Source organism: Hakea prostrata, chromosome 8, assembly GCF_041222555.1.
Source record: "Hakea prostrata isolate BN-2017 chromosome 8, UWA_Hpros_2, whole genome shotgun sequence".
Taxonomy (NCBI): Eukaryota; Viridiplantae; Streptophyta; class Magnoliopsida; order Proteales; family Proteaceae; genus Hakea; species Hakea prostrata.
Genome location: NC_142607.1, coordinates 17,329,167 through 17,401,255, shown reverse-complemented (window position 1 = coordinate 17,401,255; position 72,089 = coordinate 17,329,167). Strand labels below are relative to the sequence as shown.

General features: G+C 37.3%; 1 protein-coding gene across 1 annotated transcript; it reads left to right on the top strand.

The window, feature by feature from the left end:
* Positions 1 to 36,692: 36,692 nt before the first annotated feature.
* HCF101 (ATP binding protein) lies at positions 36,693 to 48,220 on the top strand. The gene is made up of 16 exons (XM_089165229.1): positions 36,693 to 36,891; positions 36,976 to 37,119; positions 38,274 to 38,416; positions 38,512 to 38,562; positions 38,864 to 39,019; positions 39,584 to 39,727; positions 39,807 to 39,949; positions 42,174 to 42,243; positions 42,583 to 42,678; positions 42,762 to 42,851; positions 42,982 to 43,035; positions 44,960 to 45,083; positions 45,318 to 45,442; positions 46,486 to 46,608; positions 47,543 to 47,611; positions 47,705 to 48,220. The coding sequence occupies exons 1-16, from the start codon at positions 36,822 to 36,824 to the stop codon at positions 47,708 to 47,710; spliced, it is 1,608 nt and encodes a 535-aa protein (XP_089021355.1). The 5' UTR covers positions 36,693 to 36,821; the 3' UTR covers positions 47,711 to 48,220.
* The last annotated feature ends 23,869 nt before the right edge of the window (positions 48,221 to 72,089 follow it).

The following is a 72,089-nucleotide window of genomic DNA, read 5'->3' as shown; positions in this document are numbered from 1 at the left end:
AAATGGCACTCATGATTAGGTCTATGGAATATCAATTATATAAGGTAATGAGATGTCTCTTTATGTCAATGTGTCTTTATACACCCTAAGGTAGTAATTACGTATTGACATTAAGAGAGGTGACACATACAACATTTGGTTGAGAGTTGACTAATCTAAGAATTTTATACACCCAAAGGTGGTAAATTTTCGAAGGTTGGAACGCTCTCATGGCCGCTGATGTGTAAGGAAGTATCATAACTGTATGTCATGAATTCTGCCCAAACGGTGTTTTCATGATGATATATGTGTACTCTTTAAAGTGATGCACTTATAAGTTATATGTTACTCACATTGTAATAATAAAGTGGTGTACTTTTAAGTTACATATTAAAGTGCTAATAAAGTGATTGAGTATCACAGTTGTATGTCATGAATTCTGCCCAAAAGTGTTTTCATGATGATATATGTGTGCTCTTTCTAGTGATGTACTTATAAGTTACATATTAAAGTGCTAATAAAGTGATTGAGTATCATAGTTGTATGTCATGAATTCTGCCCAAAGGTGTTTTCATGATGATGTATGTGTATTCTTTCTAGTGATGTACTTATAAATTGCATATTAAAGCATATTAAAGTGTTCATAAAGTGAGGGAGTATCACAACTCTATGTCATGAATTTTGCCCAAAGATGTTCTCATGATTATATGTGTGCTCTTTTGTTAGTCACATTTTCTGTTTATAACAATATGATTGTTATTGAGACTCTTATAAAGTCAAACTTCAAGAAATTGTAGACGATATGTTGTAGATAACTACATATTCTTGGTTACTGAGAAACTGATGGATATGACTCAAAAGAGTATAGAAGACAGAAGTTGATTTACACTTAAGAAATGAAAAATAATTATGTCTACTTTTATTGCCCATTAAAAAGTCCATCAAGGAATACTTGAAGAATTTTTACCCATTGAATGCACTGTTTTGAAATTGTTGAATGCAGTAGCACAAAGATACTAAGTCTCATCTAGTGTTGAAATAAGTATATTTCTGTAAGAGTTTTTTATCATAAGGTGTGATGGTTTTGGAAGAGTTAGGGATTATTTCATTAGGATGATTATTTTTCATGATAAAACTCATGATTCCTAATGTTTCTTTTTATTACCCCTGTTATTATCCATCAATGCCCTTTGCATCATCTACTGAGTTTGGAATTATAAAGACCAATACTTTTTTCAAGAAAAACTTTATTCTTATGAGCATCAATACTCATAAAAATGTTCAGGGTAAAGATAAAGAGTCCGGTCAAACTAACAATTTGGGACCTGTGAAAACTTCCTTATAAATAGAGATGATTGTTGTAAGTAGAAGTTGCATTGAGTATAAGGTCTGGTTAACTAAATGCGAAAATAAAAGTTATGATTCTTTGGTTTTTGTTTGAAGATCTGATTTTCTCTTGTCTCATTCGGTCTTGGTGTCTAGATAGTGGTCCTTATTCCGCCACCTTGCGTATAAATTATCATTTCATCATATTTATTGATGACCACTCTTAATATGGTTTTTGTACTCAATTAAGGAATAGTCTAAATCTCTGAGATCTTCAAGAATTTTTTAGAAGTTGAGAAATTGTTAGATCTGACCGGGGAGGAGAGTTTTATGGCTGATATGAGGATGTTAGACAGCTTAAGGGCCCATTCGCCAAATACTCGGAAGATTTGGATATAGTTGGTCCGTTCACTATGTTTGATAGTCCCAAACAAAATTGTGTAACCGAAAAGCTTCATCACACTCTTGTGGACATAGTGAGGAGTATAGTAGGATAAATATTTTGTCTGAATTTTTTTATAAGGTGAAGCCCTGATAACAGCCTTTTATATCCTTGATTATGTTCCTTTCCAAATATGTTCCTTTGACTCCCTTTTCCATTGCAGATTATTCATAAATCTAACTTGAACCATTTTAGCGTTTGAGTTGTTCTACAAATCTAAGGTTGTATAATCCAATATTGCAGAAGTTGGAACATAAAAATTTTTCATTGCTAATTTGTTTCTTATTCAGATCTTGTTTTTACCATCTTTGTTAAGACAATAGAATTGTGAATTCTTAAATAGTTTTCTGGAGTTTGATATATCCAATAAGAAAGGTAGCTTGTTCTCAGACTACTTGATATAATTTTAATGAACATGACTATAACATTGGCATTATGGTTGACCTAGTTACTAGAAAGTTGTCTTTAATCTTTAATTAGATTTGTGATTGGGTGCAATGAGATATATGATATTGTTGATGTGACATAATGATGTTTGGGAAGCTTGTTAAGTTGTCCAAAGGCTTTAAACCCATTTATTTTAAGTGGGTGTATAAGACTAATAAATATTCATGAGGAAGGATTGTAAGGTTTAAAACCAGATTGACAGCTAAAGAATTTTCTCAGAAAGAGGAAGTTGACTAGTGAAATTTTCTCACCTATCTCTTTTAAGGACTCTTTCAGAGTTATACCAGATGAATGTGAAGACTGCATTTCTGATTGGAAACCTTTAATAAGGAAGTCTATCTCTTTTAGCCTGAGGATTTTGCGGTTAATGATCTTAATCATCTTGGTATAGACTCAAGAAGTCTAATTTGTGGTTTTAAGTAAGCTTCCAACTATGGTACTTAAAGATTGATAATGTTGTGACTTCATTCGATTTTGTTGAGAAACTTGTTCGATCAATATATATATATGGCAAGGTCAGTGGGAGAAATTTTATCTTTCTCATTATTTATATTGATAATATTTTGCTCACTAGTAGTGACGTTGTCCTACTGCATAAAGACCGAGCAATTGTTATTTGAAAATTATGATATAAAAGACCTTGGTAAGGCATCTTTGTCTTGGGCATTGAGATCCATAGGGATTGTTCATGCTATTTATTGGATCTTTCTCAGAGGGCATATATAATTTATATTTAAAGAAGTTCAGTACACTAGATTGTAGACTTGAGAATGTTTTGATTCTCAATGGAGATACACTGAGCTTATTACAGTTGCCCTATAAAGAATACTGAGAGAGAACAATTGAAGAAAGTATCTTATCTTGAGATACTTGAAGATGACAATTGATGATATGATAATCTACAAGCTTGTTCCAAACCTATAGCATTTAGGCATATATATATATAGACTTTGACCTTGCTAATTGTTCGGATAATAAGAAGTTTATTTTTAAGTTGTTTTTCTTGATGGCAAGAAGGATAATATTGTGAAAAGTGTAAAATAAGGTAAAATTACTTATTTCATCATATAGGTTGAGTTTGCTACATGTTATGGGGCAGTTACTCAAATTGTTTAACTAAAGAATCTCATCAAATAATTGACAGTTCTATTTTAACATTCTAGATAAACCCATCCAATTGTACTGTGATCACAATTCAGTTGTGTTGTTTATTAACAACAAGAAATATATGATCATAGGGTCTAAATACATGATAGTCAAGTATTTGACCACTAAAGAAAAAGTTGTTTGGTTAAGGAACCTCATTAGACAGTTAACAGTTTTTTATTTTGTGGATAGACCTCTTTGCTACGAAATGTTGTTTATTAACAACAATAAGGGTATCATAGGGTCTAAACACATGGAAATTAAGTATTTGACTATTAAAGAATTGATGTGTTTTTGATTTTGTGGATAGATCTATCAAGTTGTACTGTGATAATAGTTCTACTATGTTGTTTATTAAAATAAGGGTATCACAGGGTCTAAACACATGGAAATTAAGTATTTGACTATTAAAGAAAAGGTTAAAGAAGGTGACACCACATTAGAGCATATTTGTACAGATAATATGGTTATAGATCCCCTAACTAAGGGTCCCTGCCCAGACGTCTTTGATAGACATGCGGTAACTATGGGTTTAGGAGGAACCTTAGATGCGGTTGTTTAGTGGGAGTTTGTGAATTTTGCTCTATTGTGTAATAAGGTATTATATCTGTACTTGTCTCTTGTATGCACTGATAATTTATTTAAATTCAATAAAGTTCTTTGGTGACATATTAATGTTCACATTATTATCATGTTACATGTTATGAAAGTTTTAAGGTATGTGTTAACCTTGAGCAAAAGATAAGGCATTTATATATTAGCCTTAAAGTGTGTCATGTAACACATAAAGTTAAAACTCGAGTTATAAAGATGACACATGTTTGTGGGAACCATAATGTACATATAATCTCCTTTTTGTGGCATTGAGTCACAGGTTCAAACCATAATGTACATACTTTCGTGGCATTGAGTCACAGGTCCGTGGGAACCGTAAATTATATTCTCTCGTGGCATTGAGTCAGGTTCGTGGGAACCATAAAGTGAGAGATTTGGATTGACAACGGAATGACACATGAGGATTTCTATAAAGTGTCATTAGTTGCCACACTACCATATTGCATCCATTTTCAGTAGAGTTAAGAGTATTTGTGACCATGGATGGTCCTATATCGCTTAAAAGATGCAGTCATTGCCATGATTTAGTACTTAAGGCTCTATGTGAAGGGATTGAGTTTTAGGATTATCTTCAGACCAATATAAAGTTGTGCACATTAAGGTCAAAATGTTTTCAACATGTTTTTTCAATTTTTTTTTAAAACAAAAAAGATGTTTTGTTTTGCTTGACTGTGTCACAATCAATTTAGCCCAAAGTGGGAGAATGTTAGAATATTAATTAAATATTCCACATAAGATGGGCTTTATTGATTGTATTACACTTTGATTTGGTTTCTTATTGGTCTAATATGGGTAATATATGGTTACTAAAACTCTTATATGGACTGGCTAGTGTTGGCTAATAGGGACCGTTAGATCTTGATGGACAATCTAATAGATTTACCTATATAAAGGATACTAGGTCCCTCCTCTAACCCTAATCATAATCACATCTCCTTAGTCATAAAGTTATACCATCAAGCCAGTGAATAGGGAGGAGTCTAGAGGAGAAGATCTAACATCAAGTTGATCATAGAATCAACTTCCACCTCAAGTTCGTTCCTAGTGGGAGACAAAAGAAGATATTCTGCTGCGCTTCCTCTTCAATGGATCCTATATAAAGGTATGTTCATCATCATCTTGTGTCATTATCATACTAAGGTGTTTTTAGTCGATCTTGGATAGAAATATTCTTACACATGGGCCCCACATGCCTCTAGAACCATGGAAAAACATATTGGCAATTCGTCGGTGGGCGAAATAAAAAAAGTATTCGAAACCAAGATTTTAATACTTCGCCGGAAAATTGTCGATTTTCCGACTAAACTACGATTTTTGGTGAAATTTCAAAACTTTGCTGGAAAATCGATGATTTTTCGGCAAAACTTCAAAACCCCTTTTGATTCTTCTTATGCTTTACTACTCTGTGCTCTAAGGTGGGTAGGAGAAACCGAGAAAGGACCAGAGAGATCCACGACTCCGGTAAAATGTCGCCGGATCGTTGAAGGAGAAGAAGAAGAAGAAAGAAAGAAAGAGAGAATGAGAAAGAAACATAACAAAATCAAAGCAAGGAAGTAGTAGCAGTTGGAAGAGTAAAACGAGGTGAAACTGTGAAAGCCAAGTAATAGCGAGATTTCGCCGCTTGGTTCGCCAATCCCAGCTAGATTTCTTTCCTTGTTTAGAACTACCTTCAGAACCCTCTCCTCTTTCAGCACATGTATCATAACTCCTTCGTATAGGGTTAGAATATGAGATTCATCCACTACCACCGCCACAATAACAACAACTTGGTTACACAAATTCACGCGTGAAGAATTGAAGATGGCAACAAAGGACTTCTTAGCCAATAACAAGCTAGGAGAAGGAGGTTTTGGTTATGTCCACAAAGAAGTTTTTCGAGATGGGAAAGAGGTTGCAATAAAGTCATTAAAACCTGGAATTCATCAAGGGGATTTTGAATATGTAAGGTATTGAATTGTTGGGTCACAAATGATGTTTGTTTATGAGTATGTTCCAAACAGCACATTGGAGTCCAATTTACATGGCATATCATATGTTGTAGTAAATTATTTTTCCTCTTTTCTACTAGTGTATCACTAATATACATCATTGTGATGACCTTCAACCAATAATTTTTTTAATGGTAATCTAATCTTATAGTGAACCATTTTTTTTATTCTAGTTGTGTGCTACTAGTATACATCAGTGTGATAGACACTAGTAAGAGTCACCTTCAAAAAATTGGATCTATTTATGAGTTTTTGCTATATAATATTGTACTACTTGGTTTTGCCTCCATTTATTTTCCTGATCTCATGATTTTTTTAATATGGTTCTAGATAGAAAAATCTAGAATTTTAGAAAGAGCAGAGCTTCTGAATTTGCAGAGAGGAGAAATAGATATTGTTGAACTTTATTTCTTATTTTTTGTGACGATAGGTAATATGTTCATATATAACTTCACAATTGATTTAGCAATTTACAAGTAGTAGAGAAGAACCGGACTCTTTAGCAATTCAAGCTATTTTATAGGACAAGAAACATTGCCATAGTTGGCCCATTCAAATATGAATTTGAATATCTGTGATTTGAAATATTCAAACTTTTGTTTGCTTCAAAGGCAATTGATACCAAGATAAATTTGAAATCTTATAAGGAGCAGAGCTTCTGAAATTGCAAAGAGAAGAAGTAGAAATTGCTGAATTTTATTTCTTAATTTTTTGTGACAATAGGCAATGTATATTTATATACAACTTTACAAGTGATTCAGCCATTCAAAAGTACTAGAGAAAAGTTGGACTCTTTAACAATTCAAACTATTTTTAAGAGAAGAGATATTTCTATGCTTGACTCATTCAAATCTAAATTTGAATATCTATGATTTGAATTCAAACTTCTGTTTGCTTCTATATAGACATAGAGTAGCTAAAACTTTGCTTGTTCTTGTCATTTGTGAGTTTGTCAATAAAAATCTCAAGAAAGAATACCTACTCTTTGCAAGGAGGGCGGCCTATAATGGATTGACCCACTAGATTGAGAATTGTTGTTGGTGCTACAAAAGACTTTAATATCTCCATGAAGCTTGTGAATTTTTTTATTTTTTTATTTTTCAAAATGACTTGCATGTGCTTGGGGGTGGACTCTATTTATAGCCTTGGTTGGAGTTGTTTCACTTATGTTTGATTATATTTGTAGGCAATCTTAAGATTATTCACCATATTATCAAGGTGGCTAATATTCTCCTTTATTTTGGCTTGGGGCAAATGTTAGATTTTTATCTTAAATTTTGCTGATACAATCAAGGTCTAAGGTATTTATTAATTATGTATCATGTATGAACAATGATCACAAGACATAATATCATATCAGAGATGTTGGAAAATGCCATGTTAGCATTGCCACATCAGCCTCCATTAGTTTTGATGATAACAAACACAATTTACTAATGTTTACATTAAGCTATGTTTATCCAGATCATTATTCAATGATCACAATACATAATATCGTATCAGAGATGTTGGAAATGCTATGTTAGCATTTGATAATAACAAACACAATTTACTAATGTCTACATTAAGCTATTTTTATCTAGCTCATTATTCAATGATCACAAGACATAATATCATATAAGAGATGTTGGAAAATGCCATGTTAGCATTGCCACATTAGCCTCCATTAGTTTTGATGATAACAAACACAATTTACTAATGTCTACATTAAGCTATGTTTATCCAGCTCATTATTAAAGTGGATTGATTCCATCTCATTAGACCAAAATTACTAGATGCTCAAGCCCAAGTCAAGTCAAGCAATCTTGGAAAAAGAATCAAAGTCAATATGAGTATCAAGTTCAATGCCTAAGAAGATGTGAAGATCAAGTCAATAATCAAGACTTAGATGAATTTAGGATTTAGAAACTTTCACATACACGAATACATAATCACACCAATTATATGCATTTCATGTCACTAGACTAACCTAGGACATAGTAGGAAGGTGTCTGTGGCTTAGGTTTGACCAAAAAGACCAAAAACCCAAGCCAAGTCCAAGTCTCAAACCTAATTGTGCAATCTGTGCTTCAAACGGAATTCCATCTGGCTTCAGGCCAGACGGACGTCCGTCTGGTTTTGACTAAGCCTCCAACGACTAGTTTTTAACGGATATTTCCTAGATGGACATTCGTCTGGTCAGACGGACGTCTGAACTGAAAATTGAACTAAAATTATGTTTGTTTTCTATTAGTTGGGGATTGGGCTAAGGCACTCAAAGGCCATCTATATAAGCCCAATTCACCGCATTTGAGAGAGTTGAACCTCACACTTGATAAACTACTCCCAAAGTAATCTCATGCTCTCAAATTACAATAAAGCTATTGGGTTTTGCCTCTCACCCTCTCTCCAACCTTGAAAAACATATCAAGGTGTTAAGTAAGCTTGTGGAAGTCAAGTTTGAGGTAATTAAAGGCTTTGATGGTGCAAACATTTCATATCTTGAGCATACAACTCTTATTACATCACACTCACACAAGAAGTAAAGTGTCACACCTCTTGTTAGGTAACATCATTATCTTGTAATTGTTTCAATTAAAGTCTAAATAAATTAGAATTGGTTTTGGGTGCTCTTACCCATTAACAAAGATTGTTTGGGTGCTCTTGCCCTTGAACAAATATTGAAAAGGATTATCTTGCCCTAGGATAAACAAAGGTTGTAAAGGGTACTCTTGCCCCGTAACAAAGATTGTAAAGGGTACTCTTGCCCCGTAACAAAGATTGTAAGGGTTTGATTATCTACTTATTGTATTGAAGGAAAATCACTAGTGGAAATCTCTCTTGAGGCCAAGATATGAGTGGACGTAGACTTACAAAGTCGAACCACTATAAAATACTTGTCTTTGTGGTTGATTGTATTGTTTAATTTCATTTGAATTTTCAATTTACCTTATATTTTCAATCAAACTGGAAAATTGGGATAATCCACTAGTTGCAACTGATCCACCCCCTCTAGGTTGCACCAACAATTGGTATCAGAGCGGGAGCTTAATTTGTGATTGAAATCAATCTCTAAAAGAGTAAAATATCATGGTTTTTCCTTTTGACCAAGTTCCTTTAAGAACCAAATAACTTAACACTTCTAGACCTCTATACTTTGATGGAGAATGTTTTGCCTATTGGAAAAATAGGTTTGAAGACTTTATTTGTGCACATGATTTCGATGTTTGGAACATCATCATATGTGGACCAAACAAAGTTTTTAAAGTAGATGAACATGACAATAATATACCCAAACCCAAGGCCAAGTGGACTTCAACCGACAAGGTTAAAATTCAATTAAACCACAAAGCAAAAATGTTTTTGCAATGTGCTTTAAGTGAAAGAGTCTACAATAGATGTGGGATCTGCAAGAGTGCTAAAGAAATATTTGATAAGTTGGTCGTCACATATGAAGGGACCGACCACATCAAAAAGATGAACCTAGACGTCTATATGCTTCAATGCAAATAATTTAAAATGTTAGATGATGATAACATTACTTCCTTATTCATTAGATTCATTAACATTGTTAACAAGTTGTATAGCCTTGGTAAGGAGTTGAAAAATGAGGATGTAATAAGAAGAATCCTAAAAGCCCTTCCACCCTCATGGAGACCCAAAATGACTGCCATTCAAGAAGCGGAAAATTTATTAAAAATCATCCTTGATGAGCTTATGAGATCTTTGCTTGCACATGAAGCGGAGCTTGAAGAAAACAAGCAAGCAAGTGTGCAATATGATCGAAGAAAGAATTCTATATCCTTAAAAAGTGCCACCAAGGAAGAAGAAAATGAAAGTGAAGGAGAAGACTTGGACATTGAGATGAAGCTTTACCTAATTGCCAAAGAGTTCAAGTGTAACAACCCCGTTCAACCCGGAACCGATGTAGGCCGAGAACCCGAAGGCTAGTCGGAATAATTGTGGAGGTCTAGAAGGAGTCCAGACCATACCCGAACCCAGGACCGGATCCTCTTGTTGAAGAATCCGCACAGGAAGGGACTCGGGAAGGCAAGGGGCGAGAGCCGGAATGAAGGTAAGACACCCCCATGGGAGGGCAGGTGGGGGTCAACCCCTAAGCAAAGCACCCGAAGCAAATACGGGGCGGGCAGGGCGGGATAAACCAAGCGACCGCCAAGCGACCGCCCGGTCGCACGGAAAGCCCAGCCCCCACGAAAAAGCATCCTCGCCAAAGAAATGCGGGATTGCTATTGGGCGAAGGCAGGGAAACGGCAAAGGGGGCGAAGGAAGACGGAACCCCCACGGGACCGAAAGGAAGGACTCCATCCACCCAACCCCGATGAAGAACCCACCCCAGAGGGACCCAAGAGGACTCCCAAGCGATGAGATCCACCGAAACGACGCAGAAGAAGGACCCACAAGGGGAAGAGGGAAAAACGTAAAGGACGACCCCGCTAGACCAAAGCGAAAGGACAAGACACCCAAAACGGAGAAACGGATGAAAAAAGCGACGGAGGGAAACGAAAGGGCGGGCGGGAGGAACAGAAACCGCCACAAGCAACGGGAGAAGGAGGGAGAAGGACCGACCATACACGTAACCCAGCCTAGGGCCGCAAAAAAAGCAAAAGGGATGCAAGTAGAGGACCACAAAAGGAAGGACAGCACAAAGCAAACAAACAGAGAAGCGCAACACGACAGAACGAAGAAAAGCAGGAACAGAACGGAGGGGCCGATGACCACAGAAGCACAAGCAGGAGAAAAGAGGAGAGGAGGGAGGAAGGGACGGGAACAGCGGGAACGAAGGGTGGAAGGGAACAGGAGCCCAGCACACAGACGGAGACAACAGGAGAGCAGAAGCAGGCAAGACACAGCAACCGGCGGGGAAAAGCCGGGGACCCGGACAAGGGACGGACAGACCAACAGGGAAAGCGGGGAGACGGGCACGGGGAAGGAGGGGCAAGAGGGCGGGCAGGACGCCAAGGAGCGGACGGGGCGAGGAGCAGAGAGCACCGCCCAACAAAGGGAGACCAAGGGAAGGAGGGAGCAAAGCGGAGAGGAGGGCCACCCAGGGCAAGGACGAACGAGGGGGGCCAAGGGAAGACGGACCCAAAGAGACCAAGACGCAGGAAGAAACCGACAGGAGACCAGCAAGGCGGGGAGAGAGGGAAACCCCAGGGAGAGCGGGACACCCGCCCGGGAGGAACGGGACGAGGAGAGAACCGAGGAGGGGGGAACAAAGAGAGAGAGAGCAAGAGAAGAGCAAAGAACAAAAAAGGAAGGAGAGACAAAAGAGAAGCAGAGGGGAAAAGAAAGAGAGGGAGGGCACGGAAGGGGAGACAGAAGGGAGAAGCGGGGCAAAGAAAGAGGAGAGGAGCCCCGAAGGCAGGCAAGCACCCAGGAAGGGGCGCCCGGACGAGACGGGGAGAAAGAGGAGGCAACAAAACAGGGGCCAAAGGAAGGCCGGGGGTTTGGAGTTTGGGAGGCCGTCGTGATTTGTTGTGTAACCATGGTGGCGGCCCCGCGGGTGGGGCGGAGGCGGGCGGGGTGGCTCAAGAGACTTCTCAAAAAGAAAAGGAGGAAAACATCTCACAAAGGGGAATCCTCAAAAGAACACAAAGGTAAAAATCTTTCTAAGGAAATAACTTATGTCTCTAATGTCACTTGTTTGTAAGTGTAGGAAACCAAGTCACATCAAATCCCTGAGTGTCCGAATGAAGAAAAGAAGAAAGCCTATATGGTTGAAATATCCTACATCACAAGTGATGATGAAGAAGAAAAGGAGGAGACCAATGAAGAAAGAATCAACTTGGTTCTAATGGCAAAGTCCAAGGAAGAACAAAAAGACCTTGAGGTAAATTCTTCCTATAGTCTTAATTCCATTAGCAATGATGATAGGGGCTTAAATGAAACAAATAACATGGACATGGACAATTTAATTGGAGTCTTGTCCAAAATAATTAAGGACCCTAAAAAAGGCTATTAAGGGAGAGTGTAGTGTTATCTTTCTTTTATGCATTCATGTAGGGGGAGAGTGCAGATGTGAGGGAGAGAAATTGTTGTCTTATGCATTAATTTAGGGGGACATATGTTAAGAGGGAGAGTTATTTGAGGGGGAGCATTCCATGCTTTTTTCGATTTTGTTAATGAAAAAGAGGGAGAGTTAATTGCATAGTCTTGTATTGTTTGTTGATGACAAAAGGGGGAGAAAATTGTGTGAATTAGAGTTCACTCATGGAAAACATGTAGTAACATGCATAAGAATCATGATTTATTGTTATTAATGACCATTCATATTTTCCATCACTCATGTGTTTGTCATCATCAAAAGGGGAGATTGTTGGGAAATGCCATATCAGCATTGCCACATCAGCCTCCATTAGTTTTGATGATAAGAAACATAATTTACTAATGTCTACATTAAGCTTTGTTTATCAAGCTCATTACTAAAGTGGACCGATTCCATCTTATTGGACCAAACTCACCTGATGCTCAAGCCCAAGTCAAGTCAAGCAATCTTGGACAAAGAACCAAAGTCAAGATGAGTATCAAGTTCAATGCACAAGAGGATGCGAAGATCAAGTCAATAATCAAGACTTAGATGAATTTATGACTTAGGACACTTTCACATACACGAATATATAATCACACCAATTATATGCATTTCATGTCACTATACTAACCTAGGACATAGTAGGAAGGTGTATGTGGCTTAGGTTTGACCAAAAAGACCAAAAACCCAAGCCAAATCCAAGTCCCAAACCTAATTGTGCAATTTGTGCTTCAGACGGAATTCCATCTGGTCACTAGAAAGCCAGATGGATGTTCGTCTGATTCTGACTAAGCCTCCAACGGCTAGTTTTTAATGAATATTTCTCAAATGGACGACCATTTGGTCAGAGGATGTCCGTCTAGACTGAAAACTAGACTAAAATTATGTCCGTTTTCTATCCATTGGGAATTAGGCTAAGGCACTTAAAGACCATCTATATAGCCTAATTCACCTCATTTGAGAGGGTTGAACCTCACACTTGATCAATTACTCCCCAAGTAATCTCAAGCTCTCAAATTACAAGAAAGCTATTGGGTTTTGCCTCTCACCCTCTCTCCAACCTTGAGGAACATACCAAGGTGTTAAACAAGCTTGGGGAAGTCAAGCTTGAGGTGATTGAAGGCTTTGGTGGTGCATGCATTTCATATCTTGACCACACAACTCTAATTGCATCACACTCACACAAGAGGTAAAATATCACACCTCTTGTTAGGTAACATCCTTCTCTTGTAACTGTTTCAATTCTAAGTCTAGGTAGATTAGAATTGGTTCTAGGTAGATTATAATTGGTTTTGGGTGCTCTTGCTCATTAACAAAAATTGTTTGGGTGCTCTTGCCCTAAGATGAACAATGATTGTAAATGGTACTCTTGCCCCGTAACAAAGATTGTAATGATTTGATTCTCTACCCATTGTATTGAAAGAGAATCACTAGTGGAAATCTCTCTTGAGAGCAAAAGAGGAGTGGATGTAGACTTGCAAAGTCGAACCACTATAAAATATTTGTCTTATGGTTGATTGTATTGTTTAATTTCATTTGAGTTTTTAATTTACCTCATATTTCCAATCAAACCGAAAAATTGGGACAATCTACTAGTTGCAACCAATTCACCCCCCTTCTAGGTTGCACCAACAAGAGAGATGAAAGATACTTGTGAAAATGATAAAAAAAAAATGCAAGTATATATATGTATATCATACTATTATATAAAAGCATATACTCATCTTTCGTGGCAAATATTTTTCTTGACTATTTTATCCTTTGTTTTTATTTAAATGACATATTTATTATAAAAATGTCTCTTTTGTATGCAAACCCAAGTACCAATGTAAAGTGTATACAATACAACTAAAAGTTGATTTTTGATTTTCAATACATTTCCCTTATTTCTCTACATGAATGGTCATGTGCATTTGCACGTGCAGTTCTATATATATATAAAAGAGTATGGGATTTGTATGGAAGTACTTCAACAATCACCAATTTTCAATTAAGAAAAGTCCTATTCTAGTAGGAGTTAGTTGAGATTCTCAAACATAGGAGTTAGTTGCTTAGTGGAATTGAATGGGTTATAGTCTACTGCTAATTGTTAGCAAGTCTCTGTTGTTAGCTTTTTTTTTTTTTTAGAGAAGATTATATTTTCAATGTAACATAGTACAAACAAGTGCAATATATAAGTTCTCTTCTTCATCCGTTTCACCTCTCACTTCATAATTCTAATTCTACAATTTGGTATCATAGTCTACATCACATGAAAGGTTCGAATCCTAGAAAGGGCTACAAAGGAAAAGGCTACCTAGAATCATAGGGCAACATTTCACAACGAATTTTGGCCGTTTTGGTGGTAAATGACACAATATCGGGGTGAAACCGAGAAAGACAAAAAATCTCGATGATATCTAAAATTATATATATATATATCGATAAAGTTGAAATATCGATAAAATCATCAAAATATTACACTTTTTAATGTCACGTCTGCTCTGTATTTATTACACTTTGAAACCCCAAAGCCCAAATACAGTTTCTAATGTCACATTATTGTAACTATTACAATTTTTCCTTGAAACCCCCAACCAAACATAATAATAGCCTTTTTGGAAAACCGTATTTGAAATCTCTATTGTTTGATTTTTTTATTTTTTTTTCTTTTCAAATCTCCACCGCTTGGTGGTAAATGACACAATATCGGGGTGAAAACGAGAAAGACAAAAATCTCGGTGATATCTAAAAATATATATATATATATATATATATATATATATATATATATATATATATATATATATATATATATATATATATATATATATATATATATGGGTAATTTTCATCTGGACCCCCCGAGGTTTGGTCTATGTCATTTTTAGTCCAAAAAACCGAGACTTTGCACTCCCCCGTACTATAGAAAAGGTCAATTTAAGGACAAATTATCACTTGTGTGACGAATTTGCCCTTTTTTTAATTTAAATTTTTTTATTTTTACATTTTAAGAGGTTAAAGTTTATTTATTTCAAAATCGGACCCTCCTTCATTACTCGATTCCCAAATCCCTGGTTTTACCAATTCTAAATCTCCAACTAGGGTTAGCATCCCTTGAAAGACCTCTTCCGCTCACGGTTCACAACCATATCTTTGAGTTCTTCATCTTGGAGAAAGTCGATGCATTGAAGAGGAGCCACCACAATCAAATTTCATCTCTTTTACATCTTCGCTAAAGATCTTGAACCGGGATTTGAATTAAAATCGAAGTTTTCATCTTCTTTGCCAGAATCTATCCATTCTTCTTGATGGACAACAAGAGATACGAAGTTTTCAACGATTCCGGGATTACCATAATCAAAGACAATGGCGTCGTCATAAGCAAGCGAGACAATCTCTAGTTTAAAGGTCCGAATGGAAGATGGAGGGATTTCTAACATGCTCACCCGAATGGAAGATGGAGGAATTTCTAACTCCGTGAGCATGGTATGGATCCGGGGCCGTTGGTTTCAAGGTTAAGCGAGCAAGAGATGTTGATGTTGAAGTGTTTTCCTAGCAACCGAATAGTTCGAAATAATAGTTGAAAATCCCTCACCATTCGGGTTTGCTTGTAAAACAGTTGCGTGAACAGAAAATGAAAAGTTGCTTCGGTTTAAAGGATGCACGCCATGATGAAAGAGAGACGCTTGTCCTTTCTTATGCAGGGAGATGCTGGCTTTTTTCAAGATGAAGAACTCAAAGAACCAGAAGCTAGAAGAGGTCTTTCAAGGGATGCGAACCCTAGTTGGAGATTACGTTTCACCCATTAATTTTCATTTTCTAATCTTCAACTAGGGTTTGGAAAATAAGGATTTAGAAATGATAGAACCAGGGATTTGAGAACCGGGTAATGAAGGAGGGTCTGATTTTGTAAATTAATAAACTTTAACCCCTTAAAATGTAAAAATAAAAAATTTAAATAATAAAAAAAAAAAATAAGGGCAAATTTGTCATAGAAGTGATAATTTGGCCTTAATTTGACTTTTTCTGTAGTACAGGGGAGGTAGATGCAAAGTTTCAGTTTGTTTGGACTAAAAATGACATAGACCAAACCTCAGGGGGTGCAAATGAAAATTACCATATATATATATAATATTGATAAAATCATCAAAATATTACACTTTTTAATGTCACGTCTGCTCTGTATTTATTACACTTTGAAACCTCAAAGCCCAAATACAGTGTCTAATGTCATATTATTGTAATTATTACAATTTTTCCTTGAAACCCCCAACCAAACATAATAATAGCCTTTTTGGAAAACCGTATTTGAAATCTCTATTGTTTGATTTTTTTTTTTTTTATTTTCAAATCTCCACCGTTTGATTTTTTTTTCTTCTAACTATAAGATCTCATTCAACGTTTTTCCTTCTTTTTTTATATTAATTTTTCATAAGAAACTATGAATTGCTGCTACTTTTGAATTTCCTTTCTTTTGTCCTTTTGTGTGTTAGCTTGGATAGTCAAATAGGTGCGTGTGGATGTTGAATATTTTAAAAATAGAAGCACAATTATTAAGGATTGCAATTAATTTTGAGTATTTATTACCGCTTTATCACTTTCTAATTGATGAAAAACCCACAGTCCACAAACTATACCCAAAAAGTAGAAATATATGCCGAAATTTTGTCGAACTTGCTTACCTTGCCTAAATTAGAGTGAAAGCTACCAAGAAAGGGCTACCTATTGCCCCAAAAAAATTGAGAGAGTAGAGTGCAACCACTCAGAGAGGGCTACCTACTACCAGAATGAGAACTGCCTAGAGTGAGAGTCATCAAGGACAATGATTGTGGAAGCGTTGTGGTACGATATGTGCCTAATAGAGCCTAATTTGATATATGAGCACTAGATTTGGCCATCCTAGTATTGGATAGGTTAAAGGGCATGACTCAACTCATTCAGTCAGTTTCAGAGCTTTTGACATATTTGTTAAGTACCTTACATTTGGTATCAAAGTCAGTTCGTAAGAGAATTCTAGAGAGTAAAAAGAATAAGATCCATTGTTGGTAACATGAATGATCTTCAAGTAACTGGTGGGATAACAACTCCCGTATTTCCAACTCAAGATCTGTATTGGAGGTCCGATTACCCGAAGGACCAGCTGGATTAAGTTGTGGACAACCGGGTTGAAGTCCTTGATCTATACCCTGAATCTATGGATATGGATTCTGCTAATGAAGAACCTATCATTTTGGGATTTTGAAAAAGAACCGTAGAAACCCTAATGGATTGGGAAAGTGGGTCATCAATCGGAGTCAAGTTGTGATTGAAGTTGTCCCGGAGCAAGGTAAAAACACGCCCACATGTTGTTTAGGGTTAGGTTAGTGTTGCGGATCAATGATAACTCTATGAAATAGAGTTAAGATTGTAACATACGAGATGGCTGATTTAGGAGAACGAGTGTAGTATTCATTAGATGGCATTAAGTCTTAACAAGCACTGAATAGGCATATGTCACCTACAGAATTCCTTGATAATGGATGAATGATAACATCCCGAAAATGTAGGTGAAGACCACAAAAAGAAGAATCGCAAGTCCCAACCCGAGAGTTTGGAGCAATACGAAGAATATCTAGATCCAATCAAGTGGAAATGACCAAAAGGACTAACTAATGGACCTCTGCATTCCATGAAAGATCTCAGCTGTGATATCAAAAGAAAATGTTCTAATCTACAAGCCACTTAACCTAGCACGGGGGAAAAGAAAGGTACAAAGGAGGCAAAAACGGAAAGGCAAAGGGAGAGAGGAAAAGAGGAAAAGAGGAGAGAGGGTTGGAGCGAATCGTGGGAGAGCGCGGAGAAGAAGGAGATGGAGAAGAAGGACCGAGGAGGAGAAGGACTGAGGAGGAGAAGGTGGAGCTCGTGGAAGCAGAAGCCAGCTCCATTATAACCTACCATCTTCTAGCTTAATGATAACATATCATCCGAGATTCGTAGGGTAAACGGGCGCGGGATGATAGTAGTACCAAACGAATAAGATGTAACATCATGTGTCAGTATGCAATACAAATGCAATGAATCAGCATGTTATATTGATTAATTCGGTCTTGAATGATCTCATGAACGATGTTAGAGTAGCGGAAAGTAAGCAGCTAGATGTTTGTTGAATGTGTGAGTTACATAACAATTAGTTGTGTTAAAGTAGATGGGTAGGAAACCCAAACCTCACAGCCAGAAGAATGGGTAAAGCATCAACAACCAGGAAATGTAGATGTTAAATAGGATGCTAAGCAAGGAGGAAAAACCAAGCTACCACAGGTCGATATAGGGGTAAATACAGTAGCATAGAAAATGGGAAGGGAAACGATTCCCAAACACACAAGTCCCAGTAACCATTTAGTCAGTAATACGATGATATAGTAGCAATCACAAAAATCTGTAACTGTTAATTAGTGACACATGAAAGTTAAGATAGAATCCGGGGACGATACACAATTTATTACGATGGACAGGCATTGCGAACATCTGGTCACAAGCAACAACAGGAGGTGGAGCAAAACACCCAAGTACTGAAAAGTACTAGGGGCGGTTGCTTAAGGCTGTTGATTAATCAACCAACCGCCCTAAGCGATCGCCTAAGATTTGCTTGCGGGAATTCAACCTTATTTTACTCCAGTCCACTATAAATAGGTAACCTCGACTTATTCTCTTATTATTACATTCAAGATTGCTGTTGTGGATGGTTAGGAGTCAGAGAGCATTGTTGGAAGGTGAAGGAAGCGTATTTTGCGAGGAAGATCAAATTCCTCGTCACTTTAGCAAATCAATCAGAGGTAAGTTGATATCACATTCTTTATACACATTCCTCTTCTCTTAGAATAGTGTGAATCCTCCTTCCATGGTTTCTATAGTTAGTTATTTGTGATGGTTATATTCTTCCATCAATGATCTTGATTGGATCATGTCCAAAAATGGATCATTGCATCCTAATAAAGGATTGATTTGATTGAAGGAGATGATGTGGTTATTGAATCATTAAATTTCTAGGGTTTTGGTTTGTACTTGTTGTAGGCTTTGTATAGACGAAATTTGGATTTAGATCATCCCAAAATCGAATTAAAATAGGGAGATCAAAAGTCCAAATTTTGGACTTGAGTTGTTGTTTGTAACATGGGCGGTCGTTAGGGCGATTGATTGCCCAACCGACCACCATAAGCGACCAGCTGGGTCACAGTAGCCCAGTCAATCCAATTGTTGCTTTGTTTTAACTCTCATCCATAATGTAACTTTGTTACCCTATGTTAGGTGATTTATGAAGTTATCTAGAGTTGTTGTGGGTGAGGTCTAACTGCACTTTAGTAAGCTTTTACAATTCTACAAGTAAGGATACATTCTTACATATATATACTGACATAATCTATGACGAATTATTATATCTTTGAATGCATTTGTGATCTTGTAACTTGCTATAACAGTAGGTTTATATGCATTATTGTTAGTTATGTATTGTGAATGATGATTAGATGTATTTCAATTACTATGTGATGTTGAATGCTTAATTATATGATGGTGGTTGATGATGTGATGTAACTATGATTGAGGGTATCCTTACTGGGTATCAATTGCTTGGGATATCAAGGGTTGTGGTATGGGACACTACTCATTGGTGCCCTCAGCACTATCATGGTTGTTGGATGACATACCTAAGAGGTCCAAAATGCTAGGTACCCTTACATGGTAGCAGTGACGTGACTCTATTTCATCTTACAATGGTAGCTAGTCCATGTAGAGATTCAGTGGTCCACTGTTGATCATGCATTGGTAGGGTTGCATATATTAGGGTTGGGCTCATGGACATCCAAGGAGCAGCCGGGAGTCTTGAGGGAACATGAGAGCATCTGCCTCAATAATATGTGGATGACCATAGGATTAGGGAATAGAGTCTAATAGAGGTAGCTAGTCCGTGAGGATTATCATTCTTAAGTAAAGAAGGATAATGAACCGAGTTGGTTGGTGCCATAGGGGAAGTATCTAGACTACATGCAGTATGTCATTGTATGACTGCATTGGATTAGAAACCTTGACATGTGCTAATACTCATGCCAATGGTCGTGGTGAGAGAGTGTGGACATAAACCCCAGCCATGGTTGGTTGACAAGGATTGAACCCCTTGCCGAGATCCCAACAGGGGAAACTAGTCCGTGAGGGATGAGAATTACTAGACCTACACAGAGGAGGGCTTGTAACAACCCCCGTATTTCTAACTCGGAATCCATATTGCAGGTCCAAGAACTCAAAGGTCTAATTGGATTAATTTTGTGGAGTGTCCAGATAGAAGTCCATGATCCATACCCTAAACCCATGTATGTGGATTCTCTTGTTGAAGAACCTGCCTTACTGGGAAATTGGATCTCTATTAGAAGGCAAGTGGTGTTTGGAGATGTCCGAAATGAAGGTAAGACCTCCCCCCATGTGTTGATTAGGGTTAGGTTGTGTTTGGATTTCAACCCCCTGAGCAAAGCACCCTTGTATAGCAATATACTAGGGGGTGGTTGCTAGTGGCGGTTGATTAAACCAAGTGACCGCCAAGTTCTGCTTGTGAAAAATGCCCTATTTTGCCCCCTATTCGTTATAAATAGCTTCCCTCACCCTATTAACGCATTATTATGTTCGGGATTGCTATTTTGGGCAATTAGGCGGCAGTGGAAACACGCTGGAAGGTGGGAGAAGTGCCGTTAGTGATCTGGAACCTTTTCCCTTCTATTCTTGGTAATTCTGATTAAGGTAATGAATCTCCATCTGCTATTCTCTTCTTCTTAACATCTAATTGATATGAACCCATCCCCATTTTGTTAGTGGTTACCCAATTGATTAGTTGTAGCTCCCTTTCCAATGTTCTTGATGAGATCCTGTCCAAAAACGAATCCCTACATTTGTTAATGGATGGATCTAATCAAGGGGAGAATTTTGGGTAATAAATCTGTGTTAATTTTAGGGTTTCATGTTACCCCTTTGTTATAGACCTATTCAGATTGAAATTTGGACTAAGATCATCCCAAAACGGATTGAAATCGGATGATCAAAAGTTTGATTTTCGGAGTTGGAAACCTCTGGTTTTTGGGCGGTCGCTTAACCTAAGCAACCGGCTGGTTTCCAATGACTATGTAGGTTTGATTTTGGATTTGTTTTGACTCTTGACTCTTGACTCTTATACATTCTTGTAACCCTATGCCTAGGTGTCCTCTGTTTCTATTAAAAGTCTTATAATTATTATTGGATTTCAACTTAAAGAGGTTTCACTAAATTACAAGGTAAGGACATGCATTCTTAATTATATGCAATTACATATACATGATGATTCAGTTGTTATGTTTACTATTATTTGTTCATGTAACTTGCTATAATTGTATAAAGCATGTGAATCTTATTGTATACTTGATGTTTGTAGTGTTCCTTGATGTACTTCATCTTTTATGATATTGCACAATTGTTCATGGTATGATAAAGAGTGATGTAGTGTAGTTGTGATGGAAGGGGTATTCCATTGGGACATCTTGGTTAGAGATATTAGAGGGTTGTGGTATGTGACACATGCTCACTGATGCCTCTAGCACTATCATGATTATTGGATGACAAACCTAGGAGAGTTAGAATTGCATGGTTAGGTACCCCACATGCTATTACTGTAATACCCCCGATTTCAACCCGAGATCCGATCCAGTCCGAGAACCCGAAGGCTAGTCGGTGAACTTGTGGAGTATCCGGATTGAAGCCCATGATCCATACCCAGGACCCATGGATCTGGATCCTATGTCTGCAAAGCCTGCCTTGGCTGGAGTGGGAAATTCTGGAAGTCAAGTGTCGTTCAGAGATGTCCGGAATGAAGGTAAGATCTTCCCCATCTCTTATTTAGGGCTAGGTTGATCTTGGGTATCAACCCCCTAGTAAAAGCACCCTTGTATGGCAAATTACATGGGGCGGTACAGTGGCGGCGCTAACCTAAGCGACCGGCCCAAGCGACCGCCCAGTCGGGATTTGCCCTATTTGCCCCAGACTTCTATAAAAGGCAACCCCATCTCATTAAAGATTACTTTATTCGTATCTATTTGGGAGTTAAGACGGCCGGGAAGATCCGAAAGAGCTCCGAGTACCGACAGTGGTTTGGAAGATCAGCCTCTTCTTCTCGGCCCGGTGTGAGGATTGAACTAACCCTTCGTTCTCTACTCTCTTATCTCCGTAGTTTGGTTACCCTCCTCGCCACCGTGATTACCCCTTGGTTATTCTTTACCTTTTTAATCTACGTGAGATGGAATAACGCAACGGAACCCTACTCCGTGAGATGGTAAATCCAACAAGGAGAGGGTTAGGGGTAATCCACCGATGATAGTGGATTGTTTTCTCTTACCCTTGGCTTAGGGAGTGTTTAATTCGAGACTTAGGATGAGATTACCAAAACCGGATTGAAATCGAGTAATCGAAGCCCGAGTTTCGGATTGAAACTCACGTGGGGCGGTCACAGTGGCGTCGCAACCAAGCGACCGGCACAAGCGACCGGCGGTAAACAATGACCAAATAGATTTCGGTTTGATTCAAATTGGTTTATGTGACTTATATATTCTAATAACCCCGTGTTTAGGTGAATACCGTTAAAAGAAAAGTCTACTAATAATTACCGGATTCCATTTCACGGACGTTCAGTTATATGCAAGTAAGGACAGCTATCTTATCTATTTATGTATACTTCAGCATGTTGATTTATTAATTGTTATTCTTAATCCGACCAATATAAACCGCTGTAGTTTCATATATAATTCGTTATACTACCGCGTTACTTTGATTTCATATTTACTTTATGGTTTGTGATTGTTATGAGATGGTGGTAGTTGGTATATGATTATGATAGTTGGGGTATTCCTTTGGGATATCTTGGCGATGTTATCGGAGAGGTGTGGAATGGGACACATGCCTGCCGATGCCTTCAAGCACTATCATGATTAATTGATGACATTGTTAGGATGAGTCTAGATTGCATGGCTAGGTACCCCACATGCTACTACCCTCGGTAGGGGAATTGAAACCGAGTGACCCGTGATGACAAGTGATGTGACTTGGTGGTCCACCGTGGTCATGAAATGGTAGGGTTGCATATGTTAGGGTTGGGCTCATGGATGTCCAAGGACCGGACCGGGTCTCGGGAGGAATCATGAGAGCATCCGCCCCAATGATATGTGGATGACCATAGGGATGGAGTAGAGTCCAACAGAGGTAGCCACCGTGAGGATTCTACTCCTAGGTTGCGAAGGATACCGAACCGAGTTGTCGGTGCCATAGGGGATGTATCCGGACTCATGTAGACATGTAACCATTATGACCTTGCATTGGATTAGAAACCCGGACATGCGCCAGACTCATTACCAATGGTCGTGGTGAGAGAGTGTGGACTTAACCCCAACCATGGTTTGTGAGCCAGTGTGGACTTCCCTCCCCGGATCCCACAGAGGAACCATCCTGCCGGATCGAGTGATGAGACTTACCCGAGGAGGGCTGGTGTTTATCTTAAAGCATGTCACTATTAGAGACTTGCATAGTTAGAAATCATAGCATCATTCATGTTTGCATTCATTCATATTACCGTTGTATCATGGCATTTTGGATGATGGATGAGATATATGATTGTTTCTTCGAGTTCTTTAGAACTCATTCCTTTATTCTTTGTATGTTTTTAGCCATACGAAGAAGGATTTGTATCGAAGATGGGCTGGTTCCCATGAAGGAACCATCCCGTTGAAGAAGATGTGGCACCGCCGATGGGAGATGGAAATAGCATGGCGGGAGTTCGCGGGTGCATGGAGTGCGCATCGCACCGGTTGATGGTCGAGGCGAAAGGTGGCGGCGACGCACTAAGACCGGAGAAGAATTGAGAACCCCTCACCTCATTAAACTGGAATCTAAGTTAATTGACTTAGAGAAACAAACTGGAAAGAAACCGATTTAAACACTTATCCGCTGCCCTCATTTTTGACTTATTCATTATCTTTATTTCTTTCCTTTGTTATTGGAGCATTTGGGCCGAATTCATTAATTTAATTATTGAATATCTTGCTCATGATTATCCGATTTGTCTTAAATATTGTTGATAGACTAAAACCTTGGATCTTGTGACGGATCGCACTCACGGGTTGTCGGGCGGGTAACCGAGACCGATGGGTGGGGTGTGACAATTACCCTTTCGACAGGGGAATTGAAGCCGGGTGAATCATGACAATGGTGGCGTGACTCTATTTCATCCTACAACGGTAATCAGTCCCGTGCGGAGACTCAGTGATCCACTATTGGTCATGCAATGGTAGGGTTGCATATGTTACGGTTGGGCTCATGGACGTCCAAGGAGCGGACAGGTTGTCGTGAGGAGTCATGAAAGCATCCGCCCCAATAATATGTGGATGACCATAGGGTTAAAGAGTGGAGTCCAATAGCGGTAGCCAATCCGTGAGGGTTCTCACTCCTAGGTTGCGAAGGATACTGAACCGAGTTGGTTGGTGCCATAGGGAAAGTATCTAGACTTCATATAGTATGTTACCATTATGACTTGCATTGGACTATAAACACCGACATGAGCCAGTACTCATTGCCAATGGTCGTGGTGAGAGAGTGTTGACTTAACCCCAGCCATGGTTTAAGAGCTAGGTGTGGACTTAACCCTTTGCCCAAGATCCCTACAGAGGTAACCAGTCCTTGCCGGATCAGAGTGACTAGACCTACCCAGAGGAGGGCTGGTGTATATCTTAAAGTATGTCAACTGTTAGAGACTTGCATAGTTAGATCTTAGTAGCATTCATATTTCTGCATACCATCCATATCATTTCATATATGCATTCGTGGATTGTACTAACATATATATGAGAATTGTCTGTTCCTTATTGAGTTCGTCAGAACTCATTCCTTTCATTGTATATATTATATGAGCGTACAGATGGCGGCACAACATCAGAAGTTGGAGATGATTTGTATGAAAGAGCCTTCTCGTATGAGCTGATGTGGCACAGATAGTGGTACATAAACTTGCAGAGCATGAAGCCTCCTGAAGATGCATGGTGTGCGCTTATAGCACCCATTGATGGCCGACGGAGGCAAATTGCCAGGATTTTGATGATCGTATGGAGAAAGATTGGAGGACCCCCCCCTTTACTTGCTAATTTAGAAAATCAGTTTTTAGATTTAGAAAAGAAAACCGGAAAGAAAATTATTTATTTATTTTGTTTCCGCTGAACTCGATATTACATTTGATTCTTGATTCTTTCCTTTGATTCTTTCTTGGATATTTATTGGAGTCTTTGGACTCCTATAACATTTTTATCTCTTGATTGTCTATACTTGTGTTTATTATTATGGATGGGTATGACCGCGGATCCTGTGACGATTCACTCCCACGGGTTGTCGGGCGGATAACCGAGACCGGCGGGTGGGGTGTGACAGGGCTGGTGTTATATCTTAAAGCATGTTTGATATGAAACTGCACCTTGAAGAAGGGGAGTTTAGTTGATGGACCTAATGCACTTTCGGACTTGATTTGAAGGTAATTCTCTGACCTAGACTATTCATTTGAGATGTAAGAAGAAGCCCATTTGAATTTTGGTTGATCTGGCCATTCATTTCCCCTTTCTAAGTTGCTATCCTAGCTTGGTCGACTGCCTTGGTCAACTGGCCCAGTCGACCAAGCCAGTCAACCAAGTGATTATTAAATATGGGAAATGCTGATTTTTAGGTTATTTTATGCCCTACTTAAGTGGACTTCGTAGTTAGGACCCTATTCTATTGCTAGAACCTCATGAGAACGTGGGAAGACTCATCTTAGGCCTCTCCTTGATAGTGGTGAAGTATTCTTGCAATATTCCTTGTTTCTCATTTCCAAGATCATCTCCAAGGTATGTAATCTCTCATTCTCTCTCTAATCTACTCATACCTCATCTTATTCTTGTTGTTGGGACTATGAAGAAGGTGTTGCAACCTTGCAACCACCTCTTCTATTGTTTCCTTGCAATAGCATGAACCCCCATTTCTATTCTATCAATGCTATGTTCCCTATACATGATTCTTAACCTTGCATTTGTATGATTTTCTTCATATCAACATGATTTCATCTCCTAAACTGATTTCTATAGCATACTATAGCATACTAAGTTTGATTACATGTTAGTAGTTGTTTCTAATCTATTTCTCATCATTCTATTGATTGAATCCTTGATTTCCCTTTGCAATTGATTTCATTGAAGAACATGATTTTAGCATTTAGAAGCTAGGGTTTCAAATTGGGGATTCTTGATTTGATCATTGTTAGATGTTAAATCTTCTTTAAATAGTCTTAGTATACTATTCCTAACATTCCTTTCAAATTTCGGAGTGATCCGAGTCCCAAAAGCTAGGTTTCGGATAAAAAATCCAAAATCTGCCCTGTTACTATTCACCTAGTCAACTGAGTCAGTCAACCAAGCCAGTCAACCAGATGAACACAACTTTGTGTATTTGGCCATTTTGATCTGTTTGACCTCCGATTTGCTTGATTCTTCTTTTGATTTTGCACATATGATTGTCTAGGGTTCATGTACTAACCTTGGGACCATTCTCCTTGATATCCGGACCATCTTCGATTCGAGTTAAGGTAAGGACGGTTGTTACCATAATTATATAGAATACTTGAATCTTGTTTCTAAATTGGGAACTTCTTAGACTTACTTTCATTATTGTATTCTTAACATGGTATGACCACTATAAGTACCTCAAGTACAATAATGTTATACTTATGTATTCTTTTGTGATCATGAATATTCATTATGTTAATTACATGTGCGATTAATCATGTTATTATATATCTTTCTATATGATGAAATATCATTTGTGTATGATATGATTAAATCGGGATTGTGATTGATTAAGTATGATTTGGGATTGGGGAATGTCCTTTTGACATTTATGTCCTTGGACATTAGTGAGAATAGAATGGGATATTTTTTATGGTGCCCTTGGGCGCTTTCCTAGATTATTGGATCTCATGCATAGGGTTTGTCTAGTGGTGTTTGGCTAGGATGTCCTTGTTGTATCAGACCCGATTCGGAAGGGTATTGAGACCGAAAGACCCGTGGTAGCAATGTAGATTTGTGGGCGCTCAAGATCGGTAACCAACCCGTGAGGGGACATTAATCACATTGCGGATACTCATGAGAGGCCATTTATTGGTACAATTGCAAATAGCTAGACTTGGGCTCATGGGTGCTCGAGACTAGTGAATTATATCCGTGAGAGGACGTGAGAGCTTCCCGTCTACTATTTGTGGATGATCAATAGGGTTGATGAGTCCGTAGTCCGAGTTGGTTGTAGCCATAGGATACATGACTCTAGTGTGAAGGATACGGAACTGAGTTGGTTGGTGCCATAGGGGAAGTATCTGGATTTGACTTGATATGACTGAGTAGATGACTTGCATTGGGCTAGGCTTTTCCTTGACATGCGCCAATACTTATACCAAACGGTGATGTGAGAGAGCGGTGACCAAAACCCCAACCATGGATTGTCTCGAGGGATGCAGGACCCATTACCAACCGGAGCCGAGTGACTGGACTTTTCCCAAAGAAGTATGGTGCTATGACTTAAAGCATGTCTGCCTATAGAGACTAGCATACATAGAGTTAGATTCATACATGCATCGTCTGTTTCATATCATATTGCATCATTATCACATCCACCCAGCCGGTACCCTACTTGGCATACCCGAGTATGTGATCCACAGTCCAAGGATCAAGCATCGAGGGACCATGCCTCCCACATACACGATAACATAATCATGAATGATAATAATCAAGGTAAAAGCAAATAATAAAAGATATCATGAATATGATACGAACAAATAATCAGAGTGCAGAATAAAATGATACCAAATGTATAAGCAAAAGAAAGAGAGAGTGAGCGGAAGTCACTCCCTCAGTGGCAGCGGAAAAGTAGTAAAAAATCAAATTAAGTTACAATCCAACATCTGAAAGAGTAACTCAGTGAAAGTTAATTACATATCCAAGTTCCAAAAGTACAAGAGAAAAGGCCTAGACTAGGGTTTCCTCAATCTTATATAAGACGTCTTGATAAGTGTAGACGAAGGAAACCCAACACGGCCGCTCCCACACCATTGTGGAACTAACCCTGGTATGTAGCATAATCTTCCTCGGTACCATAACCTTGATCTTCATAGTAGCCACCACCGGAGGGTAGTATGCGGAATCCTGGTCCGTCTCATAGGTCGTACCATCTGGGTCTTCAACACCTGTGGAATAATCTAACAAACATTTGCACAAAATGAATGAGTTCAAAAGAACTCAGCAAGGCAGTTATTCCATAACTCATAAACCATATGAGTACAAGTCATAACATGATGCAATATGATATGAAACACATGATGCAAGTATGATTCTAACTCTATGAATGCTAGTCTCTATAGTAGACATGCTTTAAGTCATAGCACCATACTTCTTTAGGTAAGTCTCAGTCACTCAGCACCGGGGGGAATTGGGTCTTGCATCCCTCTCGGACAATCCATGGCTAAGGTTTCGGTCACCGCTCTCTCACATCACCATTTGGTCTAAGTATTGGCGCATGTCAAGGTAAAGCCTAGCCCAATGCAAGTCATCTACTCAATCGTATCAAGTCAGATCCGGATACTTCCATTCCTCCCATCCCGGGATCCTTTCCGGTATCCTTCACACTAGAGTCATGGATATTACCCACCGGACTCACCAACCCTATTGGTCATCCACAAATAGTAGACGGAAGCTCTCACGTCCTCTCACGGATATGACTCACCGGTCTCGAGCACCCGTGAGCCCAAGTCTAGCTATTTGCAACCCTACCAATAAATGGCCCTTTTCGGGTATCCGTAGCATGGTTTATGTCCTCTCACGGGTTGGTTACCGGTCTTGAGCGCCCATCAAACCATACACTACCACGGGTCATTCGGTCTCAATGCCCTTCCGATTCGGGTTTGACACGACAAGGACATCCTAGCCACACTACTAGACAATCCTATGTATGTCATCCAATAATCCGGGAAAGTGTTGATGGGCACCTTCGGAGAACATCCCATACTATTCCCTCCGACGCCCAAGGACAAAAGCGTCAATAGGACACTCCCCAATCCCTAATTATACCTAAGCAATCACATGCTCAAGTCCATTATACCATACACAAATGATACATAATCATAATAGAAGTTAAGTCATAACATCGCAATGATTCATCATATATATAAGTAACAAGAATGACTAATCATTATAACAAGAATATACATAGACACAATACTACTGTTCTAAAGCATGTATAGCAGTCCTATGATATCCAAAAGAAATAAAGAAACTATGTTCACTAAGTTATGAACATCAAGACATAATCACATAGCCTATGTATTTATCATAGCCTATGTATTTATGGCAATAATCGTCCTTACCTTAAGCTGTAATGATGATGATCCAAAGGTCACACAAGAATGATCCAATGATGGTATTAAGACCCTAAACAAACATAAATAAAAGATTAGAGAAGAAATCGGGAAAATCGGAGGTCGAACGGATCAAAACGGCGAAGGACACAGTTCAGCAGCATGCTTGGTCGATGCTCCTTGGTCGATAGGATCGATCCAAGGACAGTCTCGGGGCTGCATAGTGGATTTTGGGATTTTGGTCCGAAATCGTCTTTGGAGGGGTGATTAATAACAGTATAAGAATACATCTAGGCAAGTAATTAACATCATCTAATGGTTTAATTAGAAAACCCCAAATTGGAATACTAAGTTCTATAGACAAGAATCATAGCATCAATGAGAAATCAATGTAATTGAAAGGGAAGCTAGGGAATTAGTTGGGGAATAGGTTAGGAATAAGATTACAATCATTTGCAAGCTATTAATTAGACTAATCATACTTCACATTTCAGTTTAGGACAAGAAATCAAGTTGTTAAGCAAGGAATCATGGTAATGCATATATAAGAATCAAAATGAGAGTATATCATAAGTAGGAATGGAAAGAGATCATGGTTTAGTGAGGAATGGACACTTGGAGTGATGGTTGCAAGGTTGCAGCATCAACTCCAAGGTTACAACAGTAAGAAAAGAAGAGGAAAGAGTAGGATAGAGAGTGAAGATGAGAGTTCATACCTTGTAGATGATAATGGAGGCAAGAATCAAATGATTGGCAATGATTAGAGTAGAATATCCTTCACCAATATCAAGGAGGAGCTTTGGGGAACCTTCTCCACGTTCTTAGGTGTTGCAATGATTAGAATAGGGTTCAAAACACGAGCCTAGCATAAATAGGGTGTGGAATATTCCAAAGGAATCATTAACTCGAATTTGGCAGCCTTGGTCGATGCTCCTTGGTCAATGGGATCGACCAAGCATAGTTCAGCAGAAGAATCAGCAATAGTTCAGCAACTTTGGACAGGGATTCGGAGGGCTATACATGGTCAAATTGAGTGGGGTTTTCTTCTACAAGTCAATCTAGAAATCTAGTTTCGGGAAATACCATTGGATCATGCACGGGAGTTCATTAGGTACCTCAACTAGTTCACCCCTCTTCGATGCGCATATTTTCACTAAACACTGACAATGTACTCAAGTAAGGGGCATCATCGTCAATGTCCATGGGCTCGGACTCCGACACTAAATCATCAACTAGTAGGGTCCACAAGTCTCTTCTACCACCGCTTTGGGTCTTTGGACCTACAAACATCAAGGGTTCGGTCAGGGTAATGATAGGTTGGATTTCACAATCATGCTATGTCTTGTATCATGTTATGTATGTTATTGTGGAATAACTGCCTTGTTGAGTTCTTTTGAACTCACTCCTTTTGTACAAATGCTTTGTTAGACTATCCTACAGGAATAGAAGAGGTTGATGGCCCCTACTATGAGATCACCGTTGATGAAACATACTACCATCAAGGTGCTGGTGATCACGAAGACTACTTTGAAGATCCCTCAATGGATTATACTGCATACCGGGATTAGTCCCACCCTGGAGTGGAGTCGGCCATGTCTCGTGTCTTTTGTTTATACTTATTAAGATATTTTGTATAAGACCGAAGAAACATTAGTCTATATGTTTATCCCTTTAAACTTAATTATATTCGAACTACTTTCCGCCACGATTCAGGGAATGATTTCTCCATATACTCTTTACTTATGATTTTCATATATTGGTATTTAAATTCCACACTCTGATTATATTGTCTCTCTTATTCATATCTTGATCTCATTGTTTACATGATATTATATTGGATTTATCTTGTTCATGATTATGTTACTATATATGTGGGAGATTGGTTCCTTGATACTTGATCCTCGGAGGTTGTGGATCACACACCCGGGTATGCCAGGAAGGATACCGGTTGGGTGGATGTGACAAACTGAGCCTTTAATTCTACGATCCGATTTTTGTTGGGGCCTGATACCAACATATCATCAACATACAACAGTAAAATGATGAAATCATCAACACCAAACCTCTTGTAATTCACACAAGGGTCTAAAGCAAGTCTGTTGTATCCAATGCTCAATATGAAGGAATCAAATCTCTTATACCAACATCTTGGCGCTTATTTTAAGTTGTATAGAGATTTGTTCAACCTGCAAACCAAGTTCATCTTTTCTAGTTCTTCAAAACCTTCTGGTTGGAGCATATAGATTTCTTCTTCAAGATCTCCATGAATAAATGCAGTTTTTACATCTAACTCTGCTCAAGATGTAGATCAAATGTAGCACAAAATACCAAAACCATCTGGACAATAGTAAATCGAACCACCGGAGAAAAGATTTATGTGAAATCGACATCTTCTTTCTGAACATATCCTTTGATCACCAATCTTGCACGATACCACTCTACTTGATCATCACTGTTTCATTTGATCTTGTAAACCCATTTTTTACCAATGGGCTTCCTTCCATGCGCTAAAGGTACAAGTTCCCACATCTTATTCTTATGAAGAGCTTCTAGTTCTTCCTGCAAAGCTGCCATCCAAAGTGATGCTTTTGAGTTATCAATCGCTTATTTGAATGTTGATGGCTCCCCATCTTCTATTAGAAGACAATATGCAACATTGCTCTCCATAATATAATCAGACTGCCAAGTTGGTGTATGTCTTTCATGAGTTGACCGTCGAACTTCTATAGTTGTAGACTCAACTAGTACTTGTTCCTCGTTTTCTGATCATGCTCCAAAAGAATTTTCTAGATCGGACTTCTCTTCCTCCTAAACTGTTGTACTCTTCGGAATTCCTATTGAAGTGCTACTCACATCTTCCTTCTGCAGCTTATCTTCTGCAAAAAATGATGTCTTTGCTGATGACGACCTTGTGGGCAATGGGATCCCACAGTCAATACCCCTTGACTCTAGTTCTTTCGAGTAGACTTCTATTCATCCGCTACTCCATTCTGTTGAGGAGTGTAAACCACCGTGAGTTGTCTCTTGATGCCTTCTTGATTACAAAACTCAAAGAAGTCATCCCTTGTATATTCATCGCCATTGTCTGTCTTAAGGCACTTGATTTTCTTCTCAATTTCTTGTTCAACTTGCGCTTAAAATGTTTTGAAAACTGAAAACACATCTAACTTCTTCTTGATAGGAAACACCCAACATCTTCTGGAATAATCATTGATAAAAAATATGAAGTACCTTGCTCCTCCCAGAGACTGTAACCGGTGCTTGCCATGCATTAGAATGAACTAATTCCAAAATACTTTTACTCTTAGAATCAGATGCATTGAACTTCAATCTATGCTGGTTACTTGTAACACAGTGCTCACAAAAGGGTAATGAAACCTTTGTGAGACCCAAGAGTAATTTATGTTCTGCGAGAACCTTCAACCCTTGCTTTGGCATGTGGCCCAATTTTCGATGCCACACTTTTGTCATCTCTTCCACAGTATTGGTTGATGCAATTGATGCTTCTGCCTCCGGACACATTTCTCCCATTAGTTTGTACAAATTTGCAATGCTCCTTTTAGCCTTCATTACAACTAGTCCTCCTTTGAAGATCCTCATCATTCCATTTTGGATGCACGTCTTGCACCCAATTTCATCTAATTGTCCCAAAAGACACTAGATTCTTCTTTAAGCCCTTCACATGCCACACATTTTGAATAGTGTGTACCATACCATCGTTCATCTTCAACTTGATGGTGCCAACTCCAGCAATCTCCAAGGCATGATCATTTTTCATATACACAGACCCTGTAGAGATAGGTTCATAAGTGTGAAACCAATCTCTATGAGAGGTCATGTGCCATGTTGCTCCTGAATCCAAGATCCAAGCATCAGTAAGCTCCAATCTATCATTGGCTGCTATTGCTGATTCGTTGTAAAGAATATCTCATCAGCAACGCATCCTTAAGATGTCTTTGCCTTATCTACACCCTTTTTGAATTGACACTCATTTCTCAAGTGTCCCCTTCTGCCATAATTATAGCACTTGAGATTCTTCTTACCCCTGGATTTTGACCTCCCTTGATTGTGACTCCCACTGGAATCACGTTCCATTGACCTTCCTCGCATCATAGACAGAGCTCCCGCTTGTTGTGAGCTTGCCTGTCTATCTTCCCAGTTTTTTCATCTATTTTCTTCTTCAAGAATTGCAGCAACAACATCATCAAATACAAGATAATTAGAGAGGATATTACTGGTTAAATTGATGATGATTTGGTCATATCAATTTGGAAGACTTTTGGAGTAAAATTTCAGCACGTTCCTTTGGTGTAACATTATGTCCCAACATTGAAAGTTGAGAACATAATGAAGTTAGAGTATGTAAGTGCTTTGTAACTGATGTTGATTTTGACATTCGTAAGGTATACAACTTTCTCTTCAAGAAGATTTTGTTGTGAAATGATTTGGCTTCATACAATTTGATGAGGTGATCCCAAACTTCCTTAGCAGTTTTATTCTCTTCTATGCCCGCTAAAATATCATTTGATAATGCTAGATGCAAATTGGAAAGGGCCATCGCATCTATTCTATTCCACTTTTCGTTATCTGTGATCTCTACCTGCCGATCACTGATGGCTTCCAGACTAACTATCTTTTATCAATAATGCCTTCATCTTCATTTTCCAATATTGAGAATTTTGTGTCGTCAAACTTGTCGATGTCGATCTTTGCTGCCATTGCTTTTATCACGAACTGTTGTTGGTACGGAATAACTCCAACTATTTCACGTGAAAAGTATCTCCTCAGGTTATCTTTAACTGGTATATTGTTGAATCAAAATGCACCAGGAAAATTTTCAAGAAAGACTAGAGGGACCCAAACGGTCCGCTTAAATTCCAGACTCCTTAGACAAAATTTTCCTAGACATGCACTTAATCACCCAATACATCTTTCCAAGATACCTGAAAAGAAAATAGGTGAATAGCAAATTTTTTACCCAATACACCTTTTTAGAATACCCAAAAAAAAAACACGTGAATAGCGACTTTAAAAAATTTCTACAGCACTTCCGTAGGATGAAAAATAATATATCATTTATTTTTCTGATGTGAATGATCCACCTTAAAGTGACAATCATAGAGCATACTATAAGTAGATACTTACACCCTAAACTAGCTAAAATTTTCTTTTTCGATGTGGAAGATCAAACTTTGTTGCAATCCACAGAGCATACTTCGAAAAAATTCTAGGAAAAACCACAGCAGCAAGAGAACTCCACTATTTAAATTATTAAATACAAGGAAGGAGAATATTCCTTTGGCATGGGATATTCTTTTTTTTGGGTGTACTATACAAGAGGAGGTGAGGCTTTCTTTAGGATTTTGCTAGGCATCAGTGCCTATGTGGCAACAGACCCAATTCGCAAGAAAGCAAGTTTTAAGTGGGAACAGACTCGGTTCGCATGGTTCAAAACGAACCATTACAAAACCAAGATCTATTTGAAAATAAAAAATTTAAAAAAAAATCGTCTCCAACAGATCGCCCAACTTCGATGAAATTCCTCATGTCTTGTCTCAACACCACTTCTGTCGATTTTGACTACGATTTCGAAGAGGATCTCCTGAACAACATGAACCCAGATGATTACATTCTTGATAGAAAGAGCTTCTTGAGCAGTAGCAGCCCAAAAGAAGAAGAAGAAGAACAGTTCGACGATGGTTGGAGTAGCTCTGCAACTGCAATAGTCTCGTATTGGGAAGAAGACAACCAACAAGGAGGAGCGATTGATGTGAAAGCGGAGGAGTTTATTGCCTAGTTCTACCAGCAAATTAAGATGCAGCGCCATATTTCCTATCTCCAATACCAAGACATGATTAATAGAGGAGCAAGTTGATCCGTGCTCAAGATTCCAGATTTACTCGATCTATATACAGAAAATCATACACACTCTCTCCCTGTTTCATGATTGTTCAATTTTCTTTTTTAGGATTTATTTTCCCCATTTCATTGATTGATTCATTCATTCTTTTTGTAAAAGAAAGAGTAGTAAGTAGAATAAAACTGGAGTTTGGAGGCTTCTTACTGGGCTATTAGTTCCACTTGCAGAGTTTCCAGAGTTAATGTACATCGCCACTCACATAATCAAAGTTCACATTGCATTCATTGTTGCGAATGACCATCAATTAGTTGTTGTGAGAAGTAGTGAAGTTGGAGAGATGGAATAGAGAAATGAAGATGGTGATGGAATTTTTATTTGCAGCAGCTGCCTGCGCGCCCGCCCCGCGGTGGCGCCCCCAAAAAAATTTGTCGGGGGGAACAGGCGGGTTTTTTTTTAATTATTTTTTTTTTTTTTTTCCTTTTTCGTTTTTTTAAAAAACCCCCCCCCCCCCCCCCCCCCCCCCCCCCCCCCTCCGGGGGGGGGCCCCCCCCCCCCCCCCCCCCCCCCCCCCCCCTTTCCCCCCCCTCTTTCTGTGTTTTTTGGTTTTTTGGGCGGGGGGGGGGGGGCGCGGGGGCCCGCCCGGGGGGGGGGGCGACATCGAAGGAGATCCTTCGAAGCCGATAAAATTGGGGTCAGGCGCCTTGCGGAGATGAGAAAGGAATTTGGAATTTTCAACCCCACTCCCCCCCCCCCCCCCCCCCCCCCCCCCCTCAACCCCGCCGATGCTTTCAAGAAGAGGGCCAGCAAAAAACCGTGCACAACAACCGCAATGATGAGACTGACTGATTTCTCCATGCAGAACGAAAAATTTAAAATTTGGAACAGATGCTATCTCTAAAGGATAAGGACAGCTCTTCAAATTTTGCCAAAGATCATTGTAAAGGTAGGGAAGAAGGTGGAGGGGGGGTGGAAAGATGAAAGGGAGGAAAAGGGTTTTGAACTGGATTGGGCGGGGGGGATGATAAACAAGACAACCTAAAAAAAAAAAAACATAATATTCTTTATTCTACAACTATTAAAACTTGCTTACTTGCAAAAACCAGGTGATGGGTTAAAGAAAATAGCAGATGAGAAAGGATTTAAGGGAGGGAAAAAGTCAAGAAGTTTCAAATTTTCAGTAAGGCGTTAATTAAGCACCGATTCCAAAACTTTACACATGGAAAAAACCGCAATGATTATCTAAAGCTCATTTCATCGGGGCAGTGGAGCAGTGCACGGACTGTTGCCAAGCAAAATCCATTTCTTTATAGCCTCTCGACATCAGGCGTTCAACACTTCCCTCTCAGATAAATTAAATAGCAAAATATGCGAAGTGATAAGTTTGGATGGATTTATGAAGTTTGAGGTTTAAAAGACTCCAATAAACTAAATATGCCAAGTGATAAGTTTGGATGGATTTCTGACGTTTGAGGTTTGAAAGACTCTCTCTCTCTCTCCTTTGCAGTGTCTACTCTGTAGCCTGTGCAGGTTCTCTTTCTCTTTTTCTCTTACAAATGCAACGTCTTCAGGCACTATGTTCTTCCAATCTCTCTCTTCCAACCTCAGACACAATACTAAATAGAGGTAATGGTTTCCCTTGTTGCGGCTTGTTATAATATCTGATTTTGTTGCTTCCATTACTCATTTTGCTAATCATATCTTCTGTAGGACATAATTCACCAAAGAAATTTGCTTATCCTTCCAATGTCAACATTTGTGATGCGTTTCAAAAACATGAGGGAGTGGGATGGCTATCGCAAAACCGGTCGAATACGAGCCCAGTAGCCATTAGAGCTGCTGCTCCTGTGGAAGGTCGGTGATTCTTTTCACTCCATTGCAAAATCCAGTTAGGGATACTTAGGAACTCAGTCAAAAATCTGGACTTGAACCTACTGGTTTTCTAATATTTAGTTCGTATTTGAAAAATTGAACCATTATATTACACTATGAGTTATAACATTTGGTTAGTTAAGTTGGTTTTATCTTCTGGTTATTTGTTTAACTGACTAAATTGAGTTTCACTTTGTTGCTGGGAGTTTAATTTTGGTAACCTCTCTTCATAATTAATTAATGAGACTCGTGGGGTGATTAAATTTGAACAGGAAACAGGGGTATATTTTGGTTGCTTCATCACTTTTCATGTCAAGAATTCATTTTTCTTTTTTCATTAGAAAAAAATGCTTGTTCTATTAGAGGAGGAAAGGAATGCGAGAATCCATGCGTGATTTCTGGTGAACACCTAATCCTATATATAGATTAAAAAAGAACATTTCATAGAAATGCACAAGACACCGTGCTCCTGTTGGATTAGTGTACCCCACCTTGATAAAAATGAATCATTTAACCCTGATTTAAAAACGAGAATAGGTTGCATAGGTTGCCCAAATTTATCTCCAGTGAAGGAAGTGTTTCATAATATTCCACATTCTGTGATCATGAAGTCATAAAAACCCCTTGTTGATTTTCAAGAGAAAACTTGTATTATCTTGAGCTGCAAAAGACGCTGACCATAAATAATTAATCCATAAAACTCCAAAAGGGATGTGAGTTATTTGCTAAGGGGTCTAACGCCTTTGTCATTCTGATCGTCCTGTTTTGCTTTCGACCTAATGTTCTCTGGCCTCTGCATCACTGTTGCCTGAATATACTTTTTTTAATCATGATGACTGCTGTGGTACTTTGGCTTTGTGATTAGATACATTTCTGCAGATCCTTCAAAAGTGTAAATGGTTCTATGATGCAATATCCTCCTGATAGAGTTTATAAGTACTTCAGCTGATGGCCCAAGAATCATCTTTTGGCTATACTTCTATTTCCTGCAATTTTTTTCTGTTCTGCCAGCCAATTTATCTAGTTTTCTTCTTATTTTATTTGACACTTCTTCTTTTTTGGTGGTGGGGGGGGGGGTCATTGTGCATTCAAAATCTTCACTGAATGATGTTCTTTTTTCCTTTTTCACCTTATAGCTGGCAGCTCCATAGTATCAACAAGCACTTCTGAGAAAGATGTCTTAAAAGCCTTGTCCCAGATCATTGATCCAGACTTTGGGACAGATATTGTTTCATGTGGATTTGTCAAAGATTTACATGTAGATGAAGACTTAGGAGAGGTAGTAGAAACTGTGGCATGCTGATCTTCTCTGTTTGCAAGCATAAGATAAAGAGAGTCTACCCTTGCTAAAAAATTTGTGGTTGCATATTTCAGGTTTCATTTCGTTTGGAGCTCACTACACCAGCATGTCCAATCAAGGACATGGTAAATTAAATATCTACCAGTTTTTTTGATTATCAAGACCTGCTGTGTTTCAAATGATAGAAAGTTCATGTTTTACTGAAGGTTAACTCATCCATATTGTTGAAGACCAAGTACTCAGGGTCCTTTTCTTTTCTTTTTTTTTTTGGTGGGTGGGGGGGAACAATGTACCCTTGGACTAGATACATTCTTGATACCAAAGAATTGTAGTAGAATCTCAAGAAACCTGACGGCTGAGGCTAGTTCATCAATCAATTTTCAGTGATGCCATTTGAAAATTACTAACGTTCTTTAATATTTGCAGTTTGAGCAGCAGGCAAATGAAGTGGTTGCTATTCTTCCTTGGGTTAGAAAAGTTAACGTGACTATGTCAGCACAGCCTGCTAGACCGGTGTACGGCGACCAACTTCCAATGGGTCTGCAGACTATTTCGAATATTGTGGCAGTTTCTAGTTGCAAGGTAGAGTTTCCATAATATATTGGCTAGCATATTTATGGGGCTGTTCGACATATTCAGTTCAATGTTCTGATAACTCAAAACCAGGTCAAGTCTAGGGTATGCTTAACAAATCTGGTAGAGATTCCAGAGAAGGATAACATGTGATCCTTAAGTCTGGGTCAATTTTGGATATTGGACAGTCAACAGAATATGGTTTGGTCCTTTCAAACCTGAAATATTAAGATATGATAAATAATATATTGATAAGAGTATTTGCATGAACATGTGAAAAACATCACTAATTATCTGGCTTCTAGACCCAAGTTTCTCCTTATTTTGCCAGCATAAGGAGAAATAACCACAACAATTCAAAAATGTAGCAACCCTGTCATGAGAATACTTAATGGTTTCTGAGCTATGGTCTTCATAAAAAAATTATGTTCATGTTTAAGAATGGATTGCATGACGCTTCAGTCATGTGTATGACGTCTTCCAATCAGATCTTCAGTATAGTCCTTCCTGAGTACCTGGTTAAAATCAACTGTAGCCATAATTGTGTAGCTTCTCTTATATCAAGATGTGCAGGGAGGAGTCGGAAAATCAACTGTCGCCATAAATCTTGCTTATACTTTGGCTGGTATGGGTGCTCGAGTTGGCATCTTCGATGCTGATGTTTATGGACCAAGTCTTCCGACGATGGTGTCCCCTGAAAATCGGTTGCTTGTGATGGTAAGGTTCTATGCACCATTCTGATGAAAAAAAACACTTTATTGAAGAATCACTAGTGACACAAACACACTGCCTCTAGAATCCAGAGAAGAAAACTATTATTCCAACCGAATACTTGGGTGTCAAGTTGGTATCTTTTGGATTTGCTGGACAAGGCCGTGCGGTGATGCGAGGTCCAATGGTTTCAGGCGTCATCAACCAGTTGCTGACTACTACTGAGTGGTATGACAGTCAAAACTAATGTTTAGAATTTTTACTGAATTCTTATTCATACTTTCATCGCTTAGCTCTACAACAATAGCAACAAACATAACCTTATCCCCACTAAATGGGTCGGCTAAATAGATCCTTACAAGGTTAAGTAAGAGAGCAAGAGAAGTAACAGTAGTAAATTTATCATATATGAAGATAATTAGAAGACAAAGTCAAGGCAGCACCTAGAACATCTCTTTATATGGGATCAGCCGCATCAGTCCTAGTCTTCCAGACAGCTCTTTCGGCACTCACATGGGTGTCTTTTCCATTTATAATATTAATGACAACTCCATCATCTCATGGGTCAGCTCTGCATGTAGCTAAATTCCTAATGACTTTTATATTATTAATAATGTTTGAGTCCATAAAGGAAGTTTTTATTTAAAAAAAAATAAAATGCTGTTTCTCCTATTGGTTCCATTACTCTTCTTTGAAAAGAGCAACAAAAGAGGAGAATAAAAAGTTTCAAATTATGTGCACTGTCAATTGTTAACAAGTTTAAAATTGTAGTTGTGCAAGATGAATAGTTTCACATGACGACGTGGAAAAATGACTAGTTTCTTACAAAGACTTGGAGATTCTCCTTATAGAAAAGGGTTCTGAAAACCATAGTTTTATTAAGGTCAGTTTTTGTTTTTCGTTTTCACCACCCTAGTTTCAAGGATGACTTGCCTAGACAAACAACTCGATAACCAGGTGTAATGCAAAATATTGTGGTGGACATGTGCTCTATCTAGCAATAGGTTCTCTGCTAGTGACCCTCATAGCAATTACTGTTCTCTGAATATCCCAGCTAGGTCAGTGCCTTCAGCAACCTGATCCTGGACAACAAGCTTTCTTGTGTCAACAACCAGTTTGCTGTTACACAAGGTTGCTCTGTTTTTTTGTATTGCCTCTCTGTGGTTGGTTGCATACCCTGTTTTCCAGTTTCAACAAAATTCCACAGAACTTTTGACAAAAATGTGTAAGATAGCCACAAGTGGTACTCAATGAGATACACATTTGGACCTAAATTTCAAGTTTTCAGTCTCATTTCAGTCAAAAGGGCAGGCCTTGGTGCAATGGTCCGTGGACCAAAGTTATAGACTGAGGTTAAGGCACTGAAACAGTCTTTTAGGAAAAATGCACACCCCCAGCCCCCCAATTATAAAAAAAGAGTGGAAAGAAATCTCGATTCTGGTTGAAATGGATCCAGTCTTGAGCCTGGTTGAACCCAACTTGAAACAGAAACTTGGAACCTTGGTGCTGACTAATGATCTTTTATCTATTGCTTTGGACCTTTGTGGTTGTACATTTCATAGGTGTCGTTCCTACTACCTTCTGGTCAACCAAAACTTGAAGGATTTGATAAAATAGGGCTGCAACATGGTAGCGTTGGGCCACATTTTTTGAAAGCCTGACACCTCACCTAAAATACCCTAGCTTAGCCTTGGCTCTGACCCTTATCCTAATCTTAGCCACAACACAATAAATTAATGCATAATTCCATATTGTTGCCCTACTTTTACCATAAATAACCCACAAAATGGTAGGGTTGGGCCAGGCCAGGCTGAAAATTCAGCCTTGACCTTGCCTAAACCTTGTCCTGAGTTAGGGCAGGCTCGAGCCATCAGGGCCAAACCCGCACTCCTATGATAAAGGGATGAATGTACTTGTTAGCCATGGCTAAAACTTGCACCAGTTTATGGACTTTTAGGAGCTCATAGGTAAAGCCAGTGTTCAAGTGAGAATAAAAGAAGTGCCTTTTCCGTCATTATATAGTTATGCGACATCATCTTTGATTGCTGATTTGGTACGGTTTCATGTTCTAAGTCTCTCCAACAATTAGTTTCAAAAATTTTCTCAGCATACTACATAGATTATTAAAATGGAATTTACACACCATTTTGGTTAATCGGCATCTGGTGTGTAATGATGTAGATTCAAAATTCGCTGGTGTCTTAGCACATTTTTTAGATTTTCATGCTATAATATATTTAAGACTAAACGAGGAAATTTGGTGTTGACAGAACCAAAATTTTATTTGCTTTTGATCTACTTGTTTTTAAGACTAGAAGATTCATGCCTAAGCCAGTGTCTGGGGTAAATTTTTTGATTCCATCAAACTCCGGTGATTGAGGATTGGTTTCATTTTCTGGTATTTAAAATATTAATATTCAGCTTTGTGATTCTAGTTCTTTTAATTATACAGGGGAGAACTAGACTATCTTGTTATTGATATGCCTCCTGGAACTGGTGACATCCAGCTCACTTTATGCCAGGTGTTGATTCTTATCCTCATATTCTTTGAACTTAGGCAACTAATATATACATACACCAAAACTAAATGCTAGGAAACCTTTTTCCTGTTGGATTGAGAGTTGATTATTTATTTCAGTGTATTGTTTTTGTGCTTACTTTCTCTTTCAAACATATTCTCTTGGTTATGTTAAAGGATCTATTTGGCCGGCGATATATTGGCTGGGATAAGGCTGTTGTTTCCGTAATCCCATCTTAGCATGTAATTACTAATCTAAATATGTTTGCAGCACCTTCATAACAATTTATATTCTTTCTTCTGATGCTTCCTACATTTTGACCCGGGTAAATTCAATTTTCAGGTAGTCCCATTAACTGCAGCTGTTATTGTCACTACCCCTCAGAAGCTAGCATTCATAGATGTAGCAAAAGGTGTTCGCATGTTTTCAAAGCTTAAGGTGTGCAACTCATGGATGTGACAGGAACCACCTACTTCCTGTTCCATTTTCCCCGTTTTACTCAATATCATGTGGTTTTCCAGGTTCCTTGTGTTGCTGTTGTTGAGAATATGTGCCACTTTGATGCTGATGGGAAACGCTACTACCCATTCGGTAGAGGGTCAGGTTCTCAGGCATGAAATTGATTTGAAAATATCCAAATTAAAAGATATTTCTTCACCAATTGCTCATTGTCTCCTTTATAAAAAAGACTAGATTAAATAAGACAATGTCTTGCTAACGTTTTTATTCCAATCTATGCAGGTCGTCCAACAGTTTGGAATTCCCCATCTATTTGATCTTCCTATTAGACCAACTGTACGTGCTATGTTTTTTCCCCTCTCATTGCTGCATCTAGTATTGGCACATGCTTAGAAATGGTACATCCCATTTTGTTTGAGAATAGATTGAACACAAGCTTTTGATGAGAGATGTGCATGGAACATGGGTGTTGTTAAGACTAAGATACAATAAAAAATATGATGCTAATTTGAAAAAGTGAAACCAAATGATCAAACTGTTACATCCATTTCTTACTTAATAGAATTAATGTAGTTGTAGTCCTTATCTGCTACATTATTGAATGTTTTATGGCCAATGTATAATTTATTGGGAAAGGCTTGATCTTCCCTTATTGTATGGGTCACTTTGTTACACTACGAAGACATAAGGTTCCTGCAGAGCATTTATATCCAGGCAGAGAAGTTTTGAGATAAGTTATTATTAGGCGTGTAAATGGATAGCCAAAATCTGCTTCTGAGTTCGTATCCATATCCGTTTAGGGGTATCCGAATCTCCAATCACTAATAGGTGTGGATATCGTGATATCCTTTCAACCAATAATTATCCATCCGATAAAATTATCTGATTAAGTTACTTATCTAGATTTGTTTTCTTATTTTCATAAAGTTTTTCGCTTGAGATATGTAAATATTTTTCTTGATGTTCTACTAATATAAATACCAAAGTTGTTAAATTCTTAAATTCTTAAATTTGAAACCTAACTCTCACAACTGAAATGGTAAAGATGTCAATTGGTAGTCAAAAACTTGCATTCAATATGTATTCATACCCATTTAGAATAATCTATTTTAAAGATAACTATCTGATTATTACCCAACCGATTGAAACCGTCCGAAAACCGATAAGATATTATTTGAGTCCGTCCGAATGTAACAGGATGCAGATATGATATTACCGCTATTTGATCTGTTTACACCACTAGTTTATGTACAACCAACCCATCATCTACAGACTGATGTAGCATGTTTTACCAATCATAGATTCTTTTCATTCTACTCAATTCTTTATAATAGCGTTACATGAAGCCTTCTTTATGGTGGTGGCAGTCAGTTTCTGGTTTCCTATCTTAATCTTGTCTGCTCCATTCCTGTTAAGGTGTATTGCCTGAGTGCAACTTCAGTGTCCAGGAATTCTGTTGACACTTCGTGAGTTTACATAGATTTATTTAATTGCTTTATTTTTGGTTGAATATGCTCATATAAATCCTATATTCCTATCTTTGTAAGTTATATGTTGGTCTTTTCATATTTGGTCATCATTATTAGCATAATTATATCACATTGACTCAATGTAGCACTTAGGATTTATATTTCATTTAGGCATATTTATTTAAAAATTAATTTTTCTATATTACAAATGGTCATATACTGCACACCTAGGGCATTTAACTAACCCTAGGCAAGTGCCTAGTCATGCAGATGCTCCTGCAGTGCCTTGAGTCACCTAGTCACCTTGACAACTATGGTCTGGTTCAAGTTTTGGTTAAGTCTATTCGAGTTGAGTATTGCTCTTCCACTTCTTTGCCTCAAATCTGTTAGCCCTATGAATTGTGTCTCTCGGTTACCTTAAATCACAAATACCCTTTATATTCCTTTGTCTAATTTTTCCCCTAATTTCAATCTACTTCAATTTTGTTGAGGCCTTTTCAGCTATTGTTTTTAGAATATAAACAGATTCAAAGGTGATAGTCTTGGTATTGTTCAAGTTATGTTCAGGAAATACCAGTGATTCTAGTGTGTGAAGATGAATTGAAGAATTGGGAAACTTCAGTTTTCCTAGTCCTGAATCGTTGACATAACTTTAGGCCTTACTCCTCTCAAGTTTAGACTTTTCTCCTTTTTTACGTAGTTGTGGTGGAATCAACTCAATCCTGCAAGTGATTTTTGATGAATTTCTTCTTTCAGAATACTAAATTTGGTGTATCCCTCTCACTTGTCAGCTGTCTGCTTCTGGAGACAGTGGAATTCCTGAAGTAGTTGCTGATCCTCTGGGGGAAGTTGCCAAGACATTCCAGGACCTTGGTGTATGCGTTGTCCGACAGTGTGCAAAGATTTGCCAACAAGGTTTCCTAACATCTTTCAAATCTGGATTGGTGCTATCTATATTTTTCTTGGGTGTAAAAGAATTTGCATCATGTTGTGTCCTTAGTGTCTACCAACGCTGGTTTATATAATGACTTAATTTTATAGTATACACATTTGAATTACTTTATTTGGTCTCAACGAGCTGCAGCACTTAGGGACAAATGAATTATTCATTTTAGCTTTATTTTAGCTATAGATTGTTTGTCTTTTCAGTGTCAACAGCTGTGACATATGACAAACATATCAAAGCTATCAGGGTTAAAGTACCAGACTCAGAAGAAGAGTTCCTTCTGCATCCTGCGACTGTTAGACGGAATGACCGCTCCGCCCAAAGTGTTGTATGTGGATCTCACCTTCAAATATGCAATACTATTGTTCTATGGATAGTTCTCATTTGGAACCCCCGAGGTTTGACCAGTAATTTTGAATAAAAAAAATGACATTTTGCATTTGCCTCTGTGTTAACACCCCCCCCCCGAGAAAAAAAAAGCCCAAGGACACATCGTCATTATTATGACCAAAATGCCCTTATGCATTTTCAATTTATTTTCTTCAACTAGTAGCATATTCAGTTAGAAGATCACTCTAATAGCAAATTGTTGGTACCTCATACCTCTGTTCAAGATCTCGGCAAGTTGAAGAGATGAAATTGAAAGGTCATAAGGGCATTTTTGGTCATAAATATAATGGCCTGTCTTTAGTTGGTTCTCTTTTGGATACCGCAAGGCAGGCAAATGCAAAATATTATTTTTTGGGGATAAAAAATGACTTGGGTCAAACCTCAATGGATCCAAATTAAAATTACCCTTATTCTATTAAATTTACGTTGAAATATGCTTTTGTGATTAAGAAGAAAAATATTCATATGGGTGCATTTGTCACCACACACCCCCCCCCCAAAAAAAAAAATGTCATTATAATACATTGTTGCACCACTATGTGGTGGAATGTGGAACTCTGTTGTCTCTTGTCATCAGAGTGCAGGATGCTGCCAAGTTAGTATCCTTAGTCCATGTTCATTGGGTTCTAGTGCGTAGAATATGGTTAATGCGTGTTTTTTTTTTCATACTTTGAGGCTTGGTTGTACTTATCTTACACTTCGACAATAAGAAGTTGGACCTAGTGGAATGCTTTCCACTGTATACTTCCCCTAGAGGTTGAAGTCAACTGTGTTAATTAGAGGGGTTGCCTCAGTAAAGCCTGGATAGCATATGTTAAATATACAGTAAACTTGTATCATGGTTACTCCAGAAAATGTAAGAACAGTTTGTTTCACTTGAGCATTCGAGCAAAACAGTTTGTTTCACTCAAGCATTCCAGCAATTCTGTTTCCAACTTGTTCCTTCAATGGTTACCTACTTTGGCTATTTCTTTGAGACAGGATGAATGGTCTGGGGAGCAGAAATTGCAATATGGAGATGTCCTTGAAGACATAGAACCCGAAGATATTCGGCCTATGGGGAATTATGCTGTTTCAATTACATGGCCAGATGGATTTAGTCAGGTGATTTGGTACCTTATGACTGTTATGTTTCTCATATTGATCTAAGAACTATCTACCCTGTTATAACCTGTCGTAGTAGAAAATGAAGCTTTTGAGGTCAGGTGATGCAGAATATATCATTTTGACTGTAATTAGGCATGCACCTATTCAGCTTCCCATTCATTAGCCTCATCTTTGTTTTAGTATTTCTCCCTGACAGCATTCGTAATAGATGTTAACTTGGTAAATGAATAACTATTGCAGTTCCCCATTGCTTCTGCAAGAACTACCTGAGTTTGGCCCAGATTTTGTCCTGCCCTTCCACTTATCTAGTTCCATCTCCCTGCTGAAGTCACCACCAATGCATCTGCTTGTCATTTCCTAGGCATTTTGAGCTCAACTGCACTATAAGCAGATAACTCCTCCGTGCTGCAGTCGTTGGTTGTATATGTCCAAACAATCTGTCAAAGTTCCCTTATCTTGTCATCTATTTTAGCTACTTCAATTCAGCAAATACAAGTGGATTCCTAATTAGTCTTCATGCCTTATTATAAAAAAAGGGTACTATTCTTCTTTCACTAGAAAAAGAAACAGAAAAGAATGTGCTGGTTCATCAATAACACTCTTTGATGGAGTGAGATACAAGTTGACAGATATTTGGTGCATTCATTAATCTATTTTTGTTTTAATCTAGTAAATTTTGTTCAATGGGTGACCCTTGGTACGATAGTTAGAGTTCTGCTATTGCAACTTGCTGTTTGCAGGTTCAAAACTTGGAAATAGCCTCCCCTGCGAGGCAGGGGTAAGGCTGCATACATTTGTGTCTCCTAGTCCCTGCAGTAGCGGGGGCCTCATGCACTGAGTAGCTCATTTTCTGGTTATGAATGCCCGAACATGGACTTAGAAGCTTCTTGTTAGTTAGTGACAAACCCATGTTTTTTATTGTGCAATGCAGATTGCGCCCTACGATCAATTGCAAACTATAGAGCGTCTAGTTGATGTTCCAGAACCAACTCCTGTGCAGGTGAAACTTCTTTGACAGTATGATAGGTGTGGATCTAACTCCACCTCTAGCATTAGTCTCTCATAATATGTATTTTGCCTTGCCATGTTTCAGGCGTGATAGGTGCCAAAGTTAATCAGAAGAAATGTTGATATATAATGATATGAAGTGAATCTAGAAGCTGAATGGAGTTCTAAAGTGATCTTATTGATTTCTTTTGAGGATCAAATGTCTTTGTACATTACGTACAGTTAACCACATCGTCTTATATGCTTAGTGAATGGGTTCATGGTGCATTATAACTCTCCATCGATCTTTAAGTACCCTCTCTTTGAGAAAGTCCTGAAATATCTCCGAAAAGCAAACCTGGATCCTGGAGAAATACTTTCCTTCAGTGGTTGCCATGTCCAAATCACCCACTGTCCCACTACAATTTTTCTGTTTTCTTCAGGTGGCTCAGACCAAGAAAGGAAAGTGGAAACATCATCTGTTTGATTTTGTGTGTGAGAGAGAGAGAGAGAGAGATCCACCACCCACCCATCCTGGGTTGAAAATTATAATTGGGGCTCAGAAGATGAGGGTTGGGAATCATCATTGGCTACAATAGATGTGGCTGAAGTCTTAGCTGAATCTTAGATTTAGCATAAATGAAATAGCCATGGTTAGCCAGTTTGGATTTTCTATTCATTGGATATGGGTTTCACATTTGATGAGATAAGGCTTCCACACTCCGGGGGGGGATTCTTATTAAATTAAAGAATTGTTTTTATATTTTTTGTGGGGCCCACACATATTTGAATGATAAATTAGTTGATAAGGATATATTTTTTTTCGACAAAATATAGGTAAAATTAAAGCAACAATATAAAAAAAAAATATACACATGACTTCAACCCTAAAAAGTTAAATGCAAACCAAAATTTTCATTGGTAGGAGATGTAAACCAAAAATATTTTTTAGGTAAGAGATGCAAATCAATGGTAGTTAGTTACCTACTAACTATAGACATTTTATTCACAATACAAAATCAAATAACAAAAATTGCAGAAGAAATAAAGAAACATAGAATATAAAATCAAATTAAAAAGAATAAAAAAAGAAAAGAGAAAAAAAGAAACAATGAATAAATTGAGAAAGAGAAAGAGACTTAAATTGTGGAGTCTTGATTTTAATTTCCACTTTTCATATTAGCCTATAAATTCGCTTTTTATATAGAAGGGTAATTTTTATTTTTCAACAAAGTATAGTTGAATAAAATATGGATTTAGAGGAGAGGAGATAAGATAATAAATAGGACATGAAGAGTTAATATTTAATAGAAATAATATTTTGATTTTTGAATACCTAACAAATTTTTTTTATTTCAAAAAAAATTTAAACATATAAGAATGTTTTAACTAAAAACATTTTTTTAACGAGAATAAATACTTTTTTTTTTGTTGAATACAAAATTATTGTAGATTTACTGTTGAGAAGGTTTTAAATAGTGATTGATTGGATAAGATATATTTATTAGGAATGAAACATCTTAAATCTTACTTTAAGATAAAATTTTCATTTTACATTTGAATTATGAATCGTGTTAAGTTTCACAATATTGTGTGACATCTCTATAATTGACTTGACTTTCAAATATGCCTAAATTTAATTAAAAATTCCAGGAAAAATTTTAAAGGAATTAGGAGAAAAACCAAAGGAAAAAATAAAAAGAGAGAGAGAGAGAGGGCAAATTAAAAAACCCTAGAAATTTGGATTTCTCTATTTCTCTAAAATCTAAATGGGTATAACTAGTTAAATCATATTGAATCTGAGTTTTGGATTATTGTGGACATCTATCATTGTTTACAATAGATGTGGTTAGTATAGTCTTAGCTGAATCTTAGATTTAGCATAAATGAAATAGCCATGGTTAGCCAGTTTGGATTTTCTATTCATTGGATATGGGTTTCACATTTGACGAGATAAGTTCCACACTCCAGAGGTGGATTCGTTGCACCCCATGGGAGGCAAGGTTCTTCCTCCCTTAAATTTTTTTTTTTTTTTTTTTTCTTTTTGGTAAAATCCTCCCTCACATTTGGTTATCATTAGGGTGGAACAGGGCAGTTTGTGTTTTTCCATGCCCTAGACCTGTAGACCAACTTCTGCACGGTTTAGCTCAGCTTCAGGCCTGCACTAGCCAGATTCAGGGTCAAAATCTCAACCCAAGTCCAACTTTGTTGGGTTCAAGCCACCTTAATTGTCCTTGATTGGGTTGGCCCGCACTCAATTAGCCCTAATTGACCCTATTTGTCTTTGACTAGCCCTTTTTACCCTAATTGACCCTAATAAATCCATTAATTATTGAGTGACTCAAAGAGTAGAAAAAAAAAATGATATTACATATTACTACTACGATGCAAATATAGTATGGTCCCTTTCAATTATTATCCATTCAATTAATTATTTGATTAAATTACATTAATGGATTTATGTTCTTATTTTTAATCTTTTAACTAAAGATATGCTATTATTTTTCAAGTTTTTCTATGAAAAAATAAATAAATAGAAATATTAATTGTAAAAATGTAAAAAATTGATTTTTTTTTATATTTTTATTTTAATGTTTGAGTCACTTAACATGGGCTATCATTTCTGTTGATAATTTTAGATGTATGATTACAGTTTTGATATATTTGGCTCCTTTGAAAATTTCTAATTGGATATGCTAATGCATTGTTTTTTTAAGTACTCTTGCCTTATAAAAAGTTCCACTTTGTAGTATAAATACAAGAGCTTGCTGATTTAGAGTTTGTATTGTAATGTTCTTCTTTTATCTTCATTTTTTTTGGGTGAAAATGGAGAAAGCCTAAATCATGTATGGATCTAGGGAATTAAAAAATATATATATCTATATAATTAAAATTTTGAAGCAAACCGAGGTTTTGGGGCTAGACTTAAATGCTCGCATTTAATGTGCAACATGTGCTACCAATGGTCGAGATCAAGATTTCGATCTCGACCGTCCGTCTCATAGATGGTTAAAAGCAAGACGGACAGTTGAGATTTTGATCTCGACCTTGGCAGTACAATGTTGCGCAATACTGAAGTTGAACCCGAGGTTTTGAACCACTTTGAAGTCCACCTTGGAAATGATCCGGATCACCTCGTAGGATGGGGAGCACAATGTGCTTTTTTGATGCTTTATGATAACAAAAAATAAGAAGGCAGATCATGAGAGGTGGCTTAGTTGGCAAAAGATCCAATGCTTCCATGTAGAAGGTCAAAGTTTAAATCCTTTCGAAGTTAAGAGGCAAAAACCCCCCAAAAAAAAAAAAAAAAAAAAAAAAAAAAAAAAAAAAAAAAAAAAAAAAAAAGAAAGAAAGAAGAAAAGAAAAAAAAAAAAGAAGAAAGAAAGAAAGTATTGAGAACACATTATGGGTCTCAAAATTTATTTATTTTCTTTTTTTTAATATTTTTATGACCCCAGTCCTCATTTGGCAAAACACTAAATTGGTGTTTCTCACTGGGCAAGGGGAAAAAAAGGGAGTTATTTATAGTGAAATAAAAACTTGGATTAATATAGAAATCTTTATTGTTTACATTTAAAGGTCCGTTACACAAGATAGCTTTAAATTTAAAAAATTTTTGAAGTCCTGATTCAATTACCAGATATCTAGGTTTCTAAATTTACAAAAAAGTGTTACTCCTCCCTCCATCTCCTAATGGATTTTTCCACAACCACCGTGAATACACCAACCCAACTCATAACGTAAGCATAAGCCCAACTTAACCCAACCCTTTAAGAAGTAATTCCTCCATTTCTCCACCATTAGCTATTTGTCCCATATCCAAGAAGTTAAGATGCCCTTCCAAAACTACCCCAAAAAAAAAAGCTTTAATAGTCATGATAACCCCCTGCACAACATAGTGGTTAGTTTGATTGTTGCATAACATTAGATACGACGTTTTATCACACCATCTAGCCAACATTGGTTTAGGCACATTCCTATTTTCATATGGCTAGGTTCAATGAAATGGTTTCTTCCTCGTCTAAGTATGCCTAACTCTATGGGGATTAGGATTTGAAAAGAAAACATATAAAGTAACATGTGAGAATGAAGTAGGAAATGTCCATCGTAGTATGCTTTATCTGCATATTAAGGATAGAAGCATCCAGGATTGTTTCCGTAGCCTCGATTCGCAATCCTAATATGCTACATCCAATATCAACCCGCCAACCAGAGAAGAATAGATGCTAGATTGTTTCTTCTTCTTTTCGGAGAAAGATTCCTCGTGCATTCTCAACAAAGACGTAAAAGTGCCACGCTTTTACCGCCTGGACAACTAAACCTGGATGGAAAGCCTTATTCCAAAACTTGAGTTCCTTCACTTTTTCCAATCAGCAAGTTGGTGTTGGTGACTCCGACCTCACTAGAATCCTCTCGAAAGACCAGGGGTTTTGTAAAATTCAATAGATAGAAGAAACCAACCCTTATGGAGTTTGTGAGATATGCAATAGAATAACACCAAATTGGATATTTAGCCTTCACTTGTTGTTACCCTTGACATGTTTAATCCCATCCGCTAGCTTTTTTGTGACAATCCTCAACGGGTCTCTTTGCATTGTTGGGCAATTCTTTCTCCATGAGTCAAAGAATCCGCAAAATCCTGTTTCCTGAATATCATCATTTCAAGGATATGGAAAACATTCCTGTGATACGTGACCTTCGTTTGAGGTGTGGATAGATTTACCTTGAAGAACCTTTCCCATAAAAAAAACATTATGAGTCCCATCCTTGTTTTAAAAAAGGAAATTAACTGGGAAACCACCATAACTCTTTGGGTCCCAAATTTATTAAGGATTAAGGTTAATTATTTTTTTTTTTAATAATTTTAATCCTGTCTCCTCTGTTCTCGTTCTGGTTGGAGGACCGATTTTGCAAGAACCACCAAATTGGTAGTTAGTACTTTGCAACTTTTTTTTTTACCTTAGTGAACACTAATTGGAGATATTTTGATCTGGAAAGGAAAAACAGAAAAAAGGAGTTTCTTTTGAAAAGTCGAAGGAACAAAGCGCTCCGTCGTATGCAACCGGGGGTGTTTCTGTCTTTTGAGTTCAAAGCATAAACCTAAAACCCTGCGTCTCAACCCTTAAACCCGATATTATCATTTTCCATCTGTTCTCTTGCTCTTTCTCGCAGCAAGAGAACCTCCTCGCTCTCGCTCTCGCTCTCACTCTCGCTCTCGCTCGATTTCTGTTATTGTTCTCTACCTTGAGTATTCTTCTGTGAACCTACGAAGGTCGTCTCCGCTTCAGTCTCTCTCTATGGGAGCTGCGAGGTATGAAATTGGTCTCTGCATCTTCATCTTTCCATACTTCTGATTTTTAAGTTTCTTCTATTGCCACGAATTTGGGACTTTGTTTACTCTGTTTAATGTTTCGATAATGCTGATTGCCACGAATCCGGGATCTCTACCCTGGGATTATTCAAGTGTCATTGAATGAGCAAAATGCGTTTAAGAATTTTCCATTCGGATGATAGCAGGGTGTTCTGTTATTTGTTAACTAGGTTTTTTTGGTTATTTAATAGACCATTTTCCCCAAACATTAATATTAGGGATAAATTAATGGCAGTTGCGTTTCAGCAAAGAGTATTACTTTTGCGTTTGAACTGCATCATGTCTTGTACCCTTCTTTGGTGTTGTTGCTGATAGTAAATTTCTGTTTAATTCTTTCTGGTATGTAGCAATTGTTGCTTTGTTGCTTCTTTTTTTCTCTTTTTGGGTGGAAGTAAATTAGAATATTTAATGGATATTAACAGCTATAAGTATCGGTCTTGGTATTCCTTTTAAGTTGTTTAGGCATGATAATCGTATTTATAGGTCCTCTTATAGCTATTTAAGGGATTGATACTGAGAAACCAATCGGTGTCCTATGCATTTAATTTCCACAAGCATATTTGAATCAACATTCAACCTAGAACCATACAAGACCCATGGCTTAATACCTATCCAGGTATTAATTCATAATCTCACTGCTGTAGATATGAACTCTATTTTTCTAAGGTTCCAACCCAAAATTTCAATAATGTATTCAGTTAGAACCTTGCTTGTCAGTCTTGATTTTGAAGTTGCAACATTTTGCCTTTGGAGCCAAATTGCTTCCATGTTCTTGAGTAATATTTCTTTTTTCTTATGATTAATGTTTTTAGAAATAATTTCTTTATATTGGTGAACGAAGACAAAATATCTAGTTTGTAACTTTTGTCATAATCGGATGAACGATAGGGTGATGAAGCTTGATGATAAGGAGATTATTTAAAGTGATTGTTTTAGGTACGGGTGCAAGTTTGGCCTTGACAGCCTGAGTCACCCTTAGCTTGAATAGGGCTTAGGTTCAAGATTTTGGCATTGAGAGCAGGTCAAGGCCAATGGCAGGCCTGAGGTTATTCTTTGCCCCCTTGGGCTTGTTCCGACTCGTCCCGAATTTTTGGCCCTGACCCTGACCTTGATTTTAGCCCTAATCTTTACAATGTTGTTGTGACTCTAGTTTTATTTTTTAGCCCTAATATTTACAAAGTTGTTGTGACTCTAGTTTTATTTTTTATTTTTCTAAATTTCAAAAGAAATTGTCTACGTATGTTTGTCTTGTTATTATCTTCCACTTCTACCCCACTTTTCAGTTTTCCCTCTTTCTTTAATCAATCATGTTTCATCTACAAATAATAGTTGGTAGTGAAATCGACTGAATTATATTTTGTTAGATGACAACACGCCTTTTTATTTATCCAAGATTTATGCATGGAAATGTGGAATGTGTGATTTATTGTTTCAATAGTTAGTAGTGAAATTGATTGGATTATGTTTTATTAGATAATAAGAAGCCTTTCTATTAATCCCAGATTTATGCATGGAAATGTGGAATCTATGAGTTACTGTTGCTTTGATCAAGTTGGGGCCATTTTATTTTTTGGTAGTATTCTTATGCAAATTAAAATTTATATTTGTAGATGTTAACAATACAAGGAAATGACAACTCAAGTGCAAAGGATAAGCCAAATGGTTTTACGCATGGAAACGTTGCTTCAAGTGAGATATCTTTTGTTAGTAAAATAGTAGGACCAAATAGTGTTTGAAATCATTTTACTATAATTGCACCTCCTAGTGGTTCAAAAATTACAAAATGCACATCCAATTATTTTCATAGAGAATTTTCATGTGTTAGTTTAAGTAGATTAAAATGATACTTAGAGAGATGTTACAGTATCTGGGTAGTCAAAAGGATAAGAAACAAAATTTATTAGATATTTTAGTTGAGGAGAGTGATGGCAACAACATTGCTTCTTAAGTTAGAAGTTTGATTAAGAAATTTGTAAAAAAGAGTTTGCCACTATGGTCATCATGGATTAGTTACATTTTGCATTTGTTGAGCGGAAATGTTTTAGGAGACTCCTAAGGGCATTACAATCTAAGTTTAAGATTTTGTTACGTACTATTGTGGCAAAAGATTGTTTCGCATTATATTTTGAAGAAAAAAAGAAATTGAAAGATATGTTCAAGAAAAATAGTTATCAAGTTTGCATTATAATGGACATATGAACTTCAATCCAAAACCTTAGTCATATGTGTGTAACAATTTACATTGATTTGGATTGGAAATTACAAAAAATGATTGTTAATTTTTTCATTATCCCATCACCACACACTGGTAAAATGATTTGTAATGTTTTTAAATCATGCTTTTTGGATTGGAGTTTGGAGAAATTGTGTACTATTACTGTGGATAATGTATATAACTATGATGTGGCCGTTCGAAATTTGAAGAAGAGGCTTGATTTAAAAAAAAGGGATTGTTGTTAAATGGTTAGTATTTTCATATTAGATGTTGTGATCATGTTTTGAATTTAATTGTTAAAAGTGATATTGTGGGGATTCAATAGTTAAAATTCATGTCGTAGTGAGATATGTAAGAAGCTCACATTCAAGGTCATAGCAATGTAAGCTATGTTGTGAACATAAAAAATTCAATGTAAGAAAACTTTGTGTCTTGATGTTGTTACTTGTTGAAATTCTACGTATCTCATGTTAGAAACAACTTTAGAATTTCAAAAAGCTTTTGTATGCTTGGAAGATAAGGACTTGAGTTTTGTAATGAACTGTAAGGATGTGGTGCCAAATGAATAAGATTAAAAAAAATGCAAAAATGTTATATCATTTTTTGGAAGTGTTTTATAATGCTACAACAAGATTGTTTGGATCTCTTTAAATTACTTCAAATTCTTATTTTTCTAAAGTTTATGCAATTGAATCATTTTCATTTTCTTAATCTTGTTCATTCGGGACCATATCCTTACAATCCATTACAAAACTCTAGTCCCTATTTTCGAAGCATTCAAAAGTTTTTTAGAATTTTAAAACTGTTTTTAACATGAGATATGTAGAATTTCAACGGGTAGCAACATCAAGACACAATGTTTTCTTATATTGAATTTTTTTATGTTCACAATATAGCTTACAATGCTATGACCATGAATGTGAGCTTTTTACATATCTCACTACGACACAAATTTTAGCTATTGAGTGTCCTATACTTCAGACTACTTTTAACAATTAAATTCAAAACATGAGCACAACATCAAATATGAAAATATTCACCATTCAACAACATTTTTTTTTGTCAACCTCTTCAAATTTCGAACGGTTATAACATTGTTAAATGCATTATCTACATTAATAGTACACAATTTCTCTAAACCCCAATCCAACAAGTATGGTTCAAGAACATTATAAATCATTGCACTAGTGTGTTGTGATAGAACAATGGAAAAATTAACAAACATTTTCTGTAATTTTCAATCAAATCAATGTAATGTGCTATTATGCACATATTACTTAGGTTTTTGATTGAATTCTACATGTTTGTAGTAATGCAAACCCGATAACTATTTTTCTTGAATGTATCTTTCAATTTCTTTTTTTCCTTTTTAGTACAAAACAATCTTTTGTCATAGTTAAACCTAAGTTGTAATACCCTTAGGAACCTTCTAAAACCTTCCTGTTCAACAAATGCAAAGGGTAGCTCATCTATGATAACCATAGTGGAAAGCTCATTTCTACAAATTTGTAGTCAAACTTCCAACTTGATAGAGAAGCATTGTTGTTGTCATCATTCTCTCCAGCTGAAAAAGTGTAACAACTTTTGTTTCTTATCCCTTTGACCAACAGGATATTGATAAATATATCTTTAAGTGTCTTTTTAACCCACTTGAACTAACACATGAAAATTCTCTATGACAATAGTTGCATCTGCATTTTGTAATTTTTGAACCATTAGTAGGTGCAATTTTAGTAAAATAGTTCCAAACATTATTTGGTCATACTATTTTATTAGTAGAAGATACCTCACTTGAAGCAACGTTTTCATTTGTAGAGCCACTTGGCTTATCTTGTGCAATTAAGTTGTCATTTTCTTGCATTGTTGACATCTACAAACGTAAAATTTAATCTGTGTAAAAATACTACTAAAAAATAAAATGGACCTAATTTGATCAAAGCAACAATAATTCATACATTCCTACCAACTATTGCAACAATAATTCATACACTCCACAATCTCATGCATAAATATTGGATTAATAAAAAAGCTTGTTGTCATTTAAAAAAATATAATTTAGTTAATTTCACTACCAACTATTATTTGTAGATGAATCATGATTGATTAAAGAAAGAGGGAAAACTGAAAAGTGGGTTGAAGTGGAAGATAATAACAAGACAAAATACACAAACAATTTAAAAAAAAAACAGAGTAAGTTCAACTTTGTACCTTTGCCTGAGAAAACAACCTTTTTGTGAAGTTGGTAACAAAGCTTTTAAGGAAAAAAAAGAAAAAAGAAGAGATTGAACAAGTGCTGCCTACCTTCGCTTGAGGTTGAGAAGATGTCAGAGAACTGAGAAGACCTGGGATATCTGTAACATAGTTTTAGGAAAAAGAAAAAGAAAAAAAAGGAAAAAAAAAAAAGAAAAAAAAAAGAGACAAAAGAGTCAAACGAGTGCTGCCTACCTTTGTTGAGGCTGAGAAGACGTTGGAGTTTTGAGGCCTGTAATATTTGTAACGTAGTTTTAGAGGGGGGAAAAAAGGACACGAGTAATTCTTGTGAGCTGAGTTGGAGAATTGATTCAATGGAGGGCAAAAAGAAAAGAAGACATCGAAGAACTGAGTCGCTGGATGAAGGAGAACCATCATATATAAAAAACCAAACACCTGATTCATTTTTTTAGGTTTTGTAAAAATCAGAAGCAAATCTTAAAACAATTGATGCTCATCATTCTATACAATCAATACTCACAAGGTTAGAGCTCAATCGATTCTACCAGCAGATTCAAATCTCCCAAAAAAAAAAGGCACTCTCCTTCGTGCGTTGCTTCTCCAGTCTCCACTCTTCTCCTTTGTCCATTGCTTCTCTAGTCTTTTCCTTTGTACGATGTTTTAGGAATTAGGGTTTTAAGACTTTGGTGTAAATTGTAAATGTGTAATTCTTGGGTTTTTTTCCCCGTCTCATTCACTTGATGATCCTATACATTGGATCACTTTACAACAGTACCAATCTTGCATTTATTAGAATCTTAGGTTCAATCTAAGCTATCCATATAGGATTAAGATGTTAAAAAAATATATTACCTTACAACAACACAAAATCTTGTGTTCAATATAAGTTATCCATATGGTATCAAGGTGTATATATATATATATAAAATATAAAATAAGTCACCTTGTTCAATCTGTTTGAAGCTATTGTGCGGTCCCATTTCTTCGGCTGTCTCTAGTTCATCATATTCTCTAAAATAGTGAAATCCCTCTTTTCTAGGATTTTCTAATTTGCTATTCGATGAACATTAAGGTTATTATATGTAAGCTTTGTAATAAAAAGAAGAAAAAAAACTTGTTTGATTCTCAATTTCTAAGACAGTGGTCGAACTTCACTTCAGACTCACTCTCCCTCTCTCTGTTATGCTTTGTCTCCCTTCTATGGCAAATAGTTGAGATTATTCATGAAAGAGAAGTGGTAGAGAGAAGAATTGGAATTAAATTTGTATAGATTTGAAAATTCAAGTCGATTGTAGAGGAGGTCACACAAGGGTTCTTTTTGTAAACTTAGAAACTTCATAAGAGATCTGATAAATAAAAAGTTTGTCTTCATAGTTAAGCCATAGGTAAGCATGTTTTCATTCACAATTGTTTGATAAATTAATATACCTATTCAACAAAAATGGAAAAAAAAAACCCTATTTAGAACCTTGTTTACAAATAAATCAACGTCTTTTACATAAGAAGTTTTTTTTTTAGTAAAAGGAAAAAAAAGGTATTCTAGTTACAAACATAATTATTTGTCCTTGATAGTTTTTTTCAGATACGACATTCGAAGCAAATGAAAGATGTAAATATTTTTGGGAACTAAAACTGACTTAGCTTGAACCTCAAGGGATCCAAATAAAAATTATACTAAAAAAATAATTTAAAAAATGAACTCGTAGTCTAATATTATCAAAATGACTCAAAGTCAAAGTCAAGGTTAATATAAAGATCTAGGTCAAAATCAAGGATAAGATCAGGGTCAAGATTAAGAACAAAATTAGCATCAAGGTTAGGGCCAAAATTTTTTCCAAGATCGTGGCCAAAATTAAGGTTAGGATTAGGGCTAGGATCAAGGTTAAAATCAGGGTTTGGATCTCAAGGCCAAAATCAGGGCCAGGATCGTGGCCAAGGTCAAGGCCAAAAGTCAAGGACGGGTTAGGACAGACCACCTAGCGGGCCAAAAAGTAATCCTAGGCCTACCCTTGGCCTTGATCTACTATTAGGGCCAAAATCTTGAGCCCAAGCCCTATTTGGGCTCAGGGCCGCTAGGACCAAAGTTGCACCCCTACTTAAAACAATCACTTTAAGGAATCTCTTTACCATTAAGTTTCAGCACCCCATCAGTTATCTAGTCAAGGCCAAAGTTACAAACAAGATATTAAAACACTAGCAAGGTTCATTTTTTCCTTCCCTATCCTTTTTGTCCCTTCACCCCACTATATATTGGTTGGCATGTTTAATTATCCCACCCCTTTTTCTTGTAAAATTCCCAGGTCTGTAAAATTCCCAACTCTACTCTAACTTGAGACAACTCCTTAACAGAGTCATAATAGATTTGTTGTTTAAGAGGTCCAATCGCATTCACCTAAGCTCTTTGTGTAAAGTTAATATTCAACATTTAGCTTTGTTATTTAGTGAGATGTGATTTATTTTTGTATGGAGAAAGTATGCATTTTGAGACTCTCGTTCCTCACTCCTTACCCTGTAGTATTCCTTTTCCTACCTGCTACTATTCTGACCATGCTAGACATAGAAGTGTGAGGCTTATTGATCCTACACCAAGTTGGTGGTGATTATTAAGTAGAAGTGTGAGGCTTATTGACCATGCTAGACATAGAAGTAAGCATTTTTTATTTTTTTGGCTCTGTTTCCAAATACTAACTCAACATGACAGGTATTTCGATCTAGAGTATGTTGAATCTGGGAAACTAACAGATAAATTCAATGTCTATTCCTTTGGTATTATGCTGCTAGAGTTAATTACTGGGCATCCTCCTCGTTATTCAACAGCCAAGCATTATTGCTTGGTACACTGGGTCAAATATCTTATTGCATTAGATATTAGTAAGGCCTTATTATGTAAGGAAGGTGATCTGAAACCCATCCCACCTCTATATTTGGAATGACACAATCAATCCCAAGCAACCCAGTGTGGTTTTTTTAAAGCTTCAGAGGATCCCCAATAAAATCAGCTACTACTAGAGGTAGTCTTATGGTGCTTTTCAGGTAGTTGAAAATGCATAGCCCAAATTTGAGATAAAAAGAGCTAAACTCTTTGAAGTATTTTTCCCCCAACCATGGATAGCAACCTCTTTGTCTACGCATTCACCCACTTCTCCAACCTGTCATTTAGATCATGAAACAAGGCCACCTTAGATGTATTGAAGACAGACGGAAACCTAAGTATTTTGCAGGCCCATCTCTGTAGGGAATCTTAAGAATGTGAGAAAACCACCATTTGATGCGTGGAGGGGTATTGGGGCTAAAACATAAACTAGACTTCTTCACGTTCACCTGTTGGCCTCATGCCTTGCAATACCTATCAATCACATCCCTAACAATGTGTATTCTTCAAGGTTCAACCATGCAAAAACAAGACAATCATCAGCAAAAAGTATATGTGTTTGCCATGGCCCTCGGTTCCTCACTTGTAAGCCTTTAATCCTCCCAACTCTCACCTTCCACTCCATTGTCACACTAAATGCTTGGGCACATATAGCAAATAGAGACGGGGAAAATGTGTCTCCTTGCCTCAAACCTCTAGAGGGTATAGAGGAGCATCTAATAGCTCCACCATTAATCAATAATGAATAGTTCACTGAGTTAATACAGGTCATGATCAACTTCACAAAGAAAGGTGAGAAGCCTGAATGACAAAGGATACCTTCCATAAATGTCCACCGCATTCGATCATACGCTTGCTTCATGTCGGGCTTCATTGTAACCAGCTTCTTCTTCCTTTCTTCCTCCTCTTCACATGTAAAAAATTTCATGGGCTGCCATAATGTAAAAGAGATAGAACAGCCTTCCACAAAAGCCAACTGTTCTTCAGACACCACCTTTGGGAGCACTTTCTTGGTTTGGTTGGAGAGGATTTTGGTCACGATCTTCATGCATACCCCTACCAAGCTTATTGGGCGATAGTGGTCCACCTCTTCCAGTCCTATTTTCTTGGGAATCAAACTGATCAACATATCATTTGTAGGCATTGGAAGGATACCTGTAGAAAGAAAGTTACAAATAAATATAGGCCAGCTATGATTAACTACTAGAACTTCTGGAAGAAGAGGGGTGAGAACCCATCAACTCCCAGAGCCTTCAATGGTGAGAAAGGGCTTGGTGGATCTCTTCCTCCCATGGAATCAGCCCCAAACACCTATTGTCCTCCAAGGTAATGCAAGGACTAACATGCTGAAATACGGCCTCCATATCCTCTTCTTCTCACCCCTCTGAGCTGAAAAGCTCATGATAATATTCTACAAAGTGCTTATATATCTCCCCTTCCTCCTCTGCCGAATATCCATTTTGCAATTTTAGCTTCTTTATCATATTGCATTGACACCGTTGAGTGGTAACTGAATGATGATAAGCTGTGTTTCGATCACCACTATTGATCCATTCAACTTGGGATTTTTGAGCCCAAAATTCCAGCTCTTGTATCAGCAGCTCTTCATGCGTTGTAAGAGTTGTTCCTCCTTGAACTGGGTTATCTCATCATAAGGGTTGCTTCGTAGGTTCTCCAACTGTTGCTTGTGTTCATGCAATATTATCTTGCAAATTCCCCAAAACCTTCATGATCTAGACTTTGAACTCCTTTTGGCAACGAGTCAACTTCGAATATAGTCGTTCTTTGCAAATTCCTCCTTCTACACTAACCTCCCCACTCCATAACCATATCCTTAAACTCCAGATGTTTTAACCACATAGACTGAAATTGAAAGGGACGTGGTCCTATGTTAAGAGCACCCTCTGTATCAATAAGAATCGGAGAATGATCCAACCCTACTGCTACCTTATTATAAACCAGAGCCTCAACATAGTCTAGCCTCCACCTCACATTTGCCACTACTTGATCCAATTAATTTTTTACATTCTCAGTCCCCTTCCTCCGATTACTCCATGTGAAGGAAGCCCCTTGTGCTTGGAGGTCCATTACTTGATTAGGTTTTGTTTTTCCCTCCCTTTTAATACCTTTATGGTATTTTTATAAAAAGAATAAAATGGTGTACTAAGAGGGAAATGCAAGATAGCCAAATATAATATCTTTTTCTCTTATTGTCTTCCGTATTTGATATGAAGGACATGGGTGAAGCAAGCTATGTGCTTGGTTTGAAGATTGTCAGAAATAGGCAAAAAAGATTACTGGGTTTATCTCAAGAGATCTATATTGACAATGTCTTGATGGGATTCCAGATGCACAACTGCAAACCCATAGATACTCCAGTGGAAAAGGGTTTGCATTTGAGCTTTGACATGGGTCCTAAGACCCCAAAGGAGAAAATCAAGCTAGATGGAAAGAGTTTCATATTCCAGTGCAGTGGGTAGCCTTATGTATACTATTATGATGTATACTAGGCTTGATATTTTTTATGCAGTGGGTTCGGATAGTCAGTACCAATCAAACCCACACATAGAGCACTGGAAAACAGTCAAAAGGATATTGAGATATTCCAGAGGAACGAGTAACTACATGCTGTGTTACCAAGGATCGGATTTGGGATTGGTTGGCTATAATGATGCCGACTGGGTTGAAGACATTGATGAGCGCAAATCAACCTCTAGATATGCTTTTTTGCTGAATGGAGAGGTCATTTCATGGTGTAGCAAAAAGCAAACTTGTATATCATTCCCGACCATGGAAGCAAAGTATGTGGCATGCTTAGCTGTTGTTCAAGAGGCTGTTTGGTTGAGGAGGTTCTTACGATATACTAGATTTGTGTTAACATCTAAAGAGCCTACCCTTGTCTTATGTGATAGTACGACAACTTTTAGTTATGTCAAGGACCCCAAGTATCATGGAAGACTAAACATATACAAGTGAGATATCATTTTGTTAGAGACATTGTAGCAAGGAAGAAAGTTGTACTTAAGCACATATCTACTAGTTCTCTTAGTTATGTCAAGGACCCCATGTATCATGGAAAAACCAAACATATACAAGTGAGATATCATTTTGTTAGAGACATTATTGCAAGGAAGAAAGTTACAAATGTACTTAAGCACATATCTACTAGTCAGATGGTAGCTGACCTCTTACAAAACCTATAGCCAATAATGTTTTTATTTCTCATGTAAAATCTTTGGGCTTGCGTAGATTGTGACTTATTTTTGTATTGAAACTTTCTTATTATTGAGTAATATGAGTTCATTCAAGCATTTATTTTTCCACTTTCTGTGTGATTGTGTTCTTCTAGTATAAAACATGATATGTCAATAGGCATTAGAATGACTCACTTACACGATCATTTGTCTCTGGCGCTTTGGAGGCGAGCAAAGATGAGACGGATTGGGAATGACTTTGTGCAGGTCAATTCGTAATCATGATGTCGCCATGATTTGGAATTAAGATGAGTTTCTCTATTGAGAAGAGAATCGACATGAATGTTCCCACTATTCATGTTGCATATAGAAGTTAGTTCGAGTATTTTATGTGGTGTTAGGGTAGCACTAATAAAGACACTCGAGTTAGGTGCAAGAGGTTGCGACTAGACTAAGACCTGTATGTTGTTGAGAGAGACATACGTTCTATTATGTATAGAATGCTCCACCATAGCACATATATCATACTATGTGTGCTTAGTGATCATTGAAAATGAGAGGATGGATCCCTGCTCCTTCTCATTGTATGAGTCCTGGACCTTATGGTCCATTAGTGTCTTTAGTGACTTTTGACGACATCATGAAACTAAGGGCTGATGTGGCTACTTTGAGGTGTTACTTATGGTCATGATTGATTCGACCTAAAGGGACATTACCGGGAAAGGAGTCGGTCCCAAGTGTAGTGATGGTCTGGGGCGAAAGGAAAGGTTTGGTTTAACTGCACCCTAAAAAGTGTTTGCTGGCGCCAACTGTATTAGTTATAGCAGTGAACATTTTGAGGACAAGAGAGTGATCTCTTAGAGGGATCTAGATACTTTTTGTCTGGTGAGTTTGAATAAACTTAGGACATTGTGGTATACTAATGCTTATTTGATGTATTTCTTTGAGTGATGTGCCATTCTGGCCTTCTGGGAAGGCCTCTAGTTTGGGGCTCATGAGTGCAGGTATAACCGGTCGTATAACCCATTTGCCAGTATGACTTGTGGATGTTGGTGTTTGGGACACAAGTGGTATATGTATCTGAGATAGAAGTGGGGAGATCAAAATATGTATATTTGGGATATACATGTGTGTTTGGGATACACTGTGATAGAGGGAATGAATGTGTATATTCGGGATATACATTGTGTCTGGGACACACTGTGACAGAGAGTTTAACACTTGCCCTTGTGCAAGTGGAGATGTTAGCATTTATTAATAATAATATGCCCAAGGGCAAAATTGGAAACTCACTTTTTGTGCGGTTACAAAATATAAGGTTATATATTTTGGTAATCACCGCATTGCTGGAGTAAGAGAATTGCATTATGTGAGATTTCTAAAAAACGCGTCTCTCTCTCTCTCTCTCCAAGAAACATAGAAAGGAGAAGGCTTTCAAGGATCTTCTCCTCCTTGGGTCTTGGTCTCAACTTTTTTCCATTCACACGGCATTTGGGTTGTGGAATCCATTCACTTTTCTCGTGATTGTGGAAATTTACTAGTGATGATTTCGTGGAGGAACAAGGATATGGAATCAAATTTATTTTTGCTGCGATAATTCTATATTGGGAAAAAAACAAATCTAAGTAAGGATCTTTCTCCCCTCTATTGCTAGAATAGATATATAAAATTTTACCTACAAAACCCATATCAATTTACAAATTGTAGTTGTTAGCAAGCAAAGTTGATGCTCCTATGGTTTGGAATTTGGGAGAATTTCTGTATCTCATTTTAAACAAGGGGATTTCTTCCTTTGTGGCCTACATTTTGGGCTTTTGCTTCTATGAGGCCTTTACTTTCCCTTGGTTAGTGAAACTTATTAGCAGATTGTTTCAGCCAATAATGAAACCCCTGGGGGACCAAGTCGCTGTATAATTTTTTTCTTTGAAAATATTTGAAAACCTGACTTAATAATGAAAGAAAACAACAACCATGGATCATTTCCCAACCATTAAGATCTCACTGGAAAAGGTTATGAAGTTCATAGTACTTTTGCAAAGGATTTAATGAAAAACAAGGTACCAAATCCCAATTCACACATATAGCTAAGTGTTCTTAGATCATTCACCTAAGTCTAACAATAATAGTTGAATGATTTTAGACTTGTTTCAACGCAGATTATAGATATAAACATTCTACATACCAAATCCTGATGGGATCAAATCATCATTCCTTAGATAATATCTAGGTGCTCTCCCGGTTGAGCTTAGGATTCACCTAAAAAAATCAAATATGTTAAAATATTCGTATTTTAGAATATTTGGATGAATACAACCAATAATGAGAACATCAAACAAGACTATAAGCAAAACAATGAGAAGTGTATTTTAATAATTTATTACTATTCATCCAAGAAAAATAAATAAAAGTTTTACTTGCTTAACAAAGCAAGCAAGAGATGGACCCCATCTAAATGCTGCCAATATCTTCAATTGCCCAAGTATTAGCCAACATTGGTGCACTAGGAGTACAATTTGTTCCAATGTAAAAATATTGTACATAAGCAACATTATGATTAGGTAAATATATTGTAAATAAGATGCATATCTTCACCCTTCAAAGAGGAAATCTATTGTTATTTAGCATTGGAGCCCATTCTAATTTTTGAGCGACAGGTTGAGCACTATATTTCAAATATGAACCTCATCATCAGTGGTAGGGCAATGATACTTTCCATGTTCACCTGACTTGCCTTCAGTTGCCAGAATGATATGGAGAGAGGAACTCAGACTTCCAACCAAAACAGATCAATTTTTGGCTTTATACATTGACCTTCATGAGAGGTAAGAGAACAACTACCTAACCAACTTTTATCCTTCATAAGATATGCAGAGCCAAGTGGAGATCATTGTTGTCAATGAAGAAACCATTGAAGTACTTGTTTCTTTCTGCTGAAATTGGGGGCAACTGTGGACATAATTATGTTGAAAAGATCCATTGGACAGCAGCCAAATAACCCAGACTTTTTCAAATACCCTAACCAATGCTCACATTGATTTCCTTCTAATGCGACAGATCTATTGGTAAAAGTGTCATCAGAATAATCGATTTCAATCTCACATATTGATCTACTTAATATATCTGACTGAATACAGTAAGACCAACTGACCAATGGTCTTTTAAATACAAAACGATTCAATGGTCAATAAGGTAATCTAATCTGAGAAAAAAGAGATTACTAATTAAAAAAATCAAAGTCAGGCCAGCCAAACCAGAAAAACTAGTCTGAGTTCCCTTCCTAAGTGGTTTCTTCAAATTCCAAAAGATGAATCATATCTACAGCTTGTATCAAAGTAATTCTAAAACATCATGTCAATAATGTAAACTAGGAGCATTTCAAGAGAAAAAAATTTGCAACAAAACATGTTACTCAACTCAAATGAAACCCTGGTTGAAGAACTGTACTGGGGAGGCATTGAATGACCCCAAGTCTTGAACCAATGCACAAATAAAGCTGAAGATAATGATAAAACAGGGTAATCACAGATTACTAAACCATATAATCAATATGATGAACTCCAACTAGAACACAGTAGTACTAAAGAATAGCAATTCAAGTGCCAGATTAGAACCACTTGAATTAGAGAACCAAATAATCAAACATGACATGGCAGAATCAATAAATAGAAGATTCAAATCAGTTCCTTATTGTGCACCTTAAAATATTTAGAATGAAAAGCAAACCAAACCAAAGCAAAGCAATCTAGATCTTTCTAGTAATGGATAAATTTGATACCAGAAGTAAATCTAACCAGGTGCACCAGTTAATCCAGAAGGCTTCAACCAACATCCTGCTGCACTTCAATTCTCTGTGGTCTATTTGGGTTTCTTTACTAAAGTCTAACCATTCTCTAATTCTAACCCCACATGAAGCAGTGAATCTTTAGCTCAATTGGTTGAGCACTTGGAACATGAGGATGTTTCAAGAGGATGGTGGTTCAAATCCACCAAGATTCTTTTGATTTGTTATGAGTTTAGATTATACATCACAAACAACTTGAGTTTAGTTTGCACTTAAAAGAAGAGTTGACCTCCTTGTAACTGGAGTGGAGGATTCAATATCCTAGAATTGCACAGGGTTGCTTGGCAACAGATCATGTTTCCATATTTAACTCTCACTTAAATAGGATAACCATCATAGAATGTATAATCACAATCCAACATGTTTACAATGGATTTGAGCTGTTCATAGGTTAAAATTGGCAATACTACTTGCAAGGCATCATGATGGAGCTGCTACATATTTTCTCCATTCTTCTCCATATTCAAGCATAGGTAAGAGGACTCACAAAATAAATGAATAAATAAACAAAGTCCCTCATTCCCATACCAGAATAAGATTTTAGACTTCAGTACTAAGTAACCCATGCTTCAGAATTTTCTCTTCAATTCCAAAGCATTGGATTTCAAATAGATGCACAATATAAATCCCGTTTACTGAAGATCACATACTATGAACTACTAGAACAATCCTACTAAACAGAATAAAATTTGACATTTCCATTACGAACCTCAAATCAACTCTTCCCTATCCATGAAAAATATATAAAAGTTTTATTTGCTTAGCAAAGCAAGCAAGAGATAGACCATTTCTAAACAGCATTTATCCATGATGTTTTTCCACAGGTATCATATTCATTCAAATTCATACCTGGTATAGGGATCAGTGGTGTGTAAGCGTGATAGACACACCAGGATCATATTGCTCAACCCGTTCAGCATTGTGATTAGTTCCACCTTCTGTTCTGTTCCCATTCCTGGTAGTTGCTTTTCAATGGCTCAGTCTGTTGTGATTGGAATTACAGTTACCGCTGCTGCTGTATCCATTCAGAAGTACCATGCTAGTCGCTCCGTTAGTATTTGATTCATGGGAAACTGCTGGACTGCTCAGCCACTTCAACTGATGCAGCAGAAACATCTACTGAAGCAGGACTGGAACCAAAGGAAGGTCATTTGCAGTTGCGCACTGCACCTACTGGTGACCTTTCAGCCATATCCTTCAGCAATATGAATATTAAAAAGACAAGAAGTCAGCCGCAAGCACTCAAATGAGTAGAATCAATAGTCGTAGAAGCATCCCAAGAGAAAACCCCCTACAAGGGATCAGCAATACAGGCCTGTGTCTTCCAAACAATTACATTCATGGCTGTACCAGGATCAAGCCACACAACAAGCATGTACCTTCTTACAACTTCTCTAATAGTCTATTAGAACCCCACTAGTCAAATTTGAAAACTAATAAGATTCAATTACTGCCAGACAGAAGAACAAATACATGAAAGATAAGCTGATTATGATGGTGTCAGTCACCCCATACACCATATGCTTCGCTGAGGCTGCCCAAAACCACTCACAAAATATTCGATCCCTTCTCACAATTCCAAACCCCCCCCCCAACCAACAAAAAAAAAAAAAAAAAAAACCCACCAACCAGTAGTTGGTTTTGGCAATTCCTTTTCTCTTTTCCTCATGTCATGATCTCTCAGGGCCCTAACAGAATCCAATAGATTCCCCCCATAGTTCAACATCGACAAACGTAGAAGTTCTGTTAAATAGAATAATACAAACATAATAAGAAAGATAAGGATACTGGAATCATGCAACTGGTAAAAACCAGTTGCAAAAACATAGAATCTAATACTTCTCAGATGAGTGTAATGAAAACCCAAAGCGCAGCAAAAACAAAGCCAATATAGCAATTAATGTTAAACTAAATCCTAGTCAACTTACAATAAAATCTATACTTGATGAAGAACTATGAAAGTAAACATGTATCTTACGTTGGCAGCCAGTAATTTAATCACTTCCTTTTCTGCTTTGCATTTTGCAGCCTCTTCCCCTGCAATTTCTAATCACAGATTGCAAACAAAACGGCAAGAAGATGAAGTTAAGCTCAATTGGGCTAAGGGTTTAAGGAAAGAAGCATGAACTCACAAGTGAGAAAATGCCATAAAGGTGATTAGATAACACACATGGTCTTTCAAAGCACCCTAGAAGCTTTTCTCATAAGGATGTTTCTAAGATAGGTTCCCATATGGCAATGTAGCAGTTCTTGACATCGAGTATTTGTGAAATTTCCTCAACAGCCTAGGCATGACCACCCAAGCCAACATGGTAGCAGTCAACTACAGACATATATTGGGACGAAATGTAAATTGAAACTATTAGTGTAGTGCAAAAGAATTAACATCTCTAACCTCGCCAAATATCCCAGCTAGACTATCATCATTGTGAGCAAGGAAAAACCCACCAAGATTGTATCTACAAAGTGAAAATTCAACTTCCTGACAATTTCATTGTGGAGTTTGGGTTGGAGGTGGGGATCAAAGATCAAAGATAAACCCAAAAGATTCAGCTAATCTAAATTCGTTTGGAGATAAAGCTTGCACAAATTTTACTTTCACGAGACGTAGTTGACACAGTGCACTGAGAGCCTAACATGTTTTAACATAAAAATCATTCATTAATGAGAGTGCAAAAGAACACAACGAGAAATCAAAGATCATGAATGTGCATATAAAATAATGAATCAGACGTACAAGAATACATGCCTTCCTTGAACAACCTTGGAGGTTTGGCATTGATCTAAAGAGTGTTTTGTCTCTCCAACTCCCTTAACCTTGGAGCAATTTAATAGCCATGTACTGTCGATTACCACTAGGGGGTTCTAGAACAGAAACTATGGTTTGTTATGCACATAAAATAGAAGTAATACAAATGAATATAAAATATGTTTTTGAATTTTAAATAAATAATATTTTTTTATTCAAATCTAAATCCATCACCGGAGGAGTGCCTTGTGTATTGTCATCTCTAGCTGAAGAATGAACCTTACAATATATAGCATGTACAATTTTTTTGTTTCAAAATTATTCATAATAATAATAAAAAAAATTACTCCACAAAATACAATAATTGGAAATAAGAATATTACCCTGGACATGTCAAGATGTTATGCCCAGAACTATTGCAACCAGAGCAACTGTAATCCATTTTTCTATTAAGATCTTCGATGCATTAAAAAAAAAACGTGATACTCTTGGTCTTCCTTTGCTTAAAGAGGGATGTGATTGATCGAACATTGGAGGCCCCGTTGGATTCGAAAGATACAAATTGGTAGTTGAAGGGCTAACAGTCGGTTGCAAACTCAACAACTCCTTAAGACCATCGCTCAAAATTCTAAAAGCAGCATCATACCTCTCTTGTGAAATTGATCCTTCAATTGCTAACTTGTTGGCAAGGTCATGTAGAATCCAAACAGGTTGTTGACGTTGTTCTTGAGATGAGCCTTCGCTAGTTCTAGATCCACTATTATTAGTACAAGCAACTTTAGTCCATCTATGCAAAATATACTTCATGGGAATCTGGGATCTGTTTGTTATCACATAAATCTTAAGTATGTGCCTGTAGAGTATACCTTTTTGCTTAAACAACTTACAACTGCAACTAGTGACTTCACTCTCTTGGTTATCCAACACATACTGCATCCCAATCTCTTGATCTCCCCTCTTTAAACAAACCTTGTACGTATCATCATCACAAAGCTCTGCCTCAAGACCAAAAGAATTATACCACTCAGTTGAGAAAACAAAGAACTCTTTTGCCGTGAAAACCTCAGCAGCTTGATATTCAATTTTATGAGCAGTACTACAAGTAGGGATTGAAGTGATGTTGGTGACATCTTCTTTGGCTTCCTTTCCTCGCCTTTTCTTTATAGCTTCTTCATATTGAGTTACAAATTCACTAACTTGGGTAGAGGGTGTAAAGAAGCCCTTAAAATACTTATTCATTGATTCTCCCCTTTGAGTGGTACCCACACCAGCCAAAAAAACATTATCATAATAACATTTCACCTAATGTTGCCGTAACTTGAGTTGTCTTTTTAACCACTTATGATTTTCTAAATGGTATCTTTGTATCATTAAATGCCAACTCTCCTCAAACTCTTGTGGTGTCCTTGAATTATTAATACAATTGTTATAAGCTGATTTCAAGTCAGGATGTCGCTTGTACAGTGGCCCCCTGTGTTTGATCTTGTGTTTCTTCAAATGCCATCCATAGAGTCGATGGACAGTTGATGGCAAAACTTGCTTTATTGCTCTCAATATTGTGGGATCTTCATCAATGAATATTGCCTTTGGTTGTATACTATGCATAGCTTGAAGCCATCTCCTAAATAACCATATAAATGAATCTTTTGTTTCATCAACTATTAGGCCACAACCAAGCAATCTACACTGCATATGATGATTGACACCAATGAAAGGGGCAAATAGAAAATTATATTTATTCTTTTTGTAAGTATTGTCGAACACCACTATATCACCAAATTCAATATACTGTTCCCGAGCTTGAGAATCCACCCAAAATATCCCAATCATTTGTTTCTAGTCGTTAACTCAAACTGCATAAAAGAATCCAGGATCTGAAGCTCTCTTTCTGTCCAAATAGTTACTTGCTTGTTGAGAATCAACTCCTATGGACTAATTATGTTTGAACCTAAATAAATTCTTGTAGTGATCCTCACTTACTCCAACATATTGCTTTCCACCGGCAAAACCTTTTAAAATTGTCATTATTTGGGACTGT

Excerpts from the sequence above, each read along its gene's own strand:
- HCF101 (XM_089165229.1), top strand. The coding sequence starts at position 36,822 with ATGCAACGTCTTCAGGCACTATGTTCTTCCAATCTCTCTCTTCCAACC. Across the intron at positions 38,563-38,863 it reads CATGTCCAATCAAGGACATG|TTTGAGCAGCAGGCAAATGA; the intron begins GTAAATTAAATA and ends TAATATTTGCAG. Across the intron at positions 42,679-42,761 it reads GCATGTTTTCAAAGCTTAAG|GTTCCTTGTGTTGCTGTTGT; the intron begins GTGTGCAACTCA and ends GTGGTTTTCCAG.